The sequence below is a fragment of the Mytilus californianus genome, unplaced genomic scaffold, assembly GCF_021869535.1.
Source record: "Mytilus californianus isolate M0D057914Y unplaced genomic scaffold, xbMytCali1.0.p SCAF_3, whole genome shotgun sequence".
NCBI classification, from domain to species: Eukaryota; Metazoa; Mollusca; class Bivalvia; order Mytilida; family Mytilidae; genus Mytilus; species Mytilus californianus.
In genome coordinates, this window is record NW_026262679.1 from 62,111,544 (window position 1) to 62,183,632 (window position 72,089).

The window sequence follows — 72,089 nt, forward strand, 5'->3', positions numbered from 1 at the left end:
TCATGCTTATGCTATGTCATACGGAGTTACTTACAAAACTGTCCTTGCTTATTAAAAAAATCAGTCTGCACTGTTTTAAACCCGGACTCTTGTATCCACTATATCCCCATGTTTTTACTATTTACACTGTTTATTATATATATAGATTATATTGCTTTTTGTATATTAAATAATATTATGTATTGTGTTTGCATATGTTGCACACTTGTGTGCCAGGGTTGTTGGAATAAAATCTTGAAATATTGAAGTCATTGTATGTCAAAGAAACACCTTATGGTGTCTTGTACTGAACAAACTCAACATACCTTAAATTGCATATAAGAGAGTACTGGTTCCAGGAACTTGGGGAAGTACCAAAAACAAGTACAACAGGCAAAATAAAGCCTACTTTATAAACTTCATACATTTATATTCATTATCAAAATTATAAAGTCAAAAAGGGTTCTACAATGATCACCAGTCATTCAGCTTTTAATTGATACCAAAATTACCAAAATATTCTACATATTTTGAAAGTTACACTCATGCGTAGGAACTATTTTGTTTTAAATATGTACTACTTTCTTGTATGTTCTTTCAGACCAGGCCCGAATTAGTGGTGTTACACCACTAGAACCATAGAAAGAACTACACAATTACGAGACCACGATACGAACTTCAACATCTTGTTATGTATGATTAGGGATTTTGCACAGACATTCATTTATGTGTTTAACTTGGATCTGCAGCTTATGATTCAAGTCAAATGTTTTCACTTAGATGGTTATATAAAAGTAAGAAGATGCGGTATGATTGTCAATGAGATATTGTCAAATGCCATAGAAGTTAACAACTATTATTCCCTGTACGACCTTCAACAATGAACAACACCCATTCCACATTGTAAGCCATCAAAGGCCCCGAAATGACAAATGTAAAACAATTCAAACGAAAAAACTAACGACCTGATTTAAGTAAAAAACAATAAAACAAAAACAAATATGATATTCCACAACAAACCACAACCACTGAATTACAGCTCCTGACTTAAGACAGGCACATACATAGTGGGTGGGGTAAAACATGTTTGCTGGTGCCCAACCCTTCCTGTAACCTTAGACAGTGTTGTAGTAGTACGGAATAAGAACAAACTATGAATATCAGTTTAAAAAGGCTTGGTTCATTAGATCGATACAAAGCACATGGAAACCCTAAAAAATACACAAAATACACAAAGTACAGGTCTTAGAGCACTCGCTAGTTCAAAGCCAATAACAAGTAATAAAACATCTTGTGTCCAAGACTAAAATATCAATCAGTACACATTCAACATTCAATGGATTTAGTGTAAACACGTCATTAACAGTCAAAATATAGGTATCAACAGATTGTAGAACAGCGAATGTACCTAGGTGTATACCAATGATGTTTAGTTTATTTTAATTTACTGATAACGAAATCAAATATGTATACCCATAAAACATCACAGTGTTGAATTGGTGACCTTTTATATAATAAATTGATTTAAAGGATCGATAAATTTACCCGGATCGTATCTACGTTTACGGGCTCGGTAAACAGCATTACCGTAAAATTAGTATTGTCATAGTTAAATTACTTTACCAATTTTTGAATTTCTTTACTTTTTTAAATGATCTAACACTGAAGTATCCTTTATCAATTTAATAAACAAATTTCATTTCAAATTTTATGTTTTAAGACATACAAGTGAATTTCAATGTATCAAAATATGAATTATACTAAGACAAATTTTGAAATTCGCAAATCCTCGATCTTAATTGAAGGCTTCCACTCCGGTGCTTTGCATTTGCGCCAAAATATCCATCATTTGCCCCAATTATACAGGAAATTGTATACATAAAAGTTTTATATTTTCTATATTAACTTTAATTGATTATCCATCATTTTAGGCTATCCCTTGTCACCACTTGGAGATTGAAGTAGGATTTCAAACAGGATAAGTTCCTAAAAAATAATGATAAGAATATATTCTTTATCTACATCTTTTGTTTGCATAATAAAACTACATGTGTCACCATCTATTATCATAGTGAATCTTCCTTCAACTGGTATGTTTTTTGTCAGATGAATTAACTGTGCTGTCATGCATACTCGCATGCATATTATTTTTTATTTAACATCCCCCAGTCAGCCCTGATGAATCACAACACTGATTAAGTTTTTTGCATTTTTGTTCTATGTTAATCTCAGGTTTGTCATCGTTTTTAATGAATATTACCAGCATATCATTAATACGTGCATACATTACATGATTACAAATACCTAAAAGTTAGTAATATAATTTTTGGTATATTTCGAGTTCCATTATCTGTCGAAAAATCTATTGTAAAATGCATGCAGTAATTGAATTATTATAAACCTTTGAAAAATTAGACGTAAATGATCATTCATATATCTTTTGGCATGTCTTGTCAGTCATGTCTGATGATTTTATGCTCTTTGCTGACTAAGATTCCTTTCACAAATGTAAGCAACATTGTTGTTACGACTGAAACCGTCAACCGTTCTTAAATATAAAGGTACAATATTATTATTATTGATGTTTCGGGAGGAGGCTTTCCTGATATGGAACATGCGCCTTATGAAGGTACAAATGTTTGTTTCTGGGTTTTTACCTCTTTACTTTTTCAGGTAGTTATACATCATTGGTCTTTTTTGTTTGTTTGAGCGTTCCATGTGATGGTAAACCAAGAATGTGCTTTGGACATAAAAACAATTGGTTTTTTTTAATTTCGTGCGTCAGAAGCGTTTTTTTGGTTTATCCTGGAAAGCTCAAACTCAAATGTTTGAAAACCAAGGATGTCTAAATAACCGACTACGTGACAGGTTATATGACTAAACGAGAACTATTAAGTGTTAATAGTTTTTTCGTTTAAATGATTCAAAATCTCCATTATACTCTGATATATTGAACAGTTTGTGATAGCAAACATTGAGAATATACATATTATTTCACTGACGCACAAAAAACGTCTCAAATATATTATCGTTCTCTTTGACTATTCCATCGACCGACTGCTTTATAAATAATACTGTTATTTTTACTTGATAAAGTAAAGTAGGATTTGATATTAAATACATTTTCATTTTATTAAAAGTTATTTCAATTGCTTTGAATGTAAAAGCTGAATGTTAAAAACAACCAAACATTTATCTCAAAGTACAGTACATAAATTATGATTATGATTTAGTAATAAGTGAATCTTTGTCTTCTCTAAATCATAGTATTTGTATAGTCTCACTCCTCTTGAACTTAAAGTTATATATATTTTTCATCAAGGTTGTTCGCTAACTCTAAATTTAGTTGATATTTTACGAAATTCGAGATTGTTATGTTAGCAAACGTATTTGTTCATAATTTTTAAAAGTACCCTTCTTGTATTCACATATCACCAAAACTAAGTGTGTCCTCAACTATTTCAACTATATTTATCTATTACACTACAATCTAAAACAGTTTTTGTAAATATCGTGGTCAATACAATTTTAATAAAAAGTTATAAAACATATGTACTCTTCATACTTTTTTAACAATTTATCCGATAAATTCTCATAAAATTTCAACCACCAAGAAGCTGGAAGCTCACTATTATATAACAGAAAAAAATGACAAAAGACAAAACAATGAATCATATAGTGTATATCAAGTTTTTGTTTAATAAAAGACATTACAAGAAAACATAATTATATAAAATAAACTGTATTCAAAATCCGTCAACACAATGCAATTGAATAAATAAGTTTGTATGTAAAAAGTCATTTGAAATAAGAACTAGGGACTGTTGATATATTTGCTTGATCATTTATTGCATTTATTCACTGTATCCTTTACACTGTATGTTTTGTGTTTTTGTAAAATTTGTCAAAAGCTTACGAATTCACATGGAAACAAAGAAATGAATGTTTAAATCCAATTTGAATCAAACTTTCAAAAACAGTAATAAAGTTTTCTTATCAAAGAGATTTAAAGCGATTAGATCATTCATCTTTCAAGCCTACATTTAATATATCGACTCTTTGAGGAGAGACAACACTTGAATCATTCATACATAACTAAATACTACATGCATTCTTCGGAAAATGCCTGTACCAAGTCTGGAATATGACACTTGTTTTCCACTCGTTCCGTTGTAACTTGATTCATTCATACCGTGGCATAACTGAATACTACATTCTTCGGAAAATGCTTGTACTAAGTCTGGAATATGACACTTGTTTTCCGCTCGTTCCGTTGGTTGATAATTTTTGATTTTGTCAGTTTTGATGGACTTCCCCTTTTTGAATTTACCCATGAGTTCAGTATTTTGTAATACTTTTTTTTGTAATTTCCCTTGAAACGAACGTTTGCAAACGAAGAACGAAATTTTAATGTCTTTACCAAACTTTATATCGATGGCGTTTTCATTTCTCATTTTTCATTTCATTTGTAATACTATAATTGAAAGCACAAATACCCGTCTCTTCTTTTGTTATCCATGCATGCAACTACACAAAAACATCAAACACCTACATTTAGCGACAAATACACGTAAACAAATTCAACGTTATATCTTAACTTGATAAAATGATACTTTTAGGGATCATTTCTTTAGTATGTATCGCCGAGACGTTAGAAATATCTGACTGGACCTAAACTCACATTGCAGACAAATAGTGTTTCTTTATGTGCATGAGGGCGGTCGAGGCTATCCTCGGCTTAGTGGGATCCTGCCTTCGATCATTGATCTTTAAGTGGGGAGTAGAAGGAATGAGACGCATTCTGAGTTGTAACATAACAATTACGACATCGAAATCAATTCAAACGTTACATTTCAAAAGGGTTATGTTAATTACGCCTTCAAACTTTTTGTCTGGAAATTATGTTTGTATTGAGAAATTGAATAAAATTGTTATATAATATACAAATTTGATTCTAAGATAATGAAAAATATGAACTCATTTCAAAGTTTAGTTTAACGTTGATATTCAGTCGAAAGACTTCAAACACAACCTATAGTAAGCTTTTAAAATCGACTACATAACAGCAAAAACACATATATTACAAAATACATCTAAACAATACAATTTGGAACAGTCAATGCATAAAACAATAAATGTTAAATAAAACTTAAAAAGCATAATACTGAATTGAGGCAACAGTAGTGTAATGATGTTCAAATTTCATAAATTGATTATAAAATTATTTTGTTTGGTTTGCCAAATGTTCCTCTAAATATCTTTTACAAATTTTATGCATCTATTTCCTCAGCAATCAAAAGCCAGCTTTATATAGATACCGTGAAACTAGCTTAATTGGGTGCGGTGTGATTCAAATGTGGATACTACGAGATTGAAAGGATCTGTCAGAGAACAAAGGATCTTAGGGTAAGTCTCTCTCAATAACGTAAAACATTTGATTTCTCGACCCTATACACAAGTATTCCTCACTCTAACATAAACATCGAGAGAATAAGTCCATTTTTTCTTACAAAACAAATGGCCATGTTCCTATCTGTATTTTCTAATTCAACTTGTACATATTTGATATTATTCCTATGTGAATTATCTTGTTTTAGGAAGGGACAAACAATTCTTTGTGAAAAGAACCAATCAGATTAAAACAAAATCTGACGCTGAAATTATCAAGTTGATTGTTTGTTTTATTGACAAATTAATTATTTCTCACGTTTCGAGTGCGCGTTTTTCTACGGGACATAAACTGAACTCTTCTTTTCGACCTGTCTTATTCGTATGAGGCAGACATCAGACAGGAGCTTCTCAGGAAGAATGACACGAAGCTTGTGCATGATAACTTTACGTTTCGCTATAAAGGTGATCTCTTTTCACTTAATGATTCAAGTTTTGGTGACCATCAAACCTATCTAATTGAATTGAAAGAAAGGATTCACAGATACACTCTGGATTTACATCTAGAAACTGACAATGTGAGTGGGGTGAAAATATATACTATTCGAAACAAGAAATGTTTTCAAATTTTCCATTGTGAACTATTAGTTACTGCCACCGTCTTCCTAATGTGCTTATTGCGTATATATCTCCAAGTTGATACGATATCACAGGGCTTGCGTTCCAGGTGGTAAATCATCTTTTCATGCTCGGGAAAAAAAAAGAGTCACTTTTATAAGCACAGTTTTATGTTATCAATATAATAATGCAGTCCTTAAGAGACCGACAAAAAAGTCAAACTTTTTTGTTAGTATTCAATTTCATTTCGTGAAATCAAAAATAATGCATTCCTGCTTATATAAATAAGAAGATGCGGTATGAGTGCCAATGAGACAACTCTCCATATAAGTCGCAATGTATAAAAAGGTTAACAGTTATAGGTGAAAGTACGGCCTTCAACACAGAGCCTTGGCTCACACCGAACAGCAAGCTATAAAGGCCCCTAAATGACTAGTGTAAAAGAATTCAAACAGGAAAATCAACGGTCTAATCTATATAAAAAAAACGAGAAACGAGAAACACCTATTAACCACAGCAACAAACGACAACAACTGAACAACATGCTCCTGACTTAGGACAAGTGCATAAATATGCAGAGGGTTTAAACGTTTTAACAGTAATACTATGAAAGTATTTGTTCTAATAGGAAAGACCCGGAATAATCAAAACGTTGTCAATCCTACATCAATATAACCCGGAGGTCGTCTATTGCATGTTCCTTTATTGAATTGGAAACAATTTTACTATAGCATCTAAAACAAGAGAGTCTGGAGATACCAAAGGAATATTTTAACACATACATACGCCAACGAAATATTTACGAATAGACAAACAACAATCACAATACACAACACAGAAAAACTAAAAGACTTAGCAACACGAAACAAGTTTCGCGCTGAAGCAACATTAAAAATGAATTTACATGAATACCAAAAACTCCAAGGTAAATCTAAACAGGTGAAGTCCATTAAACTTGACATATTAGACTAACGGAACGACTGGCAAACAACTATTACATTCCTGACTTGGTATAAGCATTTTCCGCTATTTTAATCTCTCACTGGTATGACAGTTGAATATAGTTTCGTTATATTGAAAAAAGTGTGCGAGCAACCCTGACAGACATAATTGGTTAATGTGACAAAAATTGGGATCCAGCACCTAAAATTGTGTAAACATACATCACGAAATGCAAATATTACGATAAAATTGCATGTGTCCGAAACGCACAAAGCCATAAATCCAACAGCTTGATGCCAAAAACAGGTCTACGACAAGAACCATACGACCGAAAGGGACATAATAATACTAAGACAAATAAAGTGAAAACTGCGAAAGTATATAAAATGATACACGTCGTCTGTACCAAGAATCTAAAACTCAAGAACATCCTGTATTATTTGTAAAGGTGACAATGACTACTTTTTCTATTAGGTCTTGGTACCTTCCGTTGAACTGTATATATTGTATGTTTCAAACTGTATTTGCTGTATGTATTAAACTGTATATATTGTATGCTTTATACTGTATTTACTGTATGGATTAAACTGTATATATTGTATGCTTTAAACTGTATTTACTGTATGCCTTAAACTATACATACTGTATGATTTACGGTCAAGGAACAGTAAACGGGCTATATCACAGATGTTGGTTAAATTTTGCATACTACTTAGGCTCGTTGAACTATAATTGAAAATAGAGAAAAAAATAATGCACTTATCTCTTTTATTCTCAGAAATATTACTGATTGAATTCTTTCAAAATGGATGAATATTTGTATAGGAAGCACATAAAATCGGCTAAATACGATCTTAAATTTGTCTTAAAATCATCAAATCTACAATTTCAAATTCCTGGACTTTTCTTAAAAAACTATTCGTTGTTGATACATAAATTTCCTTTTTGATGATAAAATAATCATATGGTCAGCGACTTCGTTTTTGGTGGATTGAATAACCAATTTGTTACCTAGTTGGTAGTGAAAAACGGTAGGAATTCGACGTTTTACGGCGTACAACGCGATAACGTTTTGCTTATTTTGACGTTTTGTGGGTTTTTTTCACCTAGAACACCACTTTAGATGAAGTATACCGTTAAAAAGAAATCGGTCACCATGTTAATATTTTACATCATTAAAACGGAAATTTATGTATAAACTAAGATCTGATTGAATCTAAAAGACTCAAGCATATTTAAGGTACCAGTCTTGTATTACAACTCCAGTTTCCGGTGCATGATATCAAAACATGGAGTTAATAAAAAATAGTCCATTTTTTCTGAATTTTTTTCTGGACTTGATTTTTTCTGTTTGATTAAAAGTTTATGCTGAATCGAAACACCTATTTAGATTTAAAAAAATATTGCATCTTTTTGGGGATATCAAACCAGGAAAGTTGAAGGATATCGTGTTTACTGAAAGTGGTGCGGCCTAGTAAAAACAGCAAACAGAAAGTAGAAAAAAAATTTTTGACTTCAGGGTTTCATAACTTTTTATTCTTCGTGGCATGACCCACTTTTTTTCCCATTAAATCACAATTTCACATTACTACATACATGATATGTACATGAAAAAATTTTTCTATGTAGCATTTTATTTAAAAAAAAATTCAAAGATCTGCTGTTTTGCACGTAAGCCTATGGAGCAGTCAAAATTACAAGGTGCAACCTTAACGTCTACATGCAATCAGTCGACTATATAAAGAAAGATAACTATTACTTAAATCGAATATCATTAATACTACATTGGTTATTTCCCTTGTAAAAGCCGAACGAAACATCTGAATTTCAAGATAAAAATGGAAAACGATGGCGTTGGTATATGGTATTATATTTGTAATATAATAACTCTGAACACAAAAGTTCGTTTTCGTTCTAGTTTGCCATGAAACTATACAAAAATATGACACCTACATTCAGTCACTAATACACGTAAACAAAATGAAAGTAATATCTTATCTAGGCAAGATCATATTGTTAGGGATCATTTTCTTTAGTATGTATCGACGGGACGTAAGAGAAATCTGACTGGACATAAACCCACTATGAAAAAATAGTGTCTCCTTCTGAAGGCGATTGTCCCTGGCTTAGTGGGATATAGCCTTCAATAATTGATGACCGTTCCTCTCCCCCCGAAGTGGGGAGTAGGAGGAAGGATACGCATCCTGAGCGGTAACAAAACAATAATGAAATCAATATCGAAATCAGTCAAAACCCTTACATATCAAAGGTTTTTTGTTAATTAAGTCTTAATATGTTGGCCGAAAAATTTAGTAAACCTGTTATATAATAAAAAAAACTATTTTATTCAACAATATATTTGCTTGATCTTTTATTGCATTCATTTACTGTATCCTTTATATGGTATATTTTATGTTTTTGTATATATTTGTAACAAGGTTTTTTGTATATATTTGTAACAAGCTTTTTATAAATTTTAATACATTGAAACAAAGATATGAATTTTGAATTCAATTTGATTTAAACTTTCAAAAACTTAAAACGTTGAATGAACAGTATTATAAAAAAAATTATCAAAGAGATTTATAGTGATTAAATCATTTATCTCTCAAGCCTACATTTAAATAATCGACTATTTAACGAGAGATAACAATATATTTATTCGTACAAACTACACACGACATTGATTATTTCCCTTGAACCGGAATGTTTGCAAACAAAGTACGAACACTTTTTAATGTCTATACTCAAATGGAAAACAATAGCGTTTTCAGTTCTTATTTTTCATTTCATTTTTATTATCATAATTTTAAGTTCACAGACCCGTTTCTTCCTTTGTTTTCCATGCAACTGCTCAAAAACAACAAACACCTACATTTAGTGACAAATACACGTAAACAAAACCAAATTTTTATATTGTCCAGGTAAGATCATACTTTTAGGGATCATTTCTATAGTATGTATCGCCGGGACGTCAGATAAACCTGACTGGACCTAAACCCACGATGAAGAGAAATAGCGTCTCCTTCTGAGCGTGAAGGCGATCGAGGCTGTCCCTAGCTTAGTGGGACCTAGCCTTCGATCATTGATGACCGTTCCTCTCCTCCCTAAGTGGGGAGCAGGAGGAAGGAGACGCATTCTGAGTGGTTCCCTTATAAATTTATTCCTTAAAACGAAAACAACTGGCTGTACACAAATTCCTGAATTATCACATTACATGATAACATAAAGCAGGATTTGAGAACTTTTGAAATAATATAAATGTTTTACAGTAAAAATCTAATCTATATGTTTATTGATATTTCAATATATTATGATATAATTATTATAACTATTATTATTGAAAAGACTGAATAAACTGTAATCAAATATATGAGTTAGAGCAATCAATCAATCAATTATAATAACAGATCTGAAAAGGTGGAAGGAAATCTAGATTTTTAGTTTTCAATTAAAAGACAAACAGGTGATATTTAAGAAATAATTCATGGAAGCCATAGATTTGTTGGAAATTTACACATGACCTATGCCGTTATATTCGAATTTTATCCTGAGCGTTAGCGTGGGATGAAATTAACGTATATCACGGCCCAGGCCATGTGTAAATTTCCAACTAATCTATGAATTATTTCGATTCTAATAGGACAAATACAGTAATTTAAAAACTGAAGCGAGGGTGGGTAAGCCGTGTGTGTGGCAGGTCTTTTTTTACTCCCTGTTTGATAAAGCTACAACATTTCCAATAAATCTATAGCTTGCATGAATTATTTCTTAATAACTGCTAGAAAAAATGTGATTAATTCTTTTATTCCTAAACCCCAACGTTTGCTATTTTTTATTTACATTTTTTTTAAGCTACCGTCAAATCAACAGTTGACAAATCGTATCTAAGGAGCCGCCATGTTGACTTGCTGAAATCAGTAGATGTGGGAACAATGCAAAAGAGTAGAAAATAAAATAACACCTACCGCAAAACTCCATTTTAATGCAATACTATCCGAATTTCGATGGTTCACGTAACGGAAAACCCTTCAGCTTTAGCGTTTTCATTTGTATGACGTCATGTTTTGAAATGACTTTAATGCGCCAAAAGCATTAATGGACTTTCGCGGAATTTTATTTGGTTTTGATTTTGTACATTTCTCCGAGCTCTAATACATTAATTCTTTTTGTTATGCATCATCATAAGAATAAAGGTTCTGTAGTCTTTTTTCAATTACAATTTTAACACAACAAAATCGGCATTGCGTTTGCAAATAGGTTACGATACATGTGGATTTACGTGGGAGGTATATTATAACAGCCATTATTATGAATATCTCTGAGTCTGCGCTAAGTATAGATATATCGAGAATTTTATCACGGTGTTGTTTACAAAGCGTAAGAAGCACGTCATATTAGAATACTAAACTTTTAACTTTTGTACTCTTTACACTTCAATTCCTCATAAGTAGAATACTGAAAAAATTGTCTTTTTGATGATGCGAATTCTATTAATTGACTACGCTAAGAACTGAAAGAAAATTTAAAGTAAAGTATGAACTTAAAAATATATTTTATTGAATTAAGATAAAAAAAATGTTATAAACTATTTCAAAATAAGAATCAGAAACAGCACGCTAGCTATTAAATGTGGAAGATATAATAAAAAAAAAAGCTTTAGAAAAAATATCGTGCTCCCTATGTAATGTAGAAATGCATGCTCTATCGTATTCAGAATGAGCTGATAGATATCAACAGATGTAGTTACTTCAAAGGTGGCGACAGAAGAACAAGTTTTACCAACAGAGGAACCAGTGATGTCTACAGGAACTCTTTTTTTCCAAGAACAATCATGGAATGGAATACATTACCTGCCAAGGTTGCTGACGCGGGATCCGTTCAGGGCTACAGACTACACATTTATACCGGACACAACATTGTAAATAATTTTAACAGTATCAATCTGGGGCCAGTTTCACAAAGCTGTCTTAGGACTAAGATATGTCTTAGGATGGTCTTACGACATATCTTAGTCCTAAGTGTGTTTCACAAAGTGGTCCTAATTTAGGACATCCCTTAAAGTTGGTCATAAAGTTAGGACTACACGAGAGGTGTCTTATGATGGTCTTAGGATAGTCATAAGTTTATTTTTATGAATTACACTTATTTTTTATATTGATTTTGCAAATTATGTTATTATTATTTGATTATCTAATCTCCTTGATCTACTAGTAACAAAATCTTTATAGGTTGGCGGATTATCAACAATGATTTATCAACAATGAACATTCGATTTATTTATATCAAAAATGCACGATTTTATCCTTTAACCTTTTTATAACCGATACAGTGAAAACTTGAATTCAACTCACTTGTACAAAATCAAATAATCACCAGCTTATTGGTTTTTTTTCTCAAATTTTTATTTGAATTTTTATATGCATATTGGTGTATTATTAATAGATTATTTATATAAATTAAACTAATGCTTTATATTAATTTTACGAAATATCTAAGTCTGGAATGTTAATCAATAAGTTAAGTAATTTATTGGAAACACATAATACATTTACATGAATTTTTCCATGAATCCATGTTAATATTTAAAAATTTAAAGAACTTGCGACAGGTTTAGGATATCTTAGCTAAGATCATCCTAAGACAGCTTCGAGGCGTGGTCTGAGATATGTCCTAGGATAGTCATAAGAGGATCATAAGACATGTCCTAAGATATATCTTATGACAGGTCTTAGGATAGCTTCGTGAAACCGGCCCCTGATTTTATTGTAATTACTGTATATAGCCTTAGGGGACTAGATTTGTAATGTCATCATGCGTAGTCACTCAGAGTTTAAACGTTTCATTTAGAAACCCAACTCTTATATGGAAGAAGAAGAAAAAATGGAAGATGAATTCCCTTTCACAATAATGTGTCCACAATTCAATAACTCTAGAATGAAGATGATGAATTAAATTTCTGATATTGTTCCTAGTTTTTTATTTCAATGAGTAATGGTTGATTTTTCCTTCTCTTGTGAAGAATATGAAATATTGACAATTATTGTTACTGGCATACTTGAAATTATAATTACAGAAACAATATTAACAATATGCATGAAATGTTGAATTTTAGAGATATGGTTTTATATTGATACATTTTTTGCATTTCAATATAACCTAATATTTGAAAGAATATATCATAGAGGTAAGCATTATTTCTTCTCTTTTTATATGACTGTTCTAAATATAATTATTGTTATGCTAATTTTAGGGAATGCATGTTGTCTAGTATTTAAGAAAAAGAAAAGGAGCAAAAAAAAAAAAACATTGTTTCTTTATATTGTTTGTAAATCTTACATATTTGTATTGTTTATTGTTTATTTGTTTTATTATAAAAATCCGATTGCTTGGATTTTTTTACTTATAAATTATTTGTTCTTATGTAGAAATACTGAAATTTTACATATTTTTTTTATCACAAAATAGGAAGAAACAGGGTATGCGTATCTTGTAAAGATACATCAAAAATAACATATTAAGAAACCATGCTTATTCAAACATAAGATACTTATAAAACGTTATTTTTCGAATGCCGAAGTTTTAAATTGATGAGGTCTTCAAACACCACTCCTTATGTTTTTTTTTTAAATATTTCTTTATTGAAGTGGTAAAACATGCATATTATATACTAGTAATTCACACAATTATTCATTCTGTTTCTAGTATAGTTCTTTTATAGTATCTGCCTTTAAGAAGCACAATCACTGTCAAATTAAATGTTCAGGCAGGGATATATTCAACCTAAACTGGTATTTATAATAATAGTATAACGATCGACATTACAAATTGCTGGTGTGTAGCCTAAATCGTTGACATGTTTCACTAAATGCTACATGTTCTTTAAATTAAGACGACTGTAGCACCGATGTTCAAATCTCGTAAATTGATTGAGAAGAGACAAATCAAGATAACAAACAAAATTGAAGGATTCGCATGAACTGCAAAAGGAGCGAGACAGTGTCCTGCGACAGGATAAGCGTCTCCTAATATGCCTGCATCTTTTCTATACTTTGACATTTTTGGGCTTATTTGGTCCTGTAAATTCACCTTTTAAAAAATGTGAATATTAGCCAAACCTTCATGACACAGGTTGGCTGTGACTTTATTAAAGAAAAGTCATATTGGGGTTTTTCATATTTGTAGCATTTCGTCCAAATTAAGAATCGCCAAAACCTTGGAAATGGTTTATTTTAAACCAACCCGACAACGTTTAGTTATTAGGCAATAGCAAGTTTGTTGTACTCCAGAATCAAACTGTTTCTAATGTTGAAGCCGGAAATGGTTGTTATCGAAGGGGAAAAAAATTGTCATTACTCCCTAATAACCAGATTTTTAGGGTTTTATTACATCGAACATGACAACATAAAAGAAATCTATATACATCACCTGACAAAATATATGTACGTGATGTATGACACGACCTTTTTGTTGTCCTTGTGTTATTTGGAAATATTTTATTTTGTGTAATCATAATCTTCTTTTATTAAATTACCATGCAAATGTTTGCTTAACTAATAAATATACTATCTTACATCAAAGTGAAACGACGACAAACCAATCAGTAATTTGTTATGTTGTACTTCTATAAAAAAAAGTTGGTTCTTCCATTTAATTTTTTGTTGTTTTGTTATAGACATTGCTCTTTGTGAGTAGTTTATAAATATGAAAACAAACTTAGATGACGATGACGACAGACACATTCAGTTATCTGGTTCTACTGTATTCGGATTTCCTATTTTCGACATTTCAATATTGCAATTTACCATGGGGAAAAGGCAAAGAAAGCGAACACGTGAAAATTGTGTCCAATAGAAAAAAATATTTAAACAGATTGGAAAATGTGTGGCAAAATTATATATATACTGGGGCAATAGTCCTTGAAACTATTGACCGTCAAATATTCTGTCATATGATTGTGGAATAAAATAGAACAATATTTGATTGCCCCTTCAGTATATTTCCTCTTTTTTCAATGAGGAAGCTGTAAATCACAAATATGACAGGGAACGTACCGGTAAAAATGAATAAATTTAACATTAAAAATGTGTCTTAAAATTTAATATAACCGATTTCCTCTCAAGATTAAAAATGAAAACATTTTGCGAAACCATCTTCGCAAAAACATAAAATTTCAGACTTCTTTTAAAAAAAAGTGCAATTCTTGTAATTCAAAACAATTTTGAGTCTGACATCGGACATTGAAGAATTCAAGTTTGTAGTGGTATTAAACTTTCAAACTGACCTCAAACAAATTTCCTTTCGATCTACGATTGGTGATATATTTTAACACATTTTCAAATGCCATTGATTTCATACAAACAAAATTAGATCCTCACAAATTTCATCTTTAAATTTCCCTTCCGAATTTAAAGTCTACTTCGAACAAAGACAAATAGAAAGACATGTTCGATGAAAGCATGTTAAACTTGTCTTAAGTCCTAAAAAGTGAAGATAATTCAAAATCAGACATGAACACCATCAACTGAAAGCAAGAGATAACAGGTGTATTTTCAGGTAATACTGTGTTATAGAGTTGCGTTATCCTTGCAAATACACATCTCCTTTTAGTCCTGAACAATTAGGAATTTTCATTTATACATTGTGCTTCAAACAACATTAAAAATAAATGACATTGAACTTTAAAAGCATTTTTTATATAACATTGAAATTTTACAAAATAAGCCAGATTAATAAAATGCATTAAATGCACATTAAAGGTTCTATTGTCAGATTATGACTGCTACAGATCTTTAATATAACCAACATATGATCACCATCATTGCAGTGTTGAGATAAAATGGCAGGTTTTGAAACCCTGTAAAAATACACAACAGTTAATTAAGTTATATAACACTTTAATATCAACAATTGATAATACTTTTTGACAAATACTATTAGGACGTTCGAGTTGAGAATATGTCTTCATACGGACGTATTTAACCGATGTTTCACCGGCACCTCGTTGACCAAATGTTTCTCAGACTTTATTAGGAACGAAGAATTTAATATCAATGAAAAATTATTCAAATCTTTAATAATTTGAAGAAAAAAATAATTATATTTATAATTATATGTAACATGTTACGAACCCATATTTGTTTTCATTCGTCACATGCATATTCATATACGGACGGTCAGCTTTGTGTATAATAACTTAAGAATTTGAACTTGAAATCAAATGTTTTTGCTTATTTAAATTATGTAAATAAGACTTTCGAATATTACTACGGTTTTTACTTTTTGGTGTTAATTTAAATGATACAAAACTGAAATATCTTAATTCAATCAAACATTTATACGTTTATTTTTTAACATTCTGTAAAAAGAAAAGTATAATAATTTCACATTTCAAAGGTTAAGATAAATATTAAAATTCAAAAATTATAATTTTTAGAGGCTTTCACTCGCGTGTCGTGTATTTTCGAATAAAAAAGGGATTTTGTAGTGCTTATTTTGTCGGAAGAACTCTTTGTTATGTTATGTTATGCAGAGTATTTTTAAATTGATAACAAATGTTTGCTCTAATGAATCACAAAAGTGATTAAGATTTTTACATTTTTGTCGCATTTTTATCTTAGGATCCTCATAGTTGTTATGAATATTAACAGCACATTATAAAACATGTCAACAATATACCATTACAAATACATCAAAATGTATATTAAGATAGGTTTTGTTATAAGTGGAGTACTTTACACGTCGGTAAGTCTTTTGCAATTTGCAGCGATAGAACTTTTTATATACTTATCTTGGTTTTCAAACTTACCATGCGATGTTTGAGGATTATATGAGCTTTGCTGATGAGCATCTCTCTCACAAATATAAGAAACATTGCTGTTACACTTTACATCATTGTATCGTCCTCCATAATAAATAATAGCACAACTGTCTGTTGCTGGGTTACTGGGTTCTGAATTCCAATTTCTTCAACATAAAATATATTTATAGTGTCGTTCGGGAAGGAGATTTTGATGTCGATGGAAGAACATCAAATACAAGTTATTTTGACAATGAAAAGAAAAGTTTGATTGAAGCATAATACGCATGTACATGTATACACCTTAAACAATAATAACCGACATGCAATTAATAAAAATTATCATTCATGTTGACAATCTGCAAAACTTGATTCAAAATGTCCTTTCTACTTTATTTGTTTTCAAATCTAATTAAAAAGATTGGAAAGTTTGTGATAAAAAAAATACAGAATACACATTATACATCATTGACACACAAAAAAACTGGTCAAAAGTGTTCTAGTCCCCTTTCACTGTTCCAATGACTGCAGTATAGATGATACTGTAAGTTTTACTGAGTAGGTGATGAGTTGACGGCTTGAATATAATATAAATCTTCATTTACTTTAAGTGTAAAACATTAACTTGACATAATATTTATCTTATTTTACAATATATTTATTGAAAAAATAATTATACGTGTTTCTAATCCTCTATAACGTTGCACTTCATCTATAGTCTCGTTCATCTTGGAATCTTTTATACATTTTTCAATTGAAAGGTGTTTGCTTACTTTGAATTTATGTACAATTTTATGATATTCGGAACTGCTATGTGACCATCCTTTATTCTTTCATACAAAGGATAGCACCAGCACTAATATTTTCCATAAAAGTCCATATAGTTCAAATATTTTGAATTTAAAATATAAAGGAACAAATGCATACACATATTAAAATAAGACAGCTCAGTTCGCTGGGGAAGGCTTATGAAATTCACCGCTCATTCGGCTATATGCTTGAATACGGCAAAAGTGTATAATTCTTTCAAGGAAAAGAAAACCCGTACTTATACTACTGCAAAATAACTGATAATAGGAGCTGATGTAAAGCCATACGTCTAAATGAATGAAAACAGACACAGTTTTTGATGGCTGTATTTAATATAGCTCGACTAGTCTGGAATGGGTAATTTTAACGAAACAATGGAGATGATTAAAAATTTTTGCATTGAGAACTTTCCATTTAATTTTTTTACAACACTCGTTTCTGAAATATAGGTTATTAGGATATATATACATTAAACCATTCCAATATTACTTACATTTTTACGTTTGAACCAACAGATGGGTTATCAAAAGAAGTGTAATACACCCAATTCCCGTCCTTTTTTCTATCATTCAATCCAGTCCACCAACCAAATGGATTTGGATCAACTTGGTTTAAAAACTGAATGACCTTGGTCTGGAATTCAAATAATAAGTATATCATTTAAAAAAATCCGACAAAATTCTAGCTTTATCTTAAAAAAAGAAAATAAATAACATGATAATTTTGAATTCGAACTAGGGAATTAATTTTTTTTCATTTCATGTGCGACTCTTATTTTTCATATTTGAAAAGAAACTACTGAAATTAATGAAGAGGGAGAACATACCAAGAGGCCAATCAAAAACCATAAATCGAGAAAAAAATCAGACCACATCATAATTTAAATGACACCATGAATGTTCTTATATGTTACATTAACCATTAATGGTCGTAAAACAATCTTAGAACTTATTAAATGCAAAAGAGCGGCCACAGATGACAATTTGTTACTTAAACATACAAGTAAATGACAAATAAAATGACATATTTTTCTTGCCCATTCATTATGACATGACAACAACTGTAAATGTAAAAGGTTGATAAAGGTGAGTCGATTATAGACGCTTTTAGAGTTGCACATACATCATTTTTCTTTATACAACATATTCTTTCTTTTGAATTTATGTCTCCCAACCAGTTGGCTAACTCTTATGTAACAAACATATTAGTTGATATTTCAACAATTCATCAGACTATTTAAATCATTACTAACCAATTCATCCTGAGAATCGAAAGCAACTAAAGCGCCATCATTCGGTTGTGCACGTTCTTTACACTTGTCTATGGCTTCGTCCCATGTAGCCAAATCAGTGCTATTGCTGATAAAGTAACAGCTGTTAAAATCATCACTGAATATCTTAAACCACCCAGATGGACAGTCTGCATCTATAATAGAGCATTTAACATGAACTTAATAAAGATCCGGAACAATAAGTTCTCATTCAATAAAAGCACCATTTAATTGGTCCATCCAATTACTGTAAACTTAAAAAAATGCAATTCCTTCACTGAATCATCTATATTTTTATTCATGATACATGCGTAGTTACAAAAAAATTCCAATATTCTAGCTTTAGTCTCTGAACCTAACAGAAACTTCATTTTAGCTCACTTTCTTCATTAAAAATTAATCCTATTTATTAAAAAATATTTATTAGCTGTCAGTTTGATTAAATTTTGTCAAAATAAGCGCAAATACATCGCTGGTGTATAATGGGCTTGCACGCCAATAATCTAACCTCATTTCAATCCGTATTCATAATAAACACTATTTACCAGGATTTAGATTTTTGTACGCCAACGCTAGAATCACTCGATCTTTGATTTAACTGTATGTTGGAAATGTGCTTAGTATGTCCAGTATTGATCAAATGTCAGCTGGAAAAGTGGCCCTTCGGTAGTCAGCAGTAGGAAGTAAGATTTAATTGATTGATTCGACCGCAAAAAAAAACTAATACAGGTGAGTAGTTAAATATATGTTTTATCTATGAAATGATATACTGTACGTTGCACCTGTTTACCTGTTTATTTGTATTTAATATTTACCTGTCTGTTTTATCATTTATAATTATAACGGGGTCATATGCCCATCGCGAGTGGTCCTTATCATGTTTTAATATTTCTGAGGACCCTGGACCGAAAATTATCCAAACAAATATCTGAAGGACCATTAAGGTTACGGTTCTGCAGCTGTAAATCATTAAGAAATACATATTACATACAACTTTGCAGGAAATATAAATTTAAAAATCTTCAATTCCAAGTATAAATGTAAAACGCATTCGCAGCGATGAAAGGAGTTAACTTTACAATTTCCACCTATTTTGAAAAGCCTTGTGAACACAAAAAAAAGTAAACAAAACATGTCATGTAGATCTTTTAATAAAGCTAGAAAAATCTGCTTCCCCAATTTTATCATAAAAATGTAAACATTTATAAATTTTAACAACTATTTTTCTTCAAACAATGTAAACCTTTTGGATAAACTGTGTAAAATTTATTAAGAACGTCCAAGAGAAGGTCGTTCGTCGAGGTTAGAAACTTTCTAGTGTTGATTATTTATTTAATATTCAGACATGCATATAACATGTATTATTATGGTCTCTGTAACATTTGTTTTATGATAATAAAGTATTCATTCATTCGTTATTGATAGTGTAAAAAGACAAGAGTCTTCATGAAAAACTTTCTTGAAGCGGCACTTTTCCCCTTTAAACTTTGATGCAAATAAGTTCAAAAATAAGTATGGACAAAAAAACCTAATCAGTTTGTCCATCTTAAATATGAATATATCTTACTAATACTTATAGTACTTTCTGACTGACGAGTTGAAAGCACAGTTTTATTAGTTTAACAGGAAAAATATAGTCAAACAATTAAACATATAAATACAGTTTTATTCTCATAAAGAAATAGACCTGTGTGTTTTTTTGCTGTGAATGTACTGATTTTGTGTCATGGATGGATACGCCATATCCTTTGTTTTTCTAAAATATTATAAATAAAATCATCATAGACACCAGGATTAAAATTTTCTGACTACTTGGCCCTCGGGGAGAAACCTCCACCAGCAGTGGCATCGACCGAGTGGTTGTTACTAAACTCATCATAGATACCAGGATTAAAATTGTATACGCCAGACGCGCATTTCGTCTACAAAAGACTCATTAGTGACGCTCGAATCAAAAAAGTTAAAAGGACAAATAAAATACGAAGTTGAAGAGCATTGAGGACCCAATATTCCGAAAGGTTTTGCCAAATACAACTATGGTAATATATTCCCGGGGTAGAAAATCCTTAGAACTTCGAAGAGTTTTGTAAAGAGTTAATTTATAATTATGACCATATCAATGATAATTTCATGTCACCACAATAGTGATCACTACTGGGCTGGTGATACACTCGGGGAGAAACCTCCACCAGCAGTGGCATCGAACCAGTGGTTGTAAATAAACTCATCATAAATACCAGGATTAAAACTTTATACGCCAAACTCGTCAACAACATTTCAAGTGAACAAAGAAAGTTCCTATACAAATAAAAGGTCATCTGAATTAAAGACAGGGGACTCGGGATACATTTGCTTTAATTTTTTTGCATTTTGTGTTTTTATATAATTTGTAACAAATTTTTAAATATTTTTTTACATGGCATTAAATGGTCGAATTTCAATTTGCTTTTAAAGTTTGAAAACATGGCTTATTAACAGTTATAGATTCTTCTTATCGAAATTAAGTTTAAACAAAAAGATTTAAAACGATTAGATTAATCATCTCTCAAGCATATGGGAGATAACTATACCTTAAATTAAATATCGATTCAGATAAACAAATACTACATCGGTTATTTCCCTTGAACCGGAAAAAAGTCGAAAGAAAACAATTGAATAGCATTAAAACGGATATCAATGGCGTTCTCAGTTCTTATTCTTTGTAACGTTATACTTTAATTCTGAACACAAAAATCAGTGTATGTACTCGTTTTTCATGCAACTATACAAAAAAAAACATAACACTGTCAACGTGTATTTGTTCCGCCTAACAAAAGTTCCCCTGAAAACTTTGTTTTTAACAATGCCATAATATCTGTTCCTGTTGGAACACATATTCTATACTCTTTATTCCGTTAGGAACAAATACCGTAATATTTGTTCCAGTGGAAATAATATAACATAATATTTCTTCCATTTGGAACTTAAATTATGAAGGAACTTCTATTTCATGACAACACACCTACATTTAGTTACATATACACGTAAACAACAAGAATTTAATGTCTTTAGCTGGTAAGATCATACTTTTAGGGATAACTTGTATAGTATGTATCGCCGGGACGTCATATTAACCTGACTTGGCCTAAACCCACAATGAAGAGATATAGCGTCTCCTTCTGAACGTGAAGGCGATCGAGGATATCTCTGGCTTGGTCGGACACAGCCATCGGTCATTGATGACCGTTTAAACCTTATAGGGGAAGGAGACGCGTTCTGAGTGGTAACATAACGATAAAAAAGTAAGAATATAACATTGATACCGAACTCCAAGGCAAAAAGGGGAAGTCCATAAAACTGACAAAATTAAACGTTATCCATCAACAGAACAAGTGAAAAACAACTTACCAAACAATGATTCGACTGTGAATGCTCCTAGTACCTTCCTCTTATTTATAAAGCTATATTATTATAAACTTATTGTTGTAATAACTGAATAAATTGCTATGAACACATAAATATAAATACAGACAAATATGAAAAATGGTCACGAAATGTCCTCCACTATTGTTGTGAACGGAATGTTTAATCTAAAAAAAATCAAAGATTTTTTGGACTGTTTTCAATTCAAAGTCAATTTTGTTAGAGTAACTTATGACTTTCTACACTTTATACTTCAGTTCCTCATGATAAAAAAAAAAGATTGACCTAAAACTTTACTTACACGTAGAACAATTTTTGTTATCACAAAGAACGGAGAAAGAGGATTTTATGCATATACATAAAAATTATCTTTTAAGGAACTGCACTAATGCAATCAATAGACACTCAAAAAGATATTGAAAGAATAATGGAGATTTTTAATAGCCATGCTAAATTAAATGTGTAGATCTTCCAACACCGTCCATGTTAATTTTTGGTTCGTACTCATATTTGTTTGTTTTTGGTTTTTTTTGCTGTCAAATCAGGAAATGTTGTGTTGGTCGAGTGCTTAAACAAATGAATGTTGTGTTGATGGTAAATCTTGATGGTAAATCTTTGATAGTAAATCTTTGATGGTAAATCTTTGATAGCAAATCTTTGATGGTAAATTTGATGGTAAATCTTTGATGGTAAATCTTTGATGGTAAATTTTTGATGGTAAATCTTTGATGGTAAATCTTTGATAGTAAATCTTTGATGGTAAATCTTTGATGGTAAATCTTTGATAGTAAATCTTTGATGGTAAATTTTTGATGGTAAATCTTTGATGGTAAATCTTTGATAGTAAATCTTTGATGGTAAATTTTTGATGGTAAATCTTTGACAGTAAATCTTTGATGGTAAATCTTTGATGGTAAATCTTTGATAGCAAATCTTTGATGGTAAATCTTTGATAGTAAATCTTTGATGGTTTCTGTTAAAGTTATAATAACCTAAGGATTGATTTAGAGCTTGACATATTGTATGGATATCTGGCTATTGTTGAAGACTGTATGTTTCCCTCTAGATGTCTTTTTGATATTTTTGTCGTTGGGTTGCTGTTTCATTGACGTTAACTCGACATCTTCAATTGTTAATGTGTATTTCCTTTTACTGATGTTCAATCTATAATGACGATCTGTAATTAGCAAATATTACTGCTGAATGAAATTATGACAGTATAGAGTTTTTATTTGTCATAAAATATACTTGTCAATGTTCATACTTGTCTATGTATTGAGTTTATATTGGAATAGTATTATGATGCAGTGTTTACCGGCAGTTTTTTTTTTCAATTTTGATAATCGGAATTTTGACAAATAAATCTGAGTTTCTTCTCTATGAGGCTGTTGTAGCCAAAATAGCTCGGTTTGTTTTAGAAAATTTTCAGCGAAAAACGAGCCTATTCAACAGAATATTATCACATACTTTCTAAATGAACTTCACATATGTATTTTGCCTTTGATAAACAGCTCATGTCATTAAATCCACCGTCTTGAAATATTTCTCCACAGTCTTCGTTTCCGGCGTAATTATTTGGTTCTGAGTTCCATTTTCTGAAAATATGAAATATAAGTTTATATTTTAATACTTGTTAAACTGGTGAAAAACAAAATAACTTGTGTAGATATCTTATGGTCTGTGATGGTTGTCACTGGTAATCGTACCACGTTTTCTAATATTTTTTTTTATTCTAGTGAACTAACACTGGACTTTATTATAGGCATATCCTGCTGTTGTACTTTTAAGAGTAATCATCATACTAGGACTATTAAACTTTCTTGCCTGTGATTTTGTCTTATACCTACTATCAAATTAAAGTTGTGTAGTTTCAAGATGAGAATAACGCTGCTAGACAATGTACAACGAGATGCAACAACAACAACAACAAAAAAACTAACAAAGGCTCGACCCGTGTTTGTGTTTTATTTGTACATATGGTACTCAATCAAACCTATTGTATACATTGAGCTTCAGTTGATTGTATGTTTAACGCACTCTAACACATAACGTTTATTTACATGAGATTCATATCTGCCTGTATACCAGTGGACCAAAACCAGTTGTTATCATTTACATGAAAGGTTAGACCAGACCAGAATGGATACGCCTTGTAATATCTAGTTTGTAGCTCTATCCAGTTCTGAAAAAAATATTTGAAAAATTGCGTATTATCGAACTATTGATGAAGATGATGATGATCTTCATCACCATCATCATCATGTCAACGACACAGCAAACCAACAACTTACGTAAAACATCTAAAGGTTACCATACTGTCTTTGTAAACATTGTTTACATCTTTGTAAACATGAAATTTATAACGTTTTTTTTCATTTTTGTTTTATTTTTGGTACTTAGGTTTTTATTATTAGTTATCTTATCTCTATCAGTTTGTCGGGGGGGGGGGGGTATCGTTTTGTACATCAATAAGAGAAGTGTTTTATACAAAATTGTACGCTCTATATTGAAGATTGAAGAAATTGGTATAGACTATCAAAGATGTGCCTTCACAGCAAAATAAAAAAAAAACGAACAACAACCTTAAAATGTAAGACTACATAACCAATGACGAAGCACCTGAACATTAAATAGATTTTTAAGACCCCATTCCCAATTTCAATATCGAACAGTTGAATACCAAAACGTAACGTTACATAGCAAAACATGCAATAAAAAATTAGTGCAGACAACTTAATAATAGACAGAGAAAACTTTATAATACCGGTATAATAGACAGAGAAAACTTTATGATACCGGTATAATACAGAGAAAACGGTATAATAGACAGAGACAACTCTATGATACCGGTATAATAGATAGAGAAAACTCTATAAATAGCATTATAATAGAGAGAGGAAACTTAATAATACCGATATAATAGACAGAGAAAACTCTATAATACCGGTATAATAGACAGAGGAAACTCTATAATACCGGTATAATAGACAGAAAGCACTTTATAATACCGGTATAATAGACATAGGAAACTCTATAATACCGGTATAATAGACAGAAAACACTTTATAATACCGGTATAATAGTCAGCAAAAGCAAAGGCACAAGACAAAAATACTGTATTAAGGAATAATCAAGGTTACTGAAGAAAGCTCAAAAGTATTGAACTTGTTGATATTTAAGACCCCGTTTACACTTACAAAAAAGATCGATCTTTCATTAGATCGATCTTAAAAAGGTCGATCTTTAGTCTAATGTAAACGGGAAAGATCGATCTTCAATCGGACTTAAAAAGTGCACCTCCAGAGGTGGTTTTAAAAAGATCGATCTCATTTGAATCGATCTTCTTCAAGTGTAAACGCATAGATCCATCGCGATTGATCTTTCTTCAAGTGAATGTTATTATTTAGATACGAAAATAAATCTGCGCATGTTTGGCAGCAAAATCACACGTGTTTGAAACGATGGATGGAATAAGAAAAGTAAGCATATGTGACGTGTGAACCAAAAAGATACGAAATAACAATGAATTAACTATTGTTTTTGCAATGTGTGATTTTTCGCGCGAGATGCACACTATATTATACTATTCTATTTTTACGATTGTTTGTTTACAAAATGTAAAGTTTTCAGGTCAGACCGGTTCTTTTAATGTTGCAGTGTAAATTTAACACACAAGATTAAAGTGAGATAGATCTCGATCGATCTTACGTGTGCAAATGTAAACGCGAAATGGTTCTTTTTAAGATCGATTCAAATAAAGATCGGTTCAATTTCGTACAAGTGTAAACGGAGTTTAAAACTCCTTCCCGCATTCGCAAGTTTATATGCCTCCTTAAGATTAAGGTTATACAGACAATGTTAACATATGTGTAAATTAGTTAATATATTTTCAAGAAACCATACTTTTTGCAGCATGTGAAATAGTTCAAAGTAAAATGTGATCTTTTATGTTCAGCTCTTAACTTATATTTCTTCGAGAAAAAGTTTCAGTTATCAATTCGTATATTTGAGAATTTGTTTCAAATCAGAAGCAATCGAAGAAAGTAAGAAATTAAAGATACTGATGATTTTAATAATTCTTGATGCAGAAAAAGCATTTGACAAACTAAACCATGAAATACTATTCAACAAGCTGTACCATGATTATGGAATAAAAGGAAAACTCTGGATACTACTGAGAAACTTGTATAAAGGCATGAGCATTAAGGTTAATGTACAGAAGATGTAATGGTGTTACAATGTATTCAACAAGGTGCAAAACTATCTACAACGCTATATAAATGCTACAACAACGTCATACTGGATAGCATTTTAAAAAGTGGACTTGGAGCATGTATTGGTGATATACAAATCCCTGCACCCACATGTGCCGATGACATTGCCGTTCTGGCAAATAGTACTGCAGACGTACAAGGAATATTAGACATAGTACAGCACCATACAAGCAGAGATCTAGTTAAAATCAATCCAACTAAATCTGAAGCTGTTTTATACAATGCAAAAGGCTCAAACATATCAACACTGTAATTCAAAGACGATGACATCAATATAACCAATGAAACCAAACATCTAGGTATCAAAAGAAACGAGCAAAACCGGGCAAATATCTTAGAAAGAATAAGAACCGGCAGGGCAACAATATACAGCCATCTCGGAGCCGGTTTAAATGTCAGAAGGGGATTTTCACCCATGGTCGCATACAAGCTATGGAGAACATATGCAGTACCAAGAAGCATCTACGGACTTGAGGTGATGAACTTACTTGCAAAAGAAAAGGATATGCTAGAACTGGCAGAGAGAATCCTCCGACAAATTCAAGGGCTTCCAAATAATACAGCAAATATGGCTGTCTATACCCTGGTAGGAGCAGAACCTATTGCCATCACATTAGACAATAATCTACTTACCTTCTTCATGAATATTGTTCGAAATTCAGGAACCATAGAATGTGAAATTCTGCGTCGACAAATAGCATTCTCAGACCAAAGAGGAAAAAAGACTTTATCAACAGAGTGGAAAAAACTCTATCAAAATACAATTTGGAATCTAGTAGTTACTACATAGAAAAACCACATAAGAAAATCGAATGGAAAAGACTAGAAGGAATAAAGAACAAGGAATACTGGAAAAATGAATGCCATTTTAAAAAAATGGAAAAAACATCACTTAAATACATAGAGATACAGAACAATCCATTAAATGAAGCACACAATATATGGAAAAGCGTAAAAAACAATAGTAAAGATGTAAAGGCAGGAGAAATAAAAGCAAGAATAAGTACTCAAACTTACATATTACAAGCCAAAAGAGCTAAGTTCGATCCGAAAGTTAACCCGATATGTACAATCTGTGAACAGAAAAATGAAGATCTAGAACATTTTATTCTACGCTGCAAAGAATTGGAGCAAATAAGATCTAAATATTGCTCAAAAATCGAACAGACAATGGATGAAATTGATACCTCAACATACAAGAAGATCATACAACAAGGGAATCTACTGCAGCTCATAATGGACTGTACTAGCAAGGACATAAACTGTTACTCAACTGTGTATGAAAACATTGAAACTCTGGCTAGAAATATGTGCTATGAGATGCACATGCTGCGCACAAAAAGGATAAAAAACTTGAACACAAGTACAGTATAAGTAAACTTTTTTAAAATAAAATAGTTCCCTACTTTACCATCTTACTATTTTATGACTTATTAGGACCTAAATTAATTTTTTGCAAAGTTTTAAGATATCAAGTACCTTTAAAGAATAATGATAAGATCCCAAATAAGGTAATTTTAAACTGTGAAGGAAAACTTATGTATATATGTTGAATTGTTCTAAACCCCAACCCTTTTACATAAGTCTTATAAAATAACCTTTTCATTATAAATTCTGATGTATGTATAGCACCTTTAACTAACAGTTATAAGAAGGTTTAATTTAAGACCACATAAATTCTAAATTCTTATTTGTAAATATATCCAGTTCTTACTTAACTTGTTCTTACACCTCAGCACATTATGAATATTATTTTTAAAATCTTATAATGACAATCCGGCTATGAATTAATTATAATATTAATTATTTAGTAATTATTATTGCCTAAATTCAGTCATCTGTACATAATTAAATGTTCCCTTATGTTTTAAGGTGTATATAGTTGCTACAATTATACCCTATGGGTAGTGCTCCACAATTAATGGAGGAATATACAAGAAACTGAACTGTTTCCTTTATAAATATACCAAACATAATCAATGCCCGATCAGTTTTATTTTACTTTCTATAAAATCATAAATTGCATCTTATATAGATATCATATAATATTTTTACATTAAATTTATATACCATATAGATAACATACCTTTTCATCTTTACTTTCGATTTGCAGAAGTCGACCACCGCCAGGTCTACACGTTGTTGAAGCACCGCTCCAAGATTTTAAATCAGCAGTTTGAAAGAGGTAACATTTATGACCACCTCGTATCCAGTTTGGCGGACAACCAACTTTATTCAATAATCCACTGTCACCTAGAATAATAGTTAGTTTAAATTGTAATAGCGTTGCACTAATATTCACACTCAATATCAAAATAAAATGCATAATGCAGAACAAAGATAAAATAATAAATGAAAGAAAAACGTGTATTTAGTTCATACATATATGAAGACAAAAAATAAAAGCCTTTTCCATTTCGTTAATTTCAAAACTAGAAAACGAAAATTAAATACTTTCCTAACTGAATGAGAAGGAAAACTCGCTTTATTACACATAAAACATACCGAATTTCTACATTTTAAATGTAACACAATTATTTAGATAAGAAATTATCAAATGCATAAATGTAGTGCATGGTGCCAATGCTGAAACGGATGATAAACCATGAAAAATCTAAAAATCTGATCTGATTTTATTGTATCATCTCTATTCCTTTGTTATCCCACTATTCAAGATAAACTAGTTTAACCCATGACTGATGAAACTGTCCTAAGTCAAACCTGTTTATTATTGCTCCTAATAGTAATTTTGGTTCAAATTTGGCGTTGCTGGCAGACCTTTCTCGTCCCTGATGAATTTATTCAAAACATAGAAAAATCTAGAATTTTTAAACTTCTTAGACTTAGACCTTTGACATAGCCTCGGACAGACACTTGTCTATCATTGTAAATATCATGTTGATTTGTGCTTTTTAAAATTTATTGTCTTGTTGGTTTTACGTCTCGTTGAAAATTTATTGTCTTGTTGGCTTTTCGTCTAATCATGGAAGTATTATATAATACTTCCATGGTCATGGAAGTATTTTATCTTCCATGGTCTAATTGACTTGTATCCGTACATCTATTATTCATAGTAATTACCTAATTGAGATGTCTGGCATACGTAGTACGCTAATGAGTCACATGATTTGTCTGAGAAGACACCGCTGTTATACATCATTGCACAATGTTCTTTGCCTCCTAAATTGTCAGGCTCTTTCTCCCATTGTCTGATTATGGATACAAAAATACAGGATTTATTATGTCATTAAAATATAAAATGCTATACAATTGTAGAGTAGCATAAAAGTAGTCATGAAATGATATGGTGTTAAATTCCTTTTGTGAACATAGAGCAAGTTCATATGTTTTGTTTCATTTAAAGTATCTCAGGCAATTTTTTTAAAAATTTAACTATCAATTTTGCATATCCTAAAGATTTTTAATATCACAAAAAAAAGTTACGATTAATTATAATAATGATATATCGAAATGTATGTAGGCGATATTAGTAAATATTACCTACATGGATTGTTGTTTAACAAGACTACCGTCGACCCACAACCATCGACTCTCAGCTATTTGGTCCGTCATTCCTATCCACCATAGACCGGATGACGTTTTAATATAAGGTAACTGGTTTACTAAGAAAGCCTGCAATACAACTAGACAATAGTAACATATCAGTCACCTTTATATCTAATAAAAAAACCGCCAATTAATGCAGAAACTATCCGTTATTAGAATGAAATCTTTAAATGGATTTTTTTTACAATCGTTTTTAAACCCTAATTTTACTTGAGTCAAAAAATAGCAAAACATGAATACCCTTTTCCTCAATCATGAGATAACTCAGGTTTCATAAGAGAAGAGATTCCCCGCATGTGACATTTTTTTGTAAAATCATCATTATTAACGTTGTCAATTATTCTATTGCCGATTACACGATGAGAAAAGGTATTTGGCTTCAATCTTCATGTGCCTTGATCAAAATTACCGTTTTAGCATGCTTATTAACTTGCACAGTTTAATCCAAAGGGTTGATTGATTATAGAAATGTGGTCATCCCTGAACCTGTCAAACTCTTGCTGAAGAAGGGCGTCCGGCTGCCTGTATGCGATTTATAAAAACGTAGGAACGTCCGGTCGGAATTTGGACGCTCTGATTCCAGATGTGGAACTAATCGGCTATTTTTTTAAATAGTCATTAGAACTGAGGACAGAAGCAGCTTAATTTTTTATATTTTTATATTTTTTGTATATATTTATATAATGACATGACAGCATTAATGATTCATGTTTAATTTATATTGCATTGGTATGTTTTTGTCACAAACATTTAAATTTGTTTATATGACAATTAAGATTATTGTAGTAAATAAACCATTTTTTAAGACGTTTCGGCCACTGGCCTTCTTCAGTTTCTTTATTATCCTTTTTCACTACATGGTAGACATTTTACTTTCACAATCATAAAAATTTTAAGAAGGCCAGTAGACGAAACGTCTTATTTACTACAATAATGTAAGATATGTTCCCTATTGGAATTTCGAAACAAGAAAATAAAGATTATTATGAAGTTATAAGGCATAAATTCTGCCTTATCCATTTGCTACTGGAATTCAGTGAGCAAACAACAACCAATCAATCGATCACTTTATAAAGATGCTTAATTATCTAACATTTTCTATAATCACGTGATGTTATAGTTAAAGTATGTGATATTGATAATTCTCTGGACTATTTCTCTCATGAGATAGTAACTTCTCGTATCACACTGAAAGGTATGTGATATTGATAATTCTCTGGTCTATTTCCCCCATGAGATAGTAACTTCTCGTATCTGAACGGTATGTGATATTGATAATTCTCTGGTCTATTTCCCCCATGAGATAGTAACTTCTCGTATCACACTGAACGGTATGTGATATTGATAATTTTCTGGACTATTTCTCCCATGAGATAGTAACTTCTCGTATCATACTGAACGTTATGTGATATTGATAATTCTCTAGACTATTTCTCCCATGAGAAAGTAACTTCTCGTATCACACTGAACGGTATGTGATATTGATAATTCTCTGGTCTATTTCCCCCATGAGATAGTAACTTCTCGTATCTGAACGGTATGTGATATAGATAATTCTCTGGACTATTTCTCCCATGAGATAGTAACTTCTCGTATCACACTGAACGGTATGTGATATTGATAATTCTCTGGACTATTTCTCCCATGAGATAGTAACTTCTCGTATCGCACTGAACGGTATGTGATATTGATAATTCTCTGGTCTATTTCCCCCATGAGATAGTAACTTCTCGTATCTGAACGGTATGTGATATTGATAATTCTCTGGTCTATTTCCCCCATGAGATAGTAACTTCTCGTATCACACTGAACGGTATGTGAATGGAATAAGTTATTCGATCTAGGCGTTAATTTGTATAAACTTTCCCACAATGTGTTACGAAATTGAGACACTTCTATTGGCTATTCGTTAGGTCAATGCTGAATATAAAGGCCACATAGCCCCCTTGGCAACGGAAATTTGTGATTTCTTCGATACTATACAAAAAAAAACTCTCATGTTTCACCTGAAAATATTCTTTTTCTTTGATTCCTTTCTGAGCGCACAAGAAGCTTGAAAATTTCTGATGTTAACAGAAGTCTTCATTTTTAATATCGCAAGCGAACATATATTTGAAGAGAAGCTTGCGAAATTTAAACTATTTCCCCACAAAGTTATTTTTAAACTTGAAAACTAGGTTTCAAAACTCATGAGAATTGGATACGCTTCAAAGGCTCGCTTATATTATATGGAAATTATGTAACTCAAATTGATATCAAATGATATCCAATATTACTGTTCTTATCACTTTTTTGTCCTGCCGGACACTCAAAATCAACATCATAACAAAACTTTTGATAGACAATCGATTTGAAATCAAAACCTCTTTCATGAGAGGTCGGCAACATATGTACAAAAAGACTCATTAAGAGAAACCATATTTTTCACATGATAATGATACAATATGTTTAGCAGAAACTTGATACAAAATTAAATGTTCAACTTGACAATTCGAGTTTGAAATGATAAAACATGCAAGATATCTCGATATATTTAGGAATTTGCGTTTTGACTTTTATGATATTTACCTGTTCTGTATTTGTTTCTAGTTGGAGTAAATGAGCGTTTGGCGCCAAACTGTTACATTTAAGTTTCGCATCTGACCATAGTATATTATTGAATGGGTCTGTTATATCACTTATAAAGTAACAGGAACTGTTAAACAATTTCCAGCCATCTAAACAAGTTTTACCTGAAATGTACAGAAAATAGTTGATATACCTATGCACCAAAACTTTTACCTTCTTTTTTATCACTGACATTTTTCGCTACATGCTGTATTTGGTAGATAAAGCATCAGTCTTGGCCATGAATCAAATTGTAAAAATGACATTAAACCATGTGTAATAATTAAGTCTCTGTTAATATATGATATATTTAGAGGCCGAAAGTGTTTCATCACTTGAAAATTTCGCTAAATATTTTATATAATAATACTATATATTTTTTAAATAGTCAAAAACCTATTTCAGGTCCGATGTTAATGAAATTGTTACTGTTAACGTATATGTGTTTGCTGTTTTTTATGATTATTATGAAATATTTCTATGACCTGTCATTTCTGAGAAATCATTGTTTAGCTACAAAAGTATTGAAATTTGTTTCCTTCACATATGCTATACGATTATATATCCATATATATTTTTCGAGCAGACATTTAGATTTGTCTTTAAACGGTAATTTCTTTAAAAATATATTTCAAGCTAATATTTCAAAATTACGTAAAAAAACTGCAGATTTTTCTGTATTTGATTGTAAATATTTGGGGTATGTGATCAAATGTCTACAAATGTAACTGCGATAAACATAGTTACCAGTAAGGATATATTCACAAATATAGCCATGCCTTTCCTTGCAATCCTCATCACTGATTGTAGCTTGGATACTTATAGCACCGCAATTTTCTAAATGTTTGGTATCATCTGGTTCAAAATTCCATATTCTGCAGCATCAAGAATATATTGGATTTGTTTTACTATTTTATATCTTGTAGTAAGTTAAATAACCTCATAGCAAATATCTGATGGACCAGGTATAGAATTATCGTAAAATAACTTGATATGGTTTTGTTTTCGGGAATTTATGTTTAGAATTTGAACTGACAAGATGTTGATATTTAGTGTGTGCATATAGTAAGTATTCGAACAAAACTGACACCATCTAGATAAAATTCTTTATGATACGGGTTTTTTTTTGTGTAAAACTGCCGTAGGAAGGAGTCACAGCAAAAAATTGAAATTGAAGGAAGACGTCACAGCAAAAAATCAAAATCGTAGGAAGGCGTCACAGCAAAAAATCAAAATCGTAGGAAGGCGTCGCAGCAAAAAAATAAACAAATAAAATAGCCTTTCAAGACGTCATAATTATTTGGACTAGCTACGTCAAGATATATTTGAATCATCGTCTAGACTCAGTCGGACAATATAGAGCTTGGCATATATGGTAAATATACTTGTCTATTGATGAAGGCCGTATGTTTACATGTAGATTTCTTTTGTGTTTTTACGTTTTTCTGAGGTTGCTGTCTCGTTAACATATACCCTATATCTCATTTCATATATTTAACCTTTGTCAAAACTGTCAAAACTATTGATACACGTTTTGCGGTCTAAAAATACTGAATGACGTGACAAAGCTGGTTGGTTCTTACCAATGGAATACAAATTAAAAAAGGTAAAAAAAAAAGAAGCAAATAGTGATTAATAGAATAACTAATCTGAAATTTCAAATCCAAAAAAATATATCAAGAGTGACCGAGCAATCAATCAATTCACGAAATGCGAAACTCGAAAAAAATATCTGTGAAAAGAACTTAGTGTCTGCTTCTGTCAGATAATGGCCACAATCAACGAACTGATTATACTAACATTGTTTTCGTGTGGACACTGACAGTATGCATGTAGTATTTTCAGCTAGAAATCAAGCAGCAATCGTTTAATCAATCATTTTTCAATAGTTAATTAAACTAAAGTTGTCCTTGCAGTCTATTAAAAATGCAGTAGTCACGAATTTCTTGTAATTTTCTGTCGGATCTTTAAATTACGCAAGCCTGATTACAATTATAATTTCATAATATGCATACAGTATACCATCGCCTGGTCTTAATGCCGAATCTGATGTCCCCCATAAATATGTTCCAGGAGATTTCAGTTCGTTGAGGGTTGTCCACCAGCGTTCTATTCTCATTACTTTTGTGGCTTGAAGAAAAGAATCCTAAAACAAATTACATGGATTAAAGTTATGATTTCTTTAAAAATTTCTTCAAAAATGTTTTAAATTTACTCTCAGAAGTGGCAGATAAAACTTACATTCTTTATCAAAGGTACACATACAGAAAAAAAAATAGCATTCTAAAACGGTTGATTTCCTCGCTGTATGATCATTGATTTTACCGTGAGACAAGATAACTGATATTTGCGACTGTAAAATCTAAGATCGACGTCGGCAAGAAAAAAAAAATACATTATAATGATGATATGTATTTCTTTCCCACTTGAATGAATATTAAGATAAAAATACTATTCAGAAAAATGTTTCTTTTCTATTGGGTACCTGAATATTACCTTACTGGAGAGAAAACATATTTACGACACAGATGTAGTCCCCTTAAAGCTGTTTTGTACAGACTTAATTTGGTAAATAGCCCAAGATGAGCTTGTGGTGTCCATTAGAAGATGCGATTCATTTTTCCTAGAAAGTCTATTCTACATAATTTTTAGAAATCATCATTTTGAAAATTTCACACACTTAGTTGTTAATTCCATAGAACATATTTTATTAGGAACAGAAGAAATTAATGTCGAACACAATCCTTTTCATAAATATACATAGTTATATATACGCCATATAAAAGGATTCTTTTATTAATATTGCTGTACCTCAAAATGTACTAATTATATAATAGTTATTGAAGAACTCGTCATTATCGTGATACATGGACTGCCCGTTGGACAGTGGTATTGACGGCGACAGCGATAATGACCTCGCCTACGGCTCAGTCTTTATCGCTGTCTTAGTCAATACCACTGTCCTATGGGCAGTCCATATATCACGATAATGACCAGTTCTTCAATAACTATTATGTTTATTTCATTGAGGAACCATGTTTATAAAAATTCTCATAAATTCAAATTGTTCAAAGCAAACTCGAGTTATTGTACGATTTCCGTGTATAGGAAAGAGTGAAGACCAGTCATAGTGATAACTATAAGTCACTGCCATTCATTTAAGTGCAATTTTTCAGTATATGAATACAAAATACAGTTTTTCTATAATTTTATAATTCTTGTTGCTGAGTAGTTTGTCTCCATCAGAAAGTACGGCAAAACGATCATTTGATTTGTCAGTCTCGATCATTCAGCCGCTATATTTATATATTTATATTAGTATAGATTGTCCCTGGACTAGTGAAATGATATTTGAAGCCGTTTTATTTATTTGACATCATGTCTCTATTAAAATGCATATCACTGTCAAGTTGGGCATCATTGCGTGAGCTACAAGAACATAGAATGTCAGTTTAATAATCACATATAGATATACTAGTAGCGTCACGGTACCCAAATTCACCTATTTAGCAAAAATAGCAGAGGAAATCTTACAAGTTTTCCTAGAGACTAAACAATTTGAATTTTTATGATTTGAAACTATGCACGTCTTTTAACATAGGTAAATACATTTAGATATACACAAAACGTTCACAGTATACATAAACAGGTGTTCACTGGAAAAAGTAAAATGTACGGAAACGTCGCCATGCGACGTCCACAAAAAGTCATCTTTTAAAAATTAGCAAATAAAATGTGTTACAAGCATTCATTTCTTAAAAAGTGAATAGTAAGCATGGACTGATGTCAAATTGTTCAAAATATTTAAAGAAATAAAACAAAAGATCTGTTATTAGACTTTTAAGGATATGAATATAAGCATGGATGCAATTTGGGTACATCTACAAAATTAACGCAGAATGGAAACTTCTGTCTAGATCACAAAAAAACGTAGGTGAAAAAACAAGGTGAAAAAACTATCAAAATAGGTGCAATTTGGGTACCCTCACGTTACACTGCTTACTGTTTTTTTTTTTTATTATTTTGGGGATAACGGAAGTGCTATTTATGGATGATGTTCTATATTTAATTGTTTATTACATCCCCTATAAATATCTGACCAGTCCGGTTAATCAACCCAGACGCTAATCGAGACTATTGATTTGTCTGTAGCATACGTGCATGTTCCAAACGTCTGAATCGCGATTGCGTTTTATTAAAGGGACATCACTCTTAACAGAGAAACTACATCTCACTGGTCATTAAGATGTAACAGTCCGTTAACGACCGGTTTTCTGGTCCGTTTTTTTCTGTCAAAGACCGATGGCATTTTTTACTAAAGAATAAAGAATGTCATGTGGCACCTTGTTTTCCAATAAGAGAAGCTAATTCTTAACCGATATGAAATAAAGCATAATAAATTGTCTGTATATTGTTTTTCTTCTAATTGTACTTGAATATATATTTGCTGTCATCTTGAATTGTTGTATATTGTAATTATTTTGGGATGATTATGCTGAGTTGTTATAACTTGTAATTAATTCTATTGTAAATTTAGACAATAACCATGTTTAAACTAAACTAAAGGGTTTTGTATGAATTATGCTTCATATGTGTATCAATCTAATTAAAATATAGAACTCGGATTTCGTTTTACTACGTATATAGAGTTCTATATTTTAATTAGATTGTATGTGTATGAGAATAAGTCCTATGAATTCATCAAATGAGTTCATCGTCAGGTTAAAGATATTGTTTTCAGTTGACTGGCTGGAATAGTGGACATTTCGAGGCCTTAAACGGGCATAAGCTGTCAAATTCATGTTCACTGATTTGACTCAAATTCTCATATTCGACTTATAACGTACTAAAACGTTTATCCAAATTATAAAAAGCCTAAAATAAACAATTTACGATGCATGGATTCGATAATATGTATCAGCATTTCGTGTGTATTTTAGTCCATACGCCATCTAATTAACAATCGAGGTGACCTCCGAAGACAGCCGACGGTCATATAACCCGTTATAAACATAAATAAAGATATAAATAGAAAGCGAACTCGTGCAATTGGATTTTTCTAAGTCTATTTGATTTCATATTATAGGTTAAAAACATATGTTAATCATTGTTTTTACCTGTATAAGAATGATTTTTTGCGGATAGAATCAGTCAACCAAATGGTTTACCCTTGTTTCACTTCCAATGTTGACATTCTTTTCCTTTTAATAGCTGAACACGCCTAGTTCATGCATAACACATCTCTAGCTAGGGGGTTAAATTGAAGTTCACATTTATACGGATTCATCGAGGTCGAATTATTCATCAGCGATGTTTCTTACCTTTTTTTGACAAAATTGAACTAAATTGGCTGCTAAAAGCGAATTATTATTTCACTATTTCACTTTCATTAAAGATTGAAAAAAAAATCATATTTTAATTTTTTTGATATCTCGCAGCTAATGCCCCTTTAATCATTAAAAACAAGATCAGCACCAATAACATGCCCATCATGTAGAATTGTTTATTTGCACTATACGATGAACAACTAAACCTCTTACCTGTATGTCATTTGGTATATGTATTATATACTAGTATCTATTAAATGTTACAATGGACAATGGTAAATACAATTGTTATTTTAAGAACATTATGACATTATTTTTTTTATGTCAATGAACAACACTCTACCCTCACCTTGTTCTGCATTGATTTGAACATAAAAAAAAGATTGCAAACCGTGTTCATTCCTTATTGGTGTTGTTTTATGTATACGCACCTTATCTTGTTTGGAATAGAACTGTAATGATGTAACAGACTGTCCGTATTGTTGACATTCATCTATTGCCTCTTTCCATTTCAGCTTCTGTGTGCTAAATAAATAGCACATTCCATTGACTTTTATCCAATTTCCAACCGGACAATGATCGGCAATAACTGAAACTAATATGTGTACAGGGTGTTTAAAAGTTGTACAGTTGCATTCATCACAAGTAGTGCCACTTAACGTCAAAATGACTCTTTAAGAAAGCTGTTAAAATTTCGCATTTTGTAACTGTTTTGATATAATACTTATAATAGAAAAAAAAGGATATGGGGTATCCATCCATGACACAAAATCAGTACATGCACAGCAAAAAAACAAACAATAAGCAAAGGAACAGCGCTTTTATTGCTGTTCTTCATCTCAAAGTCACAGCGAGGCCTTCAACACGGAGCAAAAAAAAAAACTCTCACCTCACTGCGGTATGTCTATGATATCCTATTTTAATTAGGGTTACGCATGGTCTCTCCTTTTTCCAATATTTTTATTGAAAAGTTATTATTTCTCTTTTAAAAAAAAATAAACACAAATACAACGCATTTTTATGAATACACAAAATTGTCAACATTCTATTTTGTATAGTGCATGGATTAAACATATATAGCTACAATTGAATAACTGTAAAAAAGTTAAAATAGGCGCACTATCCATCGATTAAAGGGATAAAAAAAAAATACAGAGAAAAACTCGTTCTCATGGACCATTTTTTCAGAGCATAGATTACGGACAAGAGGCACATAAAAAGGGGGTTTAACACAATAATTCCCTTCTTCCAAGTCGCAAAATTTACATAAGAAGACAGAATGCATAACACTTTGTATTCACATAAATTAGTCTCTTAGTACTATATGTGAATAAAAAAGAGATGTGGGATGTTCATCAATGTGAGCAACCAAAGACAAAAATAACCAAAAACATATAGAGAGCAACATACAGTCTTCAATAAAAGATAGGTGTCTTTACACTATGTCATGCTCTAAATTGTACCGAGCCAAACTCCCAAACTGTCAAAGATCATGTTCGACCGTATCCACACAGCACAAACCGCTCAAGCATAGGGATACATTCTACTGTATCCTGACAGAAAAAATACCTCAAGCTTGGGGATATGCTTTATCGTACCCCAACAACACAAACACCAAAAGCACGGGAAAACATTCCACCGTTACTACACGACACAAACACCAAAAGCACGGGGATAGAGTCCACCATACCCACACAGCACAAACAGCTCAAGCACGGGGATACATTTTACCATATCCACTCAACAGAAAAGACAAACTTCGTGATAAATATGAATTAAAGGAGATGTGGGTGTACTGTTCATTTCAAATGGGCAACTCCTCGCATATCATGCTTAATGGAAGTAATCGGAAAAGTCCATGAGTCGGCGAAGGACATCCGAGTGTAAACGACGTTTCGATCGCTACATTGTGACGTTGTCCAAACTGTGGAACCTTGACGACGTTCAGTAGTGTTGCCGCTTTAGTAGTAAAGAGAACGCTTAGTGGAACTGCAGAATAAAATCGATTAATCTTAAGAGATGGAGAGTATTTCATTGTCAAGACTTGACTTCGTTTTGAAGCAGTTTATCAGGTATGTATTAAATTACTCTTTGTGGTTATCAACTTTATAAGTTTGTATTTTAATATAAAGATAATGAGAAATGGTATAATTGCAATGAAACAACTACCTTTCAAAGATCAAAGGCGATGACAATGAATGTTGGTTGGCATGGTTTTCTAAGTTTTCAGAGACTTCAGAATGAAGTGTAACAATTCAACAAAGACGACTAACATCAGACCTATTGGTTTAGGACTTGCACAGATAACAGTTGCATTTTTTTTTACGAAAATGTGTAATTTAAACATCTAAAAACTATCTACGAAATTTTCAGATACCGGAAATGTGTTTCCTTGTTGCTATCAATTAACAAAAACAAATAGTTTTACTTATATGATTTTTGCGAATTAAAAGATATAAATAATGCAAATATTGCAAGTATATCTGAATTAAGTGTCCATATTCTTTTTTGTGTGCTTTGGAGATTCAGATCTCCATTTTTATTTAACTATCATGATAACGGACAAACTATTATCATATTCATAAAAAATATTGCATATAACATTCCTTTAGATGTTTTTATTCGTTGATAGTTATACAGCTATTGATTAGTTATATATTTATATATATAAATATAACACCGGATAGCTAAACGTATATCTTTATCTTATTTATTACGAATTATTGGTGATTTTTTTCCCGATTAGAATTGACCAGTACAAATGGTACTGTAGCCTTCTGAAGGAATATACAGTCGAAGCATTTACAATAAATGGAATGTCAGCACCAATATTTGTAGCGAAGAGAATGGCTTATTCCCAGGAAAATGACAATTTCGGTATATATCATTGTAATGTAGCAAATAATTTTTTTCTAATAAGTTGATCCTTTTCATATTGTGGAAATAACCCAAATATGATGAATATAAATGTGATAAAAAAGTAAATAAGTGATCCTTTGTGGCAAACAAATCCTCTGCAGTACTATAGAAATGGTCCGTCTTATGTTATCTTAAATTATATCTTGATGTGAATGTCCTTATAGGATATGTAGATGATTTCTGATCTTTGTAGTTTCTATTAAATTATTTCTTATCTTTTCTATAGACTATGTATTATTTATAGCTTAATAAATGTTTGTTTATTATTGAAGAGCGTATATGTACCTCTATAAGTTTTTTTGTTTTTTTGTGTCGTTTGGTTGCTGTCTCACTTACTATACCCCGTATCTTTTTTTTATACTGATTTAACATTGTCATTCTCGGTTCTATCAACTTTTGAAATTCTAAGATGAAATGAAAAGATTACGAACTAAAACACTAGTAGGCTGACTAAATAATTTCAGATGTATAATTGTCTGTATTTATTTTATCTAAAATAATTAATCGACAGGTATGGTAGAAATGAAGGACTTTTTGGCGCCACTTTGTAACACCGCCTTTCTTCTACACTGTCAGACACCAGAAGTTGCAGCTATGAAAGAAAAGATACCAAACTTTGACGTGACGTGAGTACAAGATTAATAGTTATATATGATTTAGGTTAAACGTGTTTTATTGTATATTTAATGTTTGTGTTAGCTTAACTTTTGATAGAACTTTGTTTTCAAGATAAAGACAAAATCTACAGAAAAAAATCGCCAAATTTCATTGAAATCACAAAACTATATCAACCCCCATTTTTCTTTTCTTTCAGATTTGATACTAGTATTTGTAAAGATATTATTAAAATAGAAAAGGAAGTAAGCCGTAAAATAAGGAATCATTTCATCTGTCTTGAAGGACTCAGGGCTTTACAAAAGGTAAGTTTAATAAAAACAGTACACGTTTGCTTTGTAGAGTTTTACATGACTGAAACTAATTATGTTAATCAACAATAAAATGCGACATTCATATTTGATCATTATAACATGAAAATAACATCTTGAAAGAGTGACCATTTGTTCATATGAACTCAAAGATAAGAGAGCTTTATTATAAATAAACAGTCTATGTTGGCTATTCAAATCACAATTCAACTTAACATCCTTAAACATTAAATGAGTACCATTTTTTTTAAAATTTTAATCAAATTGCCAGTAAAGAAGGATCAGTACTTGGTATTGAGGATGTCGACATTTCATCGGAAGTTTTTTAATGTAAGAGAAAATTGTGAAAAAAACCATTATGATGACATCACCAAATGAGCTCGAAATTAGGATTTCAATGAATTGTTATAAACATGTAGGTAATGTTTGGCTAAAACCTTTATTTTCTTAACTTATGTTCTTTGTCTAATTTTTATTTTTTCAAGGATTGTTGGTTCTGGGAAAAACGCTTGAAACACAGGAACAGTAGATTGGACACTTTCCTGAGCAAGAACAATGATGAAGGACAAGCTGTTACCAATAAGCTTCAAACCAAATATGATAATCTAGTAGTGAAGCAGAGTGAGGCAGCAAAACGTTACAGAGCTATACTAGTTTGCTTCCAAGAAAAAATGGATGATGAGAAGAAACTTAGGACAGCTATTTTGCAGGTAAAATGTGTATTATGATAAGTTTCTGAAAGCTTCGTCCATCAAATTTCTTTGCACAAGGTTATGATATTTTTTTCTTTACTGTTCATGACGTTGCTGAACGCAGAGTTCTGGAAATCTTAATTTTATTCCAAACAACAGACTACAAATCGGGCGGTCCCATATTTGCACGGTTTCATGCAAGTCTTTTCGAGTTAGTTACTGTCAGGTTGTTTGAGTAATATTTCTTTCTTTCTTATAGAAAGTGGCTGCAATTCGAGAAAAGTTGTCTTCTACAATGAAAGATGGCCTATCCCAGGCATACATTGACATGAAAGAGGCTGCACACATGGCAAAGGAACAAGATGGGTATGAAATTTAAATTATTCTGTGAAGTTTTCCCTTTTAACAGGATATGACGGTGGCAGGATTTATCTTGTATTGACCTACATCTAGTATTTTTAAATGTGTTGTCTGATGGTTTTGGGATTTATTGCCCAATGCATAAATTATGTCTATTACAACTCTATGCTACTATGAACCAAACTTTAAAAACTCAGTTCACTTTACAATGTAACCGGAAATTTGTAGAAAGAGTACAATAAAACTTAAAAAAAAAAAAAAAAAAAAAAAAAAAAAAAAAAAAAAAAAAAAAAAACCGGTAAGACATCCAATGTCATGCGTGGAACTGAAGATAAAGTGTGTTACCTGCTATGATTTATTTTTCAGATTTAACTTGGTTGATCAACAACTTGAAACAGTGAACATCGATGACATCGTTGAAAAGTTATATATGATAACATCAGCCACTTACAACACCCCAGTACCTGAGGTTTGTATACTTCAAATAAGACTCAGAAATACTTTACTTAAAAACATTAAGTATTCATTCACATAGATACTAAATTAATTCAACAGTCTGTAGTTGTTATCCTTTTAGGATTTTTAACAGAGATTAAGTTATGAGAATTCAAATGAATTTTTTTTATGAAGAACTGCATTGCAATTTGAGATATTTTGGTAATTCAACAACATTAAGAAGACTAATCATTCATGGAGAATTTTTCAGAAATATAACACGTTGTACAGAAACCCATCAAATTCTATCAAAACTTAAAAATTTACTGTCTCCTTTCTAAACTTCTGTAATCTTCTCTGCAGTATTTAAGCAATATTATATTCAAGATTTGTTCAGTAGGATTTTATCCAAGCCACTGGATTCTGTGAAAAATTGGCAGAGATATACTACGAGGAGTGTGAATACGAAGTACTAGGAATGATAAATGGAAACTATTTCAAGAAATCCAAGACAGACAGTCGTGAGCGTCAAGGTAGTTCTTCTTTCATGTATAAACAAAATGTCTGTTTTTTCTTTATTAGTTATAGAGCACATATAAACACTATTTCGTCCTCAATATGCATCAAATTATAATTCAAATATTTGCAACTGGACGTTAGGCAAACAAAAATCTATCAATCGTAACATTTAAATAGAATGCAAATCTTAATTAAGAGAATCCGTCCAGATATTTAGAACTGTCGTTTCTGAGTAACTGCATATGAAAGTTTACATAGTAGTATATGTTAGATTTAACTAACAGGAGAATCCAACTAGATTTGTCTGCAAAGATATTCTAGTTGTTAAAAGAGAGTAAAACCTTTTACTACAATATAGTTCATTAATCTAATGTTTCATTTTTATAACTATTTTAGATGACTGTTTCTTCCCCATAAATGGCGGAATTCGCACAAAACCAGTAACACGTGAAGAAAAGAGCAGAGGAATCGTCAACATCAAAGCAGGTTAGTTAAACTATCAATTGTAAGGATGGAATGCCTCAATCGACCGATTTTGAATTATATAATAACAAAATTGTATCGATAGATCAATACTATTGACTTAAAAGAATAAATCATAATTGATCATCCAAATTCACTATCTACTTGGTTCTTACAGAAGCATAAGCAATTAAAAACCTTCAGAAACCATATGTCCATTCTCTGTTCCATTATTGCGTTCGAAGCGCAGAGCCAAGAGTTTGGAAAAAAAATCATTGGAAGAAAAATAAGTCAATTGCGTCTCCTTTTAATCAAATTGCCAATTAAATCATGCTTGCCAGTAAATGAATATATTTGTGTTAGTAGTATGTATCTTATATGTTTTTTTTTATTACAACAGGTTACCAAGTCAAATTAAAATTGTCTTTAATGAACGGAAATGTTGGTTTCGGTTGGATAAGACGAAATGCACTCTTTAGCGGGAAGAAATGGGGGTTTTATTTCCTGACATCGGAAGATTCTGCAACAACATCAACAATAGATGTGTCATCCGTATCATCAAACATAGCTATTCCAACAATTGTAGTAACAGATTGTTCTGACGATTTTAAAGGACAGGGAGATAATCCATGTGTAATAGCCCAGGAAAACGACAAACACGAAAACTCACAAAAGAAAGAACAAGAAGATGCAGTCGTAGTGCCTATGATCGAGAAACTTATTGCTGAATGTATACACGAGATTGAAATGGTAGAAAGATTATTGGTAGTTTGAAATGGAAAAAGAATTATATGCCAAATGGATGTTTTGAATTGTAAATAGAACTTTCTTATTAATTTAATAAAATTACGAAAAAAAAACCTTTTGTGTTACTTTCCAAGGTATATTACATTAATAAAAGAATAAGGGGATTTGGTACGATTGCCAAAAAGACAACAGTTGAACTACCCACCAAAGATCGGACGACAATGATATGATCAACTACAAATCACTGTAAACTTTCAACAATAAGAGCAATGCATACCGTATATAATAAGCATTAAATTACCGTACACTCTTCAACAGCGAACGAACCCATTCCGTATAGTATGCCATAAAAGGTCAAGAATAAGAAACTCCTACAATATTATCTGCATTTACGGTCGTCATTGTTCAAGACTACATCTTTCATTGTGGTGAACAGCAACATGTCAATTTCTATTTTCATATTCAAAGACTGAATACATTGTTATCAAGTCATTCACATACATGTAATTTATTATACCTTAAACTTTTATTTGTTCAAAGGAAAGCGTAAAATTGATAAAAGATTTTTCTTACAATTAAGGCCTTTTAGAAACTTACCGGAAATAAGTAAAACGGTAAAAATTTGAATCCACTCCATTTAACTTAAATATATACCTCCAAAAAGATAACACAATAGTACATGTACTTTGATCAGTTTGTTATCATTTGATATCTCATGTGAAAACTAATTGAAGATCGTATTTAAAAAAGGTGATTAGTATAAGTTATCTCGACATAATCGTATGTAGTTTACAATTTTTAGAGGTGCGTTATTAATTTTCACAAGATTTCTTTCGGAATACCGTAAAAACAAGATAATCATTATTTATTTCCACTTTTTGTTATTGAAGTTTATACCGTTTACCCTCTTTAAATATTTTTTCTTATTATTATCATTATTATTGACCAGCCTCCCCCTAACAAAAAGTGAAAAACAAAAATTTGAGGGTTTCTCCGGTTTAAGAATATAACAAGCAAGAAAAAAGCTAAAAACAAAAAAAAAGGGTGGAAAAGAAGAAAGGGGTTCATGCCAAGAGCACATTTGGGATAAGAATGAAACTATCAGGGATAAAGGTTAAAAAAAATGTTCATTAGAGTAGAAAAATGTTGAAAATCAACATTTGAGAATGTAACCTGCAAGAAAATCTGAAATGTCTCACGAAAACCCAGATTTTTGTAGAATCACGATAGCTGAATATAATCGTTTATTTCAATTGATTTTACTATAAAAAATATATAAGAACACAAGTACTTGGTAACTAGGTTGTGGCTTTCATTGTCTATGCTTATATGTTTGTTTGTTCCTGAGAATTTTTAACCCTCTATTCTACCTTCAACAAATTTAGCTTGAAAAAAATTTATTGCCCTATTTGTTCAGTATGTCACAGGTCATGGTCATATTGCCTATCTATTGACTGATATTGTGGAAATCGGACTTTACAATTCTTTAGTGAAGTTTGCGCCTTTTTGTTAAAAATGTCGACCTTTTTTATTTTGAAATTGATTTAGGTCAAAAATCAAGTTAACAAGTACTTGATAGCATGAATTTTTTGTCTGTGGAATATAAAGTCATTATGTCAAGGGTCAAGGTAAAAACAGCATGACAGACTGAAATTATTTTTTGGATATTATATGCAATTAACTCTTCATAGACAGGATAACAATTTTGTAAGCCAGACGCGCGTTTCGCTTACAAAAGACTCACCAGTGACGCTCGGATAAAACAAATTAACTAGAGACTCTAAAGAGCCTGTGTCGCTCACCTACATCTTCAACATTTTTTTTTACCACTTGTTGTAAAAATCGTCTTTAAAGGGGAACAACTCTATTAAGAGTTAACTGACAATTTCAGTCACGTGAACATATTTGTAGATCTTATCCTGCTGATAATTTTTCCTTTCTAAAGTTTCTATTGATCTATTATAGTTTCCAAGATAATAGGCAAAAAATGTTAAATCAAAGTGCTTGTAAGCACTGAAGGGTAAAGATTGCTTTAATTTATCAGTGGGAAGTAAAATTAAATATTGCATTGTATAAAGCATTGGTTGTAGTTGATTCAACTACAATTCTGGACAAAGGAAGATAACTCCAATTTTTAAAGGTGACTTTAACGATGACATCATTGATATCTTGAGAACAGATATTAGATTCCTACACCTTGCAAAGGTTATGTAATTTTCTTGACAAATGTAACATCATTTTGTGACTTGATTATCTGAGCATATATTTTATTGATAAATTTATGGAAATGTTCATGGATAGGATGTATAGAATGTTATAATCAATGCACTATATTTTGTGTATCTCAAAGGTAGTGATAAAGCTTGGAAGATTTAGATATCAAGTCAGTAACATAGGGGTTTGTTTGCATTTCATGCAATATTTATCCAAAAAAAATCATTAAAGGGCAATCTCTTTAATAACGAGTCGACTGAAGATTTCGATCATACGGCTTATTTGTAGATCTTGTCGTGCTGATCATTTGTGCTGGTCCAAGGACACAGTTATCGTCCTTTGGTTTTCGTTGTCTACAAATATAGTCCCTAGTGTGAACAGTGTATAACTTGCATATTTTTTTGATACACTTTCCCAATTTATTTCTTGATATTTTATGCATGAAATATTGAGTAAGGGGATGAAATTACATGTTAAAAAATTTGGGTGCTGAATCTTTATGTTAAGTAGTGATTTGGTCCAGTTAAAAAAGGTCAAAAATTAGAATGTCTGAAGCTGTCAAACTGAATTTTAGCCCCCCTTAACACAGAATTGTCAATATTTTGAGTTAGAGCTGGTAGAAGTTTCTATAATTTTGATATTATTTGTATCAATAGTAGTACACTACACTGTAAAAATCTTTTTGAAATAGAGCAGGTGCGATTTTTTTAAATTTGAATTTATTGTCTAAAAGAAATGCACTACGAAATAACTGTGTTCTCGGGCCTGCTATTTAAAGTTTCTATCTATCTTATACAGTTTTCAAGATATAGACAAAAATGGGAAAAATGAGAAAAATCGTCATTAAAGGGCAATAACTTCCATAAGGATGTGACTTATAATTTTGGTCATGTTGATTTATTTTATAGATTTTGTCTTGCTTTTTAAAGTTTCTATCCATCTATTATTGTTTTTAAGATATAAGGCAAAAACGCAAAAATCAAGTTGGTAAAATTGTCATTTTAAAAAAGCAATAACTGGTCATGTTATTTGTAGATCTCGTCTTGCTGATCCTTTTTGCTATTTAAAGGTTCTGTCCATCTATTATTATTTTCGAAATAAGAGGGGAAAATATTTTAAAATGGTAAAATTCGTCATTTCAAGGCAGTTACTTCTATAAGAAGTTGTCTGACAGTTTTAACATACATGTTCAATAGTTAGAGCTCAACATTCTGAACATTTTTGCTGTGTCAGATTTTCTCAATTTATAGCGGTTTTCAAAATAATAGGCAAAATATTTTTTTGTAAAAGTTAACGGACGACGGATACCAAATGACGAGAAAAGCTCACTTGGCTTTTCGGCCAGACGAGCTAAAAAGGACAAATAAAGTACAAAGTTGAAGAGCATTGAGTACCCAAAATTCCAAATGGTTTTGACAAATACAGCTAAGGTGATCTATTACTGATGTACAGAATCCTTAGGATTTCAAAAAATTCAAAGTACTTTTACAAAACTAAGCTCGAAAATGTCCCTTAGAAAGAACAAGACTCCTATTGATTTTTGAGTTAGAAGATCTAAGTTGAAGGTTTTTGAGCCTATAAATGATTGAAATTTTTGGAAAGGTTTCGTTTTCGAGCAATATCTTTTCAGTCGAAAAGCAGTTTATTTTATAACAGACTTACAAAAATAATGGATAGCAATTATTTGAGGAATACTTCTGCCTCGAGCTGGAGCATGTCCCGAAACCCCAATGTCAGCAACAACCGTTATTTGACATAAATTATCAGCAGACTAAGTTTTCATAACAAGAGACTCCTAAGAGGCTGAATAGCTCAATTGTCAAAAATTGAAATAATGGGCAAAATCTCTAGACTTAGTAAAAAATCGTCTTTAACTATTACTAATAAAAGAGGCCAGCCAATGGTTTCTGTCATATTGGCATTCTTCTTGATCTCGTATTATGATCATGTTTGCTGTTAACAGTTTCTACCGATTTATTATACTTATCAAGATTAGAGCCAAATACTCAAAAATAAACAAAATTGTCTTTTAATATTGGCATGTTTGTAGATCGTGTGTAGCTTATCATTTTTACTGTTCACAGTTCATGCTTATCTACTAGTATTATAATTTTCAAGATAATAAGCAAAAATTTGAAAAATAGTAAAAGATCTTTGAAAAAATTTACAACCAAGGATGCCTTTGGGCCAGGTGAGCTAAAAAGGAAAAGAAAAACAAAAAGGGAAAAATGTACATGACTCTGAAAACGACATGTATATTTCCTACTACAAACCTGTCAACTGAAATTATATCTCTAAAAGAAATTAAAGGTATACAATTCAAATGTTGTTCATCAATCAAACATTCTTGGCTGAATGGCTAAATGCCATAAATAAAAATACAATAAGTACATCCTTGGCTAATGCATATAATTTTTTTTTATGTCTTTCGAATTTTTGGGTTTAAACCTCCCTGGTGAAGATAAATCCTGACGCACAAAATTTTTACAATGTAATTTTCGTATTGAATAGTGTGCTTAAATTCTTGTATCAAAGGTCCTTCATTAGTGTCTTAACTGCTTTTCCGTTGTGCAATTCTTTATGAAAATATAGGCTATAAAGAGCCTGAGTTGCTCACCTAGGTCTATGTGCATCTTCAACATACAGAGGCGGATTCAGGCGGGGGCGTAGCGGGCGTGCGCCCCCTAAAATTTGCAAAGCATAGGTTGTCTTCAGCTTAATTAAGTATCTGAAGAGACGACGAAAATAAATGTCGCCGCATTCCATCAGTTTTAACATTCAAAGTATATAAAACAGTCAGTTTAACAGAATCAACGTGATTACTAATCAACTGACCTATGCGATTTATTTAAGTTCTATAAATATTATATACTTCAAAGGAAGGACCGCGTTTGATGAAAAATATTAACGGCTTTTAGCAGTTAAAATAAAAAAAAAATGTTACGTTGTAGTTGCGGTTTTTATAAACAATTTCTTTAATAATCGAAGTTGCAAAACATCTCTCACTCACTTTCACAATGTCATTATGGCACGGCCAAGAAAACAGTCCAGGTTAGATTCTTTCTTAATGAAAGATAGAAATACTGGTTCAAGCGAAAGGTTAGTTTATTAATTTGTATCATTATTTAATATCTCTGTGTTTATATATATTTCTCACTTGCAACCTAAAAAACTTGATTGCCGAATTATGGATAAACGGTCAAGGCCCCCGACCCGTACTACAGTATTACATGCATGGGATCCCCAAGAAAATAAACATAACTTCGTAAATGCATCTCATTCTGATTTTAGTGGATTGCGGCGAAACAGTATATATAAAGTCTGGCACGACCTCCGAAAATCAAAAAATTAAAAACAGATATTATGAAAAGACAATTAAAAATCGCTGGTAAAAGTAGAAATTTTCGTTTGCAAAATCTAATACTAGTAATGGTCAGGTGAGCTATTGTCATCTGTCTCTTCTCACTTTGCGTCCGTCGGTCCGGCCGCCCACCTATCTGTCAACTCTTCGCATTTCCATAGTCTTAACCAAGTTTGGCAGGGCTGGTGTTATGGAGTGTTAAAGTAATTCTTAAGTTAACCGGTTTCATTTCACATTATTGAAACCATGTACAGTTGGCTTTGACACATTGACGATGTGCAAAACAAGGGTTTATTATTTTTTTTGTGGTGTTCCTGTATCTCTTTATGTCACAACTACCAGCACCATGTCTTTCAAGTTTTAGTTAAGATATTACCTGATATTACTATATAGATAAGTTTACAACAAGTGCTGGTGTCTTGATTGTAGATTGGTTTGCAGAGGAACACAGAATCAAAATAAAATAAATGTTCGCATGATCTTCAGCTTCTGTTTGGGATTGCAACTTTACAACTGTAGCTTTATAAACTCATATATGCAATATGAATCCCTTATGGCGTAAGTTAGGGGTGTTAGAATGTTGTTGTTGATTTTTCCAATTTGTAGGAGACCTTGCCATCATAACTCAGAGGCTCTTCGCAGAACAGTGACATATTGTTTTACCTCTGTCCGTCCATCCGTCAGTCAGTCACTTGATATTTGTTCCGGAGGATCCACTAGGTCGCATACAAATCTATTACATCATTATTGCATTTTCCCCCCGAATATATTCGATTGACTAATATGAATGCAACACCAGTTTTCCCAGCAACCATTGACATAACATTCGCTTGATTTTTTTCATATGGAGGGTCAGCTTGTGTACTCCGGATTGAGGTCTGTCTCTATCCTACTTGTCTTCAGTCCAGTTTTCTGGGAAATATATGGGGGTAGTCTCAATGAATAGAAGCTCACAGATTTTTTGTTAATCATGGTGATTGTAGATTGTTGTCTGGGGTGGATTTAGGCGATTTTATCTCAAAACTTTAATTTCTCGCCATGCTTCGCTTGGCAAGGTATCTACATTGCACCCACTTTAGAAGAATATTTCAATAATTTTACCTCAAAAAAATTTCAGTTTGCGCCCCTCTAACCTAAAATCCTGGATCCGCCCCTGACATAGTAGACTACTGTTTACAGTTTCTCTGTATTTTATTCAGTATAAGTTTTTGCCAAAAAAACACAAAAGAGGGTAAAATAAAATCTTCATTTAAAGGTAATAACTCCTATATGCTAACTTTTTTGGCTGACTTTGACCTGATTGTAGATCTTACTTGTCTAGCTAATCATTTTTGTTATTTAAAGTTTCTATCTATCTTTTATAGTTTTCAAGATAATGGGCAAAAACGCCAAAAATTGGTAAAAATCGTCATTTAAGAGCAAAAACCAGTCGACTGATATTCGGCTATTAGACTTATTTATAGATCTTGTTTTGCTGATCATTTTTGTTATTTAAAGTTTCTATCTATCTTTTATAGTTTTCAATATACCGGTAATAGGCATAAACGGCAAAAAATGGTTAAATCGTCATTAAAGAGCAAAAACCAGTCGACAGAAAAAAATTTGGCTATAAGACTTATTTGTAGATCTTGTCTTGCTGATCACTTATTATGTTTAAAGTTTCTATCTATCTATTGTAGTTTTAAAGATTTTAGGCAAAAACACAAAAAAAAAATGGCAAAAATTGTCATTAAAGGGCAGTTACTCTAATAGAGAGTTGATTGATGGTTTCCACTATATCAGCTTATTTCAAGATCTTGTCTTGCTGATCAGTTTTGCTGTTTAAAGTTTCTCTCTATCTATTAAAGTAATAAGATAATAGGCAATAAAATGCTTCGCTGGGCGCAGCTTGATACGACCGCAGAGGTCGAACCCTGAACAGTTGGGGCAAGTATGGACACAACATTCAAGCTTGATACAGCTCTGAATTTGGATTGTGATTAAATATTTGACACAGCATAGGTTTCTGACACAGAAAGAATGTGGTCTAAGAACTTCAATTTTTTTAATTTACCTATTATGATCCAATGCCCAAAATCAAAATACATGGTTAGATTCAGCATATCAAAGAACCCCATATATTCAATTTTTGTTGAAATCAAACAAAGTTTAATTTTGGACCCCAACTTGGACCAACTTGAAAACTGGTTCCATAATCAAAAATCTAAACACATGTTTAGATTCAGCATATCAAAGTACCCCAAGAATTCAATTTTTGTTAAAATCAAACTAAGTTTAATTTTGGACCCTTTGGACCTTAATGTAGACCAATTTAAAAAACGGAACCCAAAATTAAAAATCTAAAAACACAGTTAGATTTGGCATATCAAAGAACCCCAATAATTAAATTTTTGATGAAATCAAACAAAGTTTAATTTTGGACCCTTTTGACCTCAATATGAACCAATTTGATAGCGGGCCCACAAAATAAAAAATCTAAATACATGGTAAGATTCAGCATATCAAAGAACCCCATATATTCAATTTTTGTTGAAATCAAACAAAGTTTAATTTTGGACCCCAATTTGGACCAACTTGAAAACTGGGCCAAAAATCTAAAATCTAAATACATGTTTAGATTCAGCATATAAAAGAACCCCATATATTCAATTTTTGTTGAAATCAAACAAAGTTTAATTTTGGACCCCAACTTGGACCAACTTGAAAACTGGTCCCATAATCAAAAATCTAAACACATGTTTAGATTCAGCATATCAAAGAACCCCAAAAATTCAATTTTTGTTAAAATCAAACTAAGTTTAATTTTGGACCCTTTGGACCTTAATGTAGACCAATTTAAAAAACGGGACCCAAAATTAAAAATCTAAATACACGGTTAGATTTGGCATATCAAAGAACCCCAATAATTAAATTTTTGATGAAATCAAACAAAGTTTAATTTTGGACCCTTTTGACCTCAATATGAACCAATTTGATAGCGGGCCCACAAATAACAAATCTAAATACATGGTAAGATTCAGCATATCAAAGAACCCCATATATTCAATTTTTGTTGAAATCAAACAAAGTTTAATTTTGGACCCCAATTTGGACCAACTTGAAAACTGGGCCAAAAATCTAAAATCTAAATACATGTTTAGATTCAGCATATCAAAGAACCCCATATATTCAATTTTTGTTGAAATCAAACAAAGTTTAATTTTGGACCCCAACTTGGACCAACTTGAAAACTGGTCCCATAATCAAAAATCTAAACACATGTTTAGATTCAGCATATCAAAGAACCCCAAAAATTCAATTTTTGTTAAAATCAAACTAAGTTTAATTTTGGACCCTTTGGACCTTAATGTAGACCAATTTAAAAAACGGAACCCAAAATTAAAAATCTAAATACACGGTTAGATTTGGCATATCAAAGAACCCCAATAATTAAATTTTTGATGAAATCAAACAAAGTTTAATTTTGGACCCTTTTGACCTCAATATGAACCAATTTGATAGCGGGCCCACAAATAAAAAATCTAAATACATGGTAAGATTCAGCATATCAAAGAACCCCATATATTCAATTTTTGTTGAAATCAAACAAAGTTTAATTTTGGACCCAAATTTGGACCAACTTGAAAACTGGGCCAAAAATCTAAAATCTAAATACATGTTTAGATTCAGCATATCAAAGAACCCCATATATTCAATTTTTGTTGAAATCAAACAAAGTTTAATTTTGGACCCCAACTTGGACCAACTTGAAAACTGGCCCCATAATCAAAAATCTAAACACATGTTTAGATTCAGCATATCAAAGAACCCCAAGAATTCAATTTTTGTTAAAATCAAACTAAGTTTAATTTTGGACCCTTTGGACCTTAATGTAGACCAATTTAAAAAACGGAACCCAAAATTAAAAATCTAAATACACGGTTAGATTTGGCATATCAAAGAACCCCAATAATTCAATTTTTGATGAAATCAAACAAAGTTTAATTTTGGACCCTTTTGACCTCAATATGAACCAATTTGATAGCGGGTCCACAAAATAAAAAATCTAAATACATGGTTAGATTCAGCATATCAAAGAACCCCAAGAATTCAATTTTTGATGAAATCAAACAAAGTTTAATTTTGGACCCTTTTGACCTCAATGTGGACAAAGTTGATAATGGGGCCCAAAAATCAAAAATCTAAATACATGGTTAGATTCAGCATATCAAAGAACCTTATATATTCAATTTTTTGTTGAAATCAAACAAAGTTTAATTTTGGACCCCGATTTGGACCAACTTGAAAACTGGGCCCATAATCAAAAATCTAAATACATGTTTAGATTCAGCATATCAAAGAACCCTAAAAATTCAATTTTTGTTAAAATCAAACTAAGTTTAATTTTGGACCCTTTTGACCTTAATGTAGACCAATTTGAAAACGGAACCAAAAATTAAGAATCTAAACACACGGTTAGATTCGGCATATCAAAGAACCCCAATAATTCAATTTTTGATGAAATCAAACAAAGTTAAATTTTGGACCCTTTGGACCTCAATGTGGACCAATTTAAAAACGGGGCCCAAAAACTTAATACTTGGTTAGATTCAGCATATTAAAGAACCCCAAGAATTCAAGAATAAAACCCCATTGAAATTGATCAAGAAATAAGCAATTTATACGAAGTATCTTCTTTTGCACAATACTGTGCAATTGAATATTTCTTGCTATTGTGCAATACTGTACAATTGACAATTTCTTGCTATTGCGCAATATTGTGCTATTGGATATTTCTTGCTATTGCGCAATACTGTGCAATTGAAGATTTCTTGCTATTGCGCAATACTGTGCAATTGAAGATTTCTTGCAATTGTGCAATACTGTGCAATTAAAAATTTCTTGCTATTGCACAATACTTATTATATAATAATTTACACATCCTGTTTGGTGTGTATCTCCTACCATATCATTATTATTTGCTTTTAAATATTAATCAGAAATAACCAACTTAAAATGGAAAATTTTAAAAGAAAAAAAAAAAGGAAAAAAAGAAAAAAAAGAAAAAAAAAAAATCCCCCCCCCCCAAATTTTTTGAACCCCCTTATGATTCATCACCCCCAAACTCAATCCCACCCTTCCCTTTGTGGTATGGTACCTTGCAGTACAATTTCAGAGAGATCCATACACTTGAACACAAGTTATTGTCTGGAAACTAGAAAAATGCTTATTTTTGGCCCCTTTTTGGCCCCCTATTCCTAAACGTTTCGGGCAATTACCCACAAACTCAATTCCAGCTTTCCCTTTGTGATATGGAACCTTGTAGTACAATTTCAGAAATATCCAAACACTTACACACAAGTTATTGTCATGAAACTAGAAAAATGCTTGTTTTTTGCCCCTTTTTTGGCCCCTAATTCCTAAAATTTTGAGGCAATTACCCCCAAAATCAATTACAGCCTTCCCTTTGTGATATGGAACCTTGTGGTACAATGTCAGAGAGATCCATACACTTACACACAAGTTATTGTCTGGAAGTTACAAAAATGCTTATTTTTGGCCCCTTTTTGGCCCCTAATTCCTTAACTGTTGGTACCATAACCCCCAAAATCAATCCCAACCTTCCTTTCGTGGTATTGAACCTTATGGTAAAATTTCATGGAGATCCATTCACTTGAACTAAAGTTAGAGTGCGAAAACCAATGTGTCTTCGGACGACGCCGGACGACGCCAGACGACGACGACGACGACGACGTCATACCAATATACGACCAAAAAATTTTCAATTTTTGCGGTCGTATAAAAAGGAAATAAGTAGAAATTGTCTGACAGTTTTGAAGTAAATAGACAATAGGTAGAGCTCAACATTCTGAGCATTTTTGCCCCTGTCAGATTTTCTCTTTTCATAGCGGTTTTTATTTTACCCCTATATTCTATTTTTAGCCATGTCGGCCATCTTGGTTGGCTGGTGGGATCATCGGACACATTTTTAAAACTATATACCCAATGATGATTGTGGCAAATTTTGGCTAAATTTGGCTCAGTTGTTTCAGAGGAGATGATCTTTATAAAATATAACAGACGATGGACAACGGATGCCAAGTGATGGGAAATGCACACATGGCCCTTTGGGCCAGGTGAGATAAAAAGAGGAGAATTTCATACTTTTTCAAATATACATGTATCATCTTTATCTAATGTATATTCCCATCACTGACAATTGAATTCTAACTTCTCTGACATTCAAGTTATATTTATGAAGGAATCCTTTGTAAAAAAAAGTATTATTAGTATTGCACATTTTACAGAAATATTTTAAGTCTGTGTTTGGGTTCCATAAATCTTCAAACACAAAAATCAAAATATAATGTGGTAGCTGAAATTGTATCTCGTCTTTCTCTTATTGTTATATGAACTCCTTTAATTTTTGCCCAAATTTTTAATCCCATAGGTAGGTCTTTACAGGAAATGATAAATTACTGGAGCAAAAAAATAAGAAATTAATTGTCAAAGTTTGTATATTAGGTAGATATTGATACACTGCCAAATAAACAATGTTATCAAAAATTCTGATTTTGAATAATTTATGTAACTATACAGATTTTATAATCATTATTTCTTGTATACATTTATGTAATTTTAAATCAGATTCTTCAAAGGCCTTTTTCTAGTTACAGCTTTAGTTTTGTATGTTACCTGATACTAAAACCATAAAATTTTGATTATAGGGTTTATAAAAAATTGTTGTATTATATTTGTCAGTTTATAAATATTTCAGTTTTAATGGTAGGTAAAAACCTGAGTTCCAAAGAAAAATAACAGACCACCTTGTCATTATACTGCAAATTATCAGATTGAGATTTAAACACCTACCACCATAGTAAAGATATGCGCAGAAGAAAAGCTTTAGCAGACTAACAGCTCTGTCTGCTATGTACATGTCCTCTGCTCAAATATGTAATATTAGTGTCCAAGTAAACTCAAGTCGTTGCTTAGACAAAAAAAAGCAATAAAAACAAAGCTAGTGCCTTTGATTATTTTTCCGTTCAATGTTTTTATGACGTTGTTGTCTTAAGTGTATCCAAAAGTAATCCCCCCCTCACAGGTCTCTCAAAATAAAATTAGGGAGATGCGGTATGATTGCCAATAAGGCAACTGCATGTCCACCAGAGTTCAAATGACCTGGAAGTATAATGCACTCAATTTTCCAAAAAATCCTAGACATTCATCCATTATCAAGAATGGCATCAAAAGATACAGATGAAGAAACCATGATTTACCTTTATAAGACATTTAGACTAGCTTCCTTCAAGTGTCCTTTTACAGAAATATTTGTAAAGTGTAGATCAACATGAGGATTCTTTAGTCAATAATTAAGGGATATAACTAAAATATTTAAACATGCTTACGATAGAAAATTTGAAATGCAAGGGTATTTCCAGGATTTTTGCAATTTTGGAAAATATCAAGGACATTTCCAGGCAGGGAACAACTGACTTGAAATCCTATGCGTTTACCAGTGTTTAAAAAGAATGGAAAGGGGGTTTGATCCTTACCCACAAATTATTATTTCTATGCAAATCAATTTGCACTCATCAAATTACACATATTAATGTAGATTAATTACCGTTAACAAGATTCAAATAAAAATAAAATACAGGTATTAACATGATTAATTTGAATTTTATTTTTTCAGACTACATTCACAACACTGAGCATAAAATTTACATGAAAAAAATAACCCAGGAAATCTTGAGTTGAGTAATAAAGTTCAGATATGAATAAAATAGTGAGACAAAAAAATTAATACTGGTTGCTATTTTAAGCTCTCGGTACATGTAAATAAATGTTCCTTTTCTTCCTTCAATGATTTATCTGATTGTTCATTGTTTGATGTATTTTGCATTTCCAAATGTTCATATACGTCTGCTTTAAGTGTTTCATAAAATGTCCTATCATCATCATGAGATTTTTGATGAAAAAAGAACTTTTCCTCACTGCAAAAATTCTGATTACAAATTTTACAGGTAAAAGAGATTAAGTCTTCGTGTTTCAGCTCATGTCTTTTTAGTGAAGATTTATGTTTAAATTCTAAACCACACACCAAACATTTGTGAAACATTCCTTGAAAATGTACTTTACTGTGAACAAGCAAACTTTGTCTGTATTTATAATTTTTTCCACAAATAAGACATTCAAATAATGCTTCATCATTATGAACACCCCTCATATGGCGTTGCACTAAACTGATGGAAGAAAAACTTTTGTTACAAACTGAGCAAGGGAATGGTGTCTCACCAGAGTGAATTCTCATATGAACTTTCATGTCCTGACTTTGTGAGAATGATTTATCACAGACACTACATGAGAATGGTTTTTCACCGCTGTGAGTTCTGATATGGCGGACTAAATCACCTTTTCTGACAAAACCTTTCCCACATAAATCACACTGATGACTTCTGATACTGTTGTGAACTGCCATATGCCTGACTAAAGTTGGGCGAGCTGTAAAACATTGTCCACATGTCAAACACTTATGCGGTTTTTCACCAGTATGTGTCCTTATATGATTGATCAAAGAATTTCGCTGTTGAAAGCATTTACCACAATTATCACAACTATGTGGTTTAATACCAGAATGAATTCTTTCATGTCGCCGCAAGTCACCCTTATGGCCAAAGCTTTTCCCACATTTGTCACAAATGTAGGGTTTTTCATTGAGGTGAGTTTTTTCATGCTTTTTCAAATAACAAGGTACAGTGAATATTTTATCACAGACCTTGCACTGTAACAACTTATCTCCAGTGTGAAGTCTAATGTGTCTTTTTAGTGTAGCACTTTGCACAAAAGATTTCCCACACTCCTCACACCTATAATGTTTACTTCCATTATTATGTACAATCAAATGTGATTCTAGTTCTGATTTCTTCCAAAATGAGAGATCACAAATTCCACAAACATAATTCAAATTCTTTGACTGAATACCTGAAAAGAAAAAAGACATTAGTTTATTTATTTTGTATTTACATTGTATCATAGGTCAAATTTATTTGTTCAGTGTATGTTCAATGGTGTTAATATGTCCTTTGATTGAGTTAAGCTATTTCAGTTGATATTTTATAGTGTGTCTTTCTATGTTGTGATGTTACACTATTGTTTCAGAAAAAGGGTGAAGGTTTGGTACCATTAAAACGTTTAAACCCGCTGCATTTGTTTGCACTTGTCCTGAGTCAGGAATCTGATGTTCAGTAGTTGTCGTTTGTTGATGTGGTTCATAAGTGTTTCTCGTTTTTGTCGAGCCTTCGACTTTTGTCGAAAAAGCGAGACATAGCGATCCTACATTCCGTCGGCGTCGTCGTCGGCGGCGGCGTCCACAAATATTCACTCTGTGGTTAAAGTTTTTGAAATTTTAATAACTTTCTTAAACTATCCTGGATTTCTACCAAACTTGGACAGAAGCTTGTTTATGATCATAAGATTATATTCAAAAGCAAATTTTGTAAAAAAAAAATTCCAATTTTTTCTGTATTTTACTTATAAATGGACTTAGTTTTTCTGCCAGGAAACATTACATTCACTCTGTGGTTAAAGTTTTTGAAATTTTAATAACTTTCTTAAACTATGCTGGATTTCTACCAAACTTAGAAAGAAGCTTGTTTATGATCATAAGATAGTATCCAGAAGTAAATTTTGTAAAAAAAAAAATTCCATTTTTTCCGTATTTTACTTATAAATGGACTTAGTTTTTCTGCCAGTTAACATTACATTCACTCTGTGGTTAAAGTTTTTAAAATTTTAACAACTTTCTTAAACTATCCTGGATTTGTACCACACTTGGACAGAAGCTTGTTTATGTTCAAAAGCTAGTATCTAGAAGGAAATTTTGATAAAATTTTGTTCCATTTTTTCCGTATTTTACTTATAATTGGACTTAGTTTTTCTTCCAGTCAACATTACATACAGTCTGCAGTTTAAGTTTTTAAAACATTTATTAGATTCATAAATTATCCTGGATTTTACCAAACTTGGACAGAAGCTACTTACAATCAAAAGATAGTATAGAGAGGAATATTTAAAAAAAAATTTTTTTCCTTCATATTTGTTGAGCCTGCGATTAACAGCAAAAGTAGGCGAGACACTGGGTTCCGCGGAACCCTTACGAATTTTTTATATAGATTAGACCGTTGGTTTTCCCGTTTGAATGGTTTTACACTAGTAATTTTTGGGGCCCTTTATAGCTTACTGTTCGGTGTGAGCCAAGGCTCCGTGTTGAAGACCGTACTGTGACCTATAATGGTTTACTTTTATAAATTTTGACTTGGATGGAGAGTTGTCTCATTGGCACTCATACCACATCTTCTTATATCTATATAGTATAGTCATTCACATACTAGCTATTTTTTTGTTAGTTGTCATACCATTTAATGAATATTGCCTATACATAATCATTATATCTTTAACACTTAGAAACATGTCCTTCCCTTCAACTGTGTCCAATTCTCCAATGTCTTCGTGTGTTTGTATGCCCAAACATGTCTAGCTTGTGTAGGACTCCAAATGTGTCCTTTTCATAAATGCCCTATCATGTCCATATTTTTTTTAAACATCCAAACTTGTCCACCTTAATTATGAAAAAGCAATTCTTTATCACAAATGTTGATTGAAAACAAATAAAGTCAAGAGATTATTACATTATTAAATTCCATAAAACCAACATACATTTGCATACATTTTTTTATAGTTGTCTAAATACTGAATACTATACAAATCCTTGATAAAACTGAACATTCTGTTCTGAAAACAGAAAAATATTTTTTTACCTAAATGGGTTGAAGTTAATAAATTTCATTTAACAAAATCCAAATTTGAAGGTACATTTTGTAATCCATTGAAAAATGAAAAGTATATTGCAATTAGAATAAATCGACCCAGATATTTTCAGGTCTATTCAGGCCCATGCTCAGGTCTTTCTTGTACATAGCTCTTACTAAGATAAGTATTAAAATCTCTTTAAAAAGCTTCTAAAAATGCACACAAATGTGTACAGAGTTGTTTGAAGAAAATCAATATGCTTTAACTATATCATTCATAAACATGAAAATTGTACTGAAACTTTTTATTTCAGTATATTTGGGTATATTGGGAGGGAAAAAGTCATATTGTGATTGTAAGCGGCTGACAAGAAAGAAACAGGTTACGAAGAAAAAAAGTGATTTAAAATGAAATTTATTCACAAGTACATGAAGTAAGGAATAATGTGGTTCAAATAACAATAAAATGCTTAAAATAACATTATGATTCAATCAAATTGTGCTCCGTTTCTGTATCTGTAATTTTTGGCACTGGCTACGATTACCCACAAAAAGTAACAATAAAAAATATTTATTGCTACTTCTAAGACTAATTGCCAAACTGAATTTCTGGACAGGGACTCGGAGTTCAAATTTTTTAAAATCAATCATTTAAGTAGCAAATTAGAAATTCTGTGATTTTGTAGTTTTACCAAAGTTTTAAACATACAGGTTTAGATTATATCTAACTATTAGCATGATTAGTAAAATAGAAAAAAATAGACCTTTTGCTTCTTTTAAGTGGCAAGGTTTAAGTGTCATAACATTTGGTTAGTAAAATAGAAAAAAATAGACCTTTTGCTTCTTTTAAGTGGCAAGGTTTAAGTGTCATAACATTTGGTTGAGGCAAACTTAAGTTAGAGAACGGAAACCAATTTTTCCATTTGTAAAGGGGCATTACTCTAGAATGGTATAAGTGACACCACCAAAATTCAAACTTGATCTGTGTTTTGTGGTAATAAGCATTGTGTATAAGTTTCATAACATTTGGATGAGGCAAACTAAAGTTAGAGAACAGAAACCAAATTCGGGACGTACGAAAGGACAAAGGTAAAACTTAATGCCCCCTCTGCTACGGGGGGGCATAAAAATGTTAAAATGAAGGCTTTACAAAAAGATTTCTTTCTTAACAGATTTTTCTCAGCAGTGGGAGTATTTTTCCTGTAAAATTCTGACAAGGTTTCAGCTTACACATTATGTAATAAAATTTTACTGTTGGCGATCAAAATATTACTGTTCTGGTGTGTTGAAAATAGCGGGCTGGGTAATTAAAATAACTAGACATCATTGAGATAGGAGCCATCTCTGTGGGCCCTGCTTACCTTGAACTTTGACCTAGGAAGTTGTACAAACATTATGACACACCCTCTGGTGTTGGTTAATATACATGTCAAGTATAAACTATGAAATTATAACGGTTCTCTAGATAAAGAGCGGACACAATGTGTTACGGACGGACAGACTGATCACCATAGGGCGACCCGCCACTAGGCGGGGCCCTTATAATTCTTAAAGAAGTGATTTATTGGAAGAAAATAGAGGTATGAACAAATGATTTTCATGTCATTATTCCAGATTCAGTACAGGGTGATCACTTGACACGACTGGTCATCCTATAAACACAGATGTTGGTTCTGATAATTTTTATAGCATCATTATTAGTCCAATGATCATTAATATCATATATTCAAAGCTACAATAAAATTAAATCATTTAGTCTCATGATTTATTTGTACTACTTAAATTGGTGATTATTAAAGAAAGACAACTCTTACAAGTTTACAACATTTTTTGACAAAATGTTAATTGAATCAGTGATTTAAGAAATTACTTGTTTAAGCAAGTCCCCTGATTGTTTATACACATTTAAAATTCTTCTATCTATCTATTTGGGTGGCACTTGCTGCACATCCAGTATGTAGCCTTAGGTGGCATTTTGAGGCCAACACATTTCAGGTCGTACCTATGTAACATATACAGGCACGTCTATTCAGAATAAATTATATCTTAAAAATTGTTTCTGATCTCATTTTTTGCTTTGGGCACAGGGTCCTATTTTACAAGAATTTCTTCTATATACATGTAACTGCACAAAATTTGCATCTTGGAATCGTATCATTAAAATTTTGATAGGATATAAACTTTTCACCGATCAACATCTTGTTCATTTGTATCCATACTTAAGAATAGTGAATTGTTTTAATCTACCCCCTATGGCAAAAAATGAACATCAAATTGGTCAACATGGTCAACACATCTAGAAGTTTAGTGTAAATGTTTTTTACATCATAATTTAATTGTTCGATTTATTTCAAATTGCTTGCAAATCAAACATTTTTTAGATCATTATACATGTACCTCCCTGAATATATTTTGTGGGTATAGTACAATACACCTTATCGCTATTGATTCCTACCGGGATTAAGTTATTAATTTACACAACTTTTCAAACCAGTTGAAGCTATCTGGCGCCTTGTTCAATCAATGTATTGTGCATATAACTTTTCATAGAGACATGTTTAAACCATCATAAACACATCAAACAAAGCATTTTCAATGACTTTAATTTGTCTTTAAAAAATTGCTTCTTAAACTATCAAACTTTTAAAATGTCTGCTTTCCAAACTTTTTCCTCCCTCAGCTCATTGCTGATGACCTTTGTTTTGTTCCGCTTGACCTCAACAGGAAGAAGTAACTGTTTTTCTGGATTGGACTAAATAGAGATATTAAAGGTGTATTATTGCAGGTAACAAGAATAATTACATCATTGTTACCTGCAATCTCCTATGAAATTTGGTCCCTGTCTAGAAATACATTTTGACATGATTAGTCTCGGAAATAACAATAATTATGTTTAATTGTTACTTTTGCAGGTAATTATAGCCAGTGCCTTAATTTTTTAGACCATTTTTCTGAATTCTCCCCCCCCCCCCCACCCATTATCATGATTATTTTATATTCTTTATATTTCAGCACCCCTTAATTTACTATTCCTTATTTTTTGTGCCAATTATCCTCTATTCTTTATATTTTTTGCCTTTATTCCGCACTCTTTGCCCATCGTTCTCTTTTTCTGTAAATCCCATCCAGACTTTCAAGTGTAATACCAGAGACATATAATACATTGTATTATATGTCTCTGGTAATACGTATATAATATTATATCATGTATGCAATAGTAGAAGAAGAATCCACAATGTACCTATTCCCGCCTGTTCGGTCATCACTCTGTTTTTCGTTGTCATAAAATAAGGGTTAGTCTACTATTCATACTTCTTGAAAATTGTATAGAGATGAGTCTCCAAAATAAATATTGGAAAAACAAAACGGATATGCCATTTGGATAACTAAAAGCCAGATCAAGACGGATTGGAAACATATTTATTTCTGCATTTTGTTGGGAGATACAGAAATCTCTTTAAATTTACCCTGAGCATTTTCCTGGAAAGGATGGTTAACTTAGGAGCACAGCTAGCCCAACACAATATTCAGTTTAGATTGTCTTCGCAAGAAAGAAGATTGTGTTCTTGTTTTCAGAAATCATTGTTCTTGCCCCAAGTCAGTTTCAGAAAATCATAACTACATTATTTTTATATATATCAAGGATTTGTATAGTAAGAAGGATTGGAATAGCCTGGACAATTATTCGGTATTTGTACACATGTATCAGAGACATATACATGTAATACAATGTTTTATATGTCTCTGCATGTATCGAGTTATTTTTCTTATTTTTGTTACGTATAGACATTGTTGTGATGGTAAGGGACTTTAATCATTTTAAATGTAATTATTATTGATTCCCGCTCAAGTAACTTTTAATGACAAATCGTAATTAAAGTGTTTACTTATGATGAAAAAGCGTAATTCAATTCGATTCTTACTATACAAATCCTTGCATATATTGAGTTATTTAATGAACACATTTTTGAAATGTTCGATGATAGTATGTCACAACCAATAGAAACATCTAAAGCTTAATCATGCATAATCTTCTTCTAAAGCTAAATCATAACTCATCTTCTTATTTTTATATTTCTGTAACGTAAAAATCCGGATTGGATAAATCTATATAGAATTTGAAACATTATTTCATTTTTCATGAGAATCAGACTAACTCAAAAATAAACAATATTATAAAAAAATATTTCATTTGCTTTAAAATAAAAAGTATACTAGTATCAAGAAAAATATAACACTTATATACCTATAATGTTCTAAGTGCCATTTTTCTAAGTAATGGGAAATTGAACATGGAGTTTAAAAACGTGATATCATAAATATTTGACAAGCACCTGGTTTTCTGGAGATAGAAGACTTTACGACAAACAATTTTGTATTAGAAATGAATCCCTATATTTCTATTGGAGATAGATCATGGATTTTTCAATTGTCTAATATTCCCAATTCAGAAATGCTTATTTTGTCATAGATTGAGTCCAAACCATGCTAACAATTTAAACTTGGTACTTCTAAGATAATTTTGATAACAAACATTTTACAGCCAAAATACTTGAAAAAGTGGAGATAGTCATACTGTTACAACACTATCAAACTATTTTTCTCTGAGCTTACAGTATAGTTCTGACAAAAATTCGTAGAATGTAGAAATCTCGTATTATAGATCTACACCAAGATGTTTTTAAATGAATTGGATATCTTTCAATTATTATGCTTTTCAATAACATATGGTCAAATCCCCGAAAGAACCCCCTCCTAAATTATTGAAAACTATCATTTTGCATTGACAATAATATCTTTGTGTAAATTAGATACACACATTCGGGCTAACGCCCTCAAAGTGTTAAAGTATATATCTTATATATATTATGTCCCAGCTAATATATACAGTGAGATAGACCATTGCACCCTATATCAAATCTATAGCAATTTCATTTCTATCAAAAGTGGACATATATATATAACACTATAAGACTCACACGAAGTTTTGTTACGAGAATTAAAAAGATGTGTATATAAATATATGAAAATCTAAAATCGTATCAAATCAAAGTGACCACGAGAAAAAATATGCTTGCATAAATGTTTGGATTGGGTCTAGTATTTGGTATTCAATAGAGTTATATGTACATCAAGTAAATCTTGTGAATGTATGTTGTTACTCAGATGTTGAATTGCCGTAGCCTTAAAAGTTCACAATTAAACGTATGCATATTGTTAGATAGACACCTGTCCGTTGTTTAAGACTGTAACTGGGCCTGCAGATGTCTTTTGGTTGTGTCTTTGGATTGTTGTCTCAGTTACGTTTTTCACACATCACCATTTGTTCATATTCATAGCGCTTACAAAGATGAATAAGTATTGTCTCTGTATAAAAAGAGGGTGTTTCTGAATAACTAGAAATATTTCCTTTTTCTCGGAATTAATATTCTGTATAATGCGCAACTGCTTTATCTTCATCTGGCAAATGTATTTAAAAAAAAACTTCAGCAAGATATTGAAGAACACATTTAGTTGTCTCTCTTTGAAATCTACTCTCTCCGCTCTAAATGATTAATCAAGAAAATGTTTTTTGAATATATATATATATCATGTACTGTGTTACAACTCTAGATTCTACTGACGAGGAAAGGTAACACTAGGCAACCGGGAGCAGCATTTTAATGTTCAGTCTAGGTGGCCGAGTGGTTTAAAGCGCTGGACACAGTGCAGGCGGTGTAGTCATGATATCCCAATAGCATGAGTTCGAATCCCGGCGAGGGAAGAACAAAAATTTGCTTCCGCAAATTTACAGATTTAACATTGTTGTGCTGATATTTAGAGTAATTATATATATATATATATATATATATATATATAATTATTGATTATATATATATATATATATATATATATATATGATAATTGACACTGACGAAGGCTATTTGTTAAGCCGAAACATTTGTCAACACGATTTATAACATTATCTTCGTATATTACCATCTTATATTAGTACCGTTGTGCATATCTTTAGACTTATATATATACAAGTCTAAATTAAAAACAACGTTCAAACCTATGATTGCGTTGAATAAAAACCGCAATTTTTTTACGTGTGCATGCAAAAACAAATTTCTTAGTACAGGGGTCTAAATACAGCACAAACAACATTTTCCAAAAGACCAAAAAAAGTTAAAAAGTATATTTTAACAAAACGCATTTGACTAGCAGGTCGAACAACTGATGTTCTTAAACTCTGCTGACTGCCATTGGCGATTGCCAAATAAACGGATCACAAGATGTAACAAAATGGATCTTATAATTAATTTATCACCAAACAGAAAACAATAAACTTGCAGAAAAGATGATATACCGCAAACATGAGGTTCAAAATTTTGTACACCATATCCGGATTTCGACAATTAATGTCTCTTCAGTGATGTTAGTATATATATATATATACTTCGGGTTTATATGATCCGTTCATCCTATTTCGATTCTTTAAAATGCAAGAGTCTATCCTAAATTGAGGTAAATTATATGGCCTTCCAAATACCGTTTCGATCCCTAACATCACTGAAGAGACATTAGTTGTCGAAATCCGGATATGGTGTACAAAAACCTTTGCACCTTTTGTTTGCGGTATACCATCTTTTCCGCAAGTTTATTGTTTTCTGTTTGGTATTAAATTAAGATGTAAGATCCATTTTTTACATCTGGTGATCAATTTATTTGGCAATCGCCAATGGCAGTCAGCAGGGTTTAAGAACATTTGTTGTTCGACCTGTTAGTCAAATGCGTTTTGTTAAAATATACTTTTTCACTTTTTTAGTCTTTTGGAAAATGTTGTTTGTGCTGTATTTAGACCCCTCTACCAAGAAATTTGTTTTACATGCACACGTATAAAAATTGCGGTTTTTATCCAACGCAATCATAGGTTTGAACGTTGTTTTCAATTTAGACTTGTATATATATATATAAGATTTGCGAAAGCAAATTTACAGATCAAACATTGTTGGGCTGATGTTAAGACGAGTTGTATATATTTATTATATATTATATTTATTATATATGTATTATATTTATATATATGTATTGCTTTCCAAATACCGTTTCGATTCCTAACATCACTGAAGAGACATTAGTTGTCGAAATCCGGATATGGTGTACAAAAACCTTTGCACCTTTTGTTTGCGGTATATCATCCTTTCCGCAAGTTTATTGTTTTCTGTTTGGTATTAAATTAAGATGTAAGATCCATTTTTTACATCTGGTGATCAATTTTTTTGGCAATCGCCAATGGCAGTCAGCAGGGTTTAAGAACATTTGTTGTTCGACCTGTTAATCGAATGCGTTTTGTTAAAATATACTTTTTCACTTTTTTGGTCTTTTGGAAAATGTTGTTTGTGCTGTATTTAGACCCCTCTACCAATAAATTTGTTTTGCATGCACACGTATAAAAATTGCGGTTTTTATCCAACGCAATCATAGGTTTGAACGTTGTTTTCAATTTAGACTTGTATATATATCCAACGCAATCATTTTTCCAAAAGACCAAAAAAGTGACAAAGTATATTTTAACAAAACGCATTTGACTAGCAGGTCGAACAACGGATGTTCTTAAACCCTGCTGACTGCCATTGGTGATTGCCAAGTAAATGATCACAAGATGTAACACAATGGATCTTAAATATTGATTTAATATCAAACAGAAAACATTAAACTTGCGGAAAAGATGGTATATCGCAAACAAAAGGTGCATAAATTAGTACACCATATCCAGATTTCGACAATTAATGTCTCTTCGGTGATGTTAGGAATCGAAACGGTATTTGGAAGGCGATATAATTTACCTCAATTTAGGATAGACTCTTGAATTTTGAAGAGTCGAAATAGGATGAACGGATCATATAAACCCGAAGGCAGATATAATACAAGCCCAAACGAAATATGTCTATCTGTTATGAATACTTATTCGTTACTGATGTCTCTGGTGCCACCCACTTACTCTGTAATTTTTCCCATGACCATTTGAGATTTATTATATGTGTCTAGTAATGTGTCATTTGTTAATACAAAAAATATATTTGTGTTTGTTTCTGTCACACTTCTATTTTCCACATCTTTTGTTATAGCTAAGGTCTTGAACAAGGCGGTTATTGATGTACATAATGGAATGTTACTTCTTTAATCCTACAGATTTCTTACAGACATTTTAGGTTAAATTTACAAAAAAATTCTTGAAATTTAAACAATTCTTAAATCTGCTGTCTTTTACACTTTTTTTGTTATTTGTGTCTGGCGTACCAAATTATAAGTCTGGTATCTTTGGTAAGTTTTTATGACTAATACAATAAGATAATGATTTTGTATATATTGGTTCAAGGTTTATCCGCCAACTCGTATTGACCTAGGACTATGACAAATAATTAATTTGATAAGTCACGATATATTTACTTAGACACAATGCTAAAAGTATTACTAGTATAGTTTATTTTCAATATACTTGCCTTTTTATGTAACGCGGCTAGAATGTCCATCTATGGTATCAATACTTGGTCATCCGTCGATATAAACTTTTTCTTTGTGAGCCTGCTTTTCAGGGCAAACCATGTAAACTTCTTGCATCATCTAGTTAATACCTCACCGGGTCTGTTAGCTTTTCTCATTGCTATCTGCAACAGACATTCGTCATAATGGTTTTGAACATTAAAAGCTTTTCCCATCTGGCAAATATTCCCTGAGTGGTTCTTACAAAAATTTTAGTGTTTGCATCGTTCAAAAACTCAACATGATTACCATGGCCTATAACACAAAATGTATATGCTGTGATTGACTTATGCTTTAAATGTCTTATTGTGAGAAACAATTGCTGGTGAAGTATTTATAAGGTATAGTAGTGAATGATAATGATACCCTCTACCAGATTTGCCAAATACTTTTTTGGTTTGAATCTCAAACAAGAGTTAAAGACGACGCTATGATAGCCCTTCCTGAAATAAGCACTTTTGCCGATCAAAATTTGAAAAATTGTTGCCACCATTGAATATGAGACCCTATAGAAATTATATGTAAACTTCTTCTTGAAACTGTTTGATAATTCTGTACACTCGAATCATATCACAGTTTAAGCCTTTCATCCGCAATTTTGTGATTTTGATCATGCTCTAAAATCTAGAATGACTGCATCCACTTAAACATTTCAGGTTATACTATAGCAATACATATACAAAAATGTATTTTAACGACAGAATCTAACAAAATTATGACAAAGTGATCAACCTGGTTATTGACAAGGACGAGGTTGCACCGTTGCAGTATTTTTTTGTTCAACAATGATACACATGTTCAAGAAATTTGATCGTTAAAGACTATTTCACTTACTTTATGCATTAAATTCATATCAGTAGCAAGAAATTGAAAGGAATTAGTGTCTGCACTTTATATTTTTCAAGTATTATAGTATAACAAGCAAGTTGTAAAAGCATTTACTGTATATATTTTTTTTTCTGATAGAAAGAAAGAACCAAGCTAATGTCTGGTTAAATCTCGCTCTTCTAATAAAGATTTTGAACTGGAAAAAGTGTTACCTTCTCCTTTGTCATCTTTGTAAAACCACTTTTCTGTTTTTAATCATTCTGTTGGTTCACATTCTTAAATGGTCTGAGCAGTATAGCCCCAAGAAAATCTAATTAAAATAGTTTGTATATATTAAAATTATCAAATGATTTCGCAAATACATTATTTAATGGATCCTAGTTTGCGAACTTAATGTCTTTTGACATGTTCAACAATATTGTCCGAAGGTGCCAAATTATTCATCTCTAATATGACAATTTGAGAGAAAAAAATTATACATACAAATTATTGTGTTTCGCCTGCAATCATTAATCTTGTTACGGCTTATCCAATTTACCCTTGTTAGCATTCTGAACAGACGATCAAAGATATAAATTAATTTCACGTACTACCTGACGTGGACAAAATATGTCACACAAAAATCCTTCAGGATCATTTATAAGACGCAACAAAGTAATAATTATATTAAAAGAATTTTAACGCAGACAGCACTGATGAGATTATATACAGTATAGTAACACGGACATCAAACCTTCATGAACTGATGTAAATTGTTTTCCATTTATAATGTTCATGTTGTTTTGTACCCATCATACTTAGATAACATGGATAATAGACATATATGTATCATTGTCATTTTGCTTAGTTTCTTCTGTTACTATTCCGACATCGGACTCGGACACACTGAACTAGTACACATTTTTGTTTAGGGGCCAGCTGAAGCCCGCCTCTGGGTGCGAGATTTTCTCGCTGTGTTGAAGACCCATTGATGGCCTTGAGCTGTTTCTGCTCTTTGGTCGGGTTGTTGTCTCTTTGACACATTCCCCATTTCCATTCTCAATTTTATTCTGTATCTTATTGTACTCCCCCAGATATCAAAGTGTGCTATATGGTACTTATGTACTTTTTTAAACGCTTGGAATTCCAACATCTTCTAGAAGAAATCGGAATTCTGATTTATACTTATTAAAACCCAGTACAAATCAGAATTCCAATATCTACCGGTATTCATTTTTTTAAGGCAACACCATTCTATCCAGTTCTAACTAGGTGATATGATGTTCATTTCCAAAATCTTCAAAAATAAAATGGTCGTCTCTTTATTTATAATAACGTTTGTTAA

General features: G+C 31.6%; 3 protein-coding genes, 1 non-coding gene and 3 pseudogenes across 5 annotated transcripts; 5 read left to right on the forward strand and 2 right to left on the reverse strand.

The window, feature by feature from the left end:
• Positions 1-4,582: 4,582 nt before the first annotated feature.
• On the forward strand, positions 4,583-4,789 carry LOC127736300 (small nucleolar RNA U3; annotated as a pseudogene).
• A 4,142-nt stretch (positions 4,790-8,931) lies between these two features.
• Positions 8,932-9,140, forward strand: LOC127736299 (small nucleolar RNA U3; annotated as a pseudogene).
• A 713-nt stretch (positions 9,141-9,853) lies between these two features.
• LOC127736273 (small nucleolar RNA U3) lies at positions 9,854-10,075 on the forward strand. The gene has a single exon (XR_007998904.1). It is a non-coding gene; the product is annotated as a small nucleolar RNA U3 (small nucleolar RNA).
• Positions 10,076-15,613: 5,538 nt separating this feature from the next.
• LOC127733554 (C-type mannose receptor 2-like) lies at positions 15,614-38,999 on the reverse strand. The gene is made up of 14 exons (XM_052242899.1): positions 38,993-38,999; positions 38,415-38,578; positions 34,672-34,802; positions 33,404-33,531; positions 32,618-32,781; positions 29,988-30,115; positions 29,564-29,691; positions 28,569-28,735; positions 24,269-24,390; positions 23,676-23,803; positions 18,789-18,961; positions 18,030-18,169; positions 16,736-16,893; positions 15,614-15,784 (listed from the first exon to the last, which is right to left on the reverse strand). Exons 1-14 carry the CDS (start codon positions 38,997-38,999, stop codon positions 15,720-15,722), a joined length of 1,803 nt encoding a protein of 600 aa, XP_052098859.1. The 3' UTR covers positions 15,614-15,719.
• Positions 21,863-22,070, forward strand: LOC127736298 (small nucleolar RNA U3; annotated as a pseudogene).
• A 4,252-nt stretch (positions 39,000-43,251) lies between the features above and the next one.
• On the forward strand, positions 43,252-45,090 carry LOC127734972 (uncharacterized). The gene is made up of 4 exons (XM_052245026.1): positions 43,252-43,349; positions 43,716-43,848; positions 44,231-44,320; positions 44,697-45,090. Exons 1-4 carry the CDS (start codon positions 43,311-43,313, stop codon positions 45,068-45,070), a joined length of 636 nt encoding a protein of 211 aa, XP_052100986.1. The 5' UTR covers positions 43,252-43,310; the 3' UTR covers positions 45,071-45,090.
• Positions 45,091-58,260: 13,170 nt separating this feature from the next.
• LOC127734969 (oocyte zinc finger protein XlCOF6.1-like) lies at positions 58,261-64,789 on the reverse strand. Of its 2 annotated transcripts, XM_052245022.1 has the most exons (3): positions 64,650-64,783; positions 61,016-61,218; positions 58,261-59,582 (listed from the first exon to the last, which is right to left on the reverse strand). In XM_052245022.1, exons 2-3 carry the CDS (start codon positions 61,068-61,070, stop codon positions 58,414-58,416), a joined length of 1,224 nt encoding a protein of 407 aa, XP_052100982.1. In that variant the 5' UTR covers positions 61,071-61,218; positions 64,650-64,783; the 3' UTR covers positions 58,261-58,413. The 2 variants fall into 2 exon arrangements, with proteins under 2 accessions (XP_052100982.1, XP_052100983.1); XM_052245023.1 differs by lacking the exon at positions 61,016-61,218 and having other exon boundaries at positions 64,650-64,789.
• Positions 64,790-72,089: the final 7,300 nt, after the last annotated feature.

What these genes read in the sequence shown, in the direction of transcription:
- LOC127734972 (XM_052245026.1), top strand. Translation starts at nt 43,311, where the DNA reads ATGATAACATCAGCCACTTACAACACCCCAGTACCTGAG. An exon ending in AGACAGTCGTGAGCGTCAAG is followed by an intron (nt 43,849 to 44,230) that starts GTAGTTCTTCTT and finishes TAACTATTTTAG; the next exon opens with ATGACTGTTTCTTCCCCATA. An exon ending in AATCGTCAACATCAAAGCAG is followed by an intron (nt 44,321 to 44,696) that starts GTTAGTTAAACT and finishes TTATTACAACAG; the next exon opens with GTTACCAAGTCAAATTAAAA.
- LOC127733554 (XM_052242899.1), bottom strand. An exon ending in AGACCAGGCGATGGTATACT is followed by an intron (nt 33,532 to 34,671) that starts GTATGCATATTA and finishes TTGATGCTGCAG; the next exon opens with AATATGGAATTTTGAACCAG. An exon ending in ATGCCAGACATCTCAATTAG is followed by an intron (nt 28,736 to 29,563) that starts GTAATTACTATG and finishes CTATTATTCTAG; the next exon opens with GTGACAGTGGATTATTGAAT.
- LOC127734969 (XM_052245022.1), bottom strand. Translation starts at nt 61,070, where the DNA reads ATGTTTCTAAGTGTTAAAGATATAATGATTATGTATAGGCAATATTCA. An exon ending in TAGGCAATATTCATTAAATG is followed by an intron (nt 59,583 to 61,015) that starts GTATGACAACTA and finishes TTTTCTTTTCAG; the next exon opens with GTATTCAGTCAAAGAATTTG.